This window comes from Triturus cristatus, chromosome 2_2, assembly GCF_964204655.1.
Source record: "Triturus cristatus chromosome 2_2, aTriCri1.1, whole genome shotgun sequence".
Lineage (NCBI taxonomy): Eukaryota > Metazoa > Chordata > Amphibia > Caudata > Salamandridae > Triturus > Triturus cristatus.
In genome coordinates this window covers 663947999-664020087 of record NC_140582.1, presented here as the reverse complement: position 1 = coordinate 664020087, position 72089 = coordinate 663947999, and positions in this window count along the sequence as shown.

Sequence of the window (72089 nt, the reverse complement as noted above, 5' to 3'; positions counted from 1 at the left end):
TTCCAGTGTATTACAAAATTTTGGAAAAACACATTAACATTCAGCTAACTAAATTTGTTGCCACCCAAAAATGTTTACATCCTTCGCAGTCAGGTTTCCGGGAAGGCTTCTCGACTGAGACAGCGCTTTTGGAGGTCACAGAGAAGTTACGCGGTCATCTGGACGCTGGGGAGAAAGTGACGCTTATTCTTCTTGACTTAAGCGCCGCCTTTGACACAGTGTCAAATCCGGTGTTTTTGACGGCTTTGCGTTTATGTGGGATTGCTGGACCAGCTCTCAGCTGGCTCAGTGATTTCTTGTCCAACCGAACCTTTCAGGTTTTTTCATCTGAGGCAACGTCGAAAACTCATTTATCTCCCTATGGTGTTCCCCAAGGCTCTATTTTGAGTCCTTTATTATTTAATATTTATGTTAAGCCACTAGCAGTGATTGCTGAAGAAGTAGGGCTGTCTATTTTCTCCTATGCCGACGATACCCAAATCATTTTTTCTTTGTCAGCTAACAGGTTTTCGGAATCATCTTCTCTGGGCTTAGGAAAATTGCTGAATGGATGGAGGTTAACTCATTGAAGCTCAATGGGGAGAAGACCGAAGTTCATATTTTGGGTAAGAATGTAGACCCCTGGGGCCCCCAGCACAGGCCACCTGAAATGGTGACTCTCCCTACACCTGCCACTCAAGTTCGCAATCTGGGAAGCAGCAAGCGGTAAAAGTAGCTTATATCTGCTTCACAATCCTGAAATGACTCAGGAAGATCCTTTGGATGTTGCCTAGCTCCACTCAAAAAACGGTAATCCAAGCACTTATCACATCTAGATTGGACTACGGCAACATCCTATATTTGGGAGCCAATAATGATGTGAAACGCAGACTGCAATTGGTGCAGAATGCAGCGGCTAGGCTGCTTTGCCAGGTTCCGCGAATGACTCCAGCTCTCTTTGTGAACTTCATTGGCTCAGGGTCGTGATCCGTGTAAAGTTCAAGACCCTGAGCTATATGTTCAAGGTGAAGTCTGGTAGTGCCCCTCAATATCTAAAGGCCATTGTTCATTCTTATCTTCCTTCGCGGTCCCTTCGTTCTGCTACCCAGGCCAAGTTTTTAGTACCTAGCATCAAACGTTCCCGTCTGGGTGGTCGATCCTTTGCTTATTTAGGTCCTCTTCTTTGGAATTCTCTTCCTTTATTGCTTAGGAAAGAAACTGTTTTCAGTAACTTTCGTAGACACTTAAAGGCTTGGTTATTTAATCAATAGGTTTGTGACAGCTTGGCTACTTGTACTTTTCCTGCACAGTGGCGCTGGAAAAACTTTTTGGTAGCTATGCGCCTTATAAGATCAATAATAATAATAATAATAATGATGCATAGGTGGCGCAGCCTGCTGAGTGATATTTCCAACCACCGGTAAAGCCACTCTGCATGACTTAACCTGTGCTTGTAAATATTGCTCCTGTTCACGCAACACTTTGCGTGTTAGGGACGTGACATGGGTGTTGCTGTGGGTGTTCCCACGCAACACCCATGTTCACTGATGCATTTCCAGATTTAGGAGAAATCGTAAATCTGGAAATGCGTCAGAATGCTACGCATAGCGAGGTGCGACAAGGAGAAATGTTTTCATTTATCCTCGTTTTTTTCCTCTTTCAATGTGTGCTGCATTCTACAGCCCACATTGGAAGAGGAAATCACCGCAATTGATTGTTATAGTGCAGCAAGGTGCCCCTTCCTGCACAAAAACAATCTCCCCACGATGCAGGCATCCTTGCACCATGAATCCTTGCACCAGTCGGCACATTGTAGCAGTTTGTGCGCCAGCGCAGGAGGACAAAAGCAAAAACAACAGAATGCAGAACCTAGGACCGGTTTCGGGGTTTCACCGCTCTTCAGCCAGGATAGCTTGATTCCAGTGGCATGGAGAGCATGGGACCCACGTCTGGGCCTACCCATCCCACTCGGGATGACAAATGCAAAAACTACAGTTGATGGATAGAAGGCAGAACAATGTCATACATTCACCCCAGTACAGAGATCTGGGCCTAAATCCATCGTTTTTTTACTCGCCATGCTATTCCAGTTTGAACCCAGCCATATGCAAATCAGTCTTGACCCTGTGCCTCATGGGAACAGTCCAGCCTGAACTGCAAGCCAGGTCCTCCCTGGACTGGAAACAAGCATCCTAGGACCGGTTTCGGGGTTTCACCCATCTTCAGCCAGGATAGCTTGATTCCAGTGGCATGGAGAGCATGGGACCCACGCCTGGGCATACCCATCCCACTCGGGGTGACATGCAAAAACAACAGTTGATGGACAGAATGCAGAACAATGTCACACATTCACCCCAGTACAGAGATCTGGGTCTAAATCCATCGTTTTTTTGCTCACCATGCCATTCCAGCTTGAACCCAGCCATATGCAAATCAGTCTTGACCCTGTGCCTCATGGGAACAGTCCAGCCCGAACTGCCAAGCTAGGTCCTCCCTGGACTGGAAACACGCATCCTAGGACCGGTTTAAGGGTTTCACCCCTCTTCAGCCAAGATAGCTTGATTCCAGTGGCATGGAGAGCATGGGACCCACATCTGGGCATACCCATCCCACTCGGGGTGACAAATGCAAAAACAACAGATGATGGAAAGAATGCAGAACAATGTCATACATTCACCCCAGTACAGAGATTTGGGACTTAATCCATCGTTTTTTTTGCTCACCATGTCATTCCAGTTTGAACCCAGCCATATGCAAATCAATCTTGACCCTGTGCCTCATGGGAACAGTCCAGCCTGATCTGCCAAGCTAGGTCCTCCCTGGACTGGAAACAAGCATCCTAGTACCGGTTTCGGGGTTTCACCCCTCTTCAGCGAGGATAGCTTGATTCCAGTGGCATGGAGAGCATGGGACCCACGTCTGGGCATACCCATCCCACTCGGGGTGACAAATGCAAAAACAAGAGTTGATGGACAGAATGCAGAATAATGTCATACATTCACCCCAGTACAGAGATCTGAGCCTAAATCCATCGTTTTTTTGCTCACCATGCCATTCCAGTTTGAACCCAGCCATATGCAAATCAGTCTTGACCCTGTGCCTCATGGGAACAGTCGTGCTCGAACTGACAAGCCAGGTCCTCCATGGACTGGAAACAAGCATCCTAGGACCGGTTTAAGGGTTTCACCCCTCTTCAGCCAGGATAGCTTGATTCCAGTTGCATGGAGAGCATGGGACCCACGTCTGGGCATACCCATCCCACTCGGGGTGACAAATGCAAAAACAACAGTTGATGGAAAGAATGCAGAACAATGTCATACATTCACCCCAGTACAGAGATCTGGGCCTAAATCCATCGTTTTTTTTGCTCACCATGCCATTCCAGTTTGAACCCAACCATATGCAAATCAGTCTTGACCCTGTGCCTCATGGGAACAGTCCAGCCCGAACTGCCAAGCCAGGTCCTCCCTGGACTGGAAACAAGCATCCTAGGACCGGTTTCGGGGTTTCGCCCCTCTTCAGCCAGGATGGCTTGATTCCAGTACCATGAAGAGCATGGGACCCACATCTGGGCTTACCCATTCCACTCGGGGTGACAATTGCAAAAACAACAGTTGATGGACAGAATGCAGAACAATGTCATACATTCACCCCAGAACAGAGATCTGGGCCTAAATCCATCGTTTTCTTGCTCACCATGCCATTCCAGTTGAACCCAGCCATATGCAAATCAGTCTTCACCCTGTGCCTCATGGGAATAGTCCAGCCCGAACTGCCAAGCCAGGTCCTCCCTTGACTGGAAACAAGCATCCTAGGACCGGTTTCAGAGTTTCAACCCTCATCAGCCAGGATAACTTGATTCCAGTGGCATGGAGAGCATGGGACCCACGTCTGGGCATACCCATTTCACTCGGGGTGACAAATGCAAAAAAACAGTTGATGGACAGAATGCAGTACAATGTCATATATTCACCCCAGTACAGAGATCTGGGCCTAAATCCATCGTTTTTTTGCTCACCATGCCATTCCAGTTTGAACCCAGCCATATGCAAATCAGTCTTGACCCTGTGCCTCATGGGAACAGTCCAGCCCGATCTGCCAAGCCAGGTCCTCCCTGGACTGGAAACAAGCATCCTAGGACCGGTTTCGGGGGTTTCACCCGTCTTCAGCCAGGATAGCTTGATTCCAGTGGCATGGAGAGCATGGGACCCACGTCTGGTCATACCCATCCCATTCGGGGTGACAAATGCAAAAACAACAGTTGATGGACAGAATGCAGAACAATGTCATACATTCACCCCAGTACAGAGGTCTGGGCCTAAATCCATCGTTTTTTTGCAGACCATGCCATTCCACTTTGAACCCAGCCATATGCAAATCAGTCTTGAACCTGTGCGTCATGGGAACAGTCCAGCCCGATCTGCCAAGCCAGGTCCTCCCTGGACTGGAAACAAGCATCCTAGGACTGGTTTCGGGGTTTCACCCGTCTTCGGCTAGGATAGCTTGATTCCTGTGGCATAGAGAGCATGGGACCCACGTCTAGGCATACCCATCCCACTCGGAGTGGCAAATGCAAAAACAACAGGTGATAGACAGAATGCAGAACAATGTCATACATTCACCCCAGTACAGAGATCTGGGCCTAAATCCATTGTTTTTTTGCTCACCTTGCCATTCCAGTTTGAACCCAGCCATATGCAAATCAGTCTTGACCCTGTGCCTCATGGGAACAGTCCAGCCCGAACTGACAAGCCAGGTCCTCCATGGACTAGAAACAAGCACCCTAGGACCGGTTTCGGGGTTTCACCCCTCTTCAGCCAGGATAGCTTGATTCCAGTGGCATGTAGAGCAATGGACCCACGTCTGGGCATACCCATCCGACTCGGGGTGACAAATGCAAAAACATCAGTTGATGGACAGAATGCAGTACAATGTCATATATTCACCCCACTACAGCGATCTGGACCTAAATCCATCGTTTTTTTGCTCACCATGCCATTCCAGTTTGAACCCAGCCACATGCCAATCAGTCTTGACCCTGTGCCTCATGAGAACAGTCCAGCCTGAACTGCCAAGCCAGGTCCTCCCTGGACTGGAAACAAGCATCCTAGGACCGGTTTCGGGGGTTTCACCCGTCTTCAGCCAGGATAGCTTGATTCCAGTGGCATGGAGAGCATGGGACCCACGTCTGGTCATACCCATCCCATTCGGGGTGACAAATGCAAAAACAACAGTTGATGGACAGAATGCAGAACAATGTCATACATTCACCCCAGTACAGAGATCTGGGCCTAAATCCATCGTTTTTTTGCTCACCTTGCCATTCCAGTTTGAACCCAGCCATATGAAAATCAGTCTTGACCCTGTGCCTCATGGGAACAGTCCAGCCCGAACTGCCAAGTCATGTCCTCCCTGGACTGGAAACAAGCATCCTAGGAATGGTTTCGGGGTTTCACCCCTCTTCAGCCAGGATAGCTTGATTCCAGTGGCATGGAGAGCATGGGACCCACGTCTGGGCATACCCATCACAGTCAAGGTGACAATTGCTAAAACAACAGTTGATGGACAGAATGCAGAACAATGTCATACATTCACCCCAGTACAGAGATCTGGGCCTAGATCCAAGGTTTTTTTTGCTCACCATGCCATTCCAGTTTGAACCCGGCCATGTGGAAATCAGTCTTGACCCTTTGCCTCATGGGAACAGTCCAGCCCGAACTGCCAAGCCAGGTACTCCCTGGACTGGAAACAAGCATCCTAGGACCGGTTTCGGGGTTTCACCCCTCTTCAGCCAGGATAGCTTGATTCCAGTGGCATGAAGAGCATGGGACCCACGTCTGGGCATATCCATCCCACTCGGGGTGACAAATGCAAAAACGTTTTTTTTGCTCACCCTGCCATTCCAGTTTGAACCCAGCCGTATGCAAATCAGTCTTGACCCTGTGCCTCATGGGAACAGTCCAGCCCGAACTGCCAAGCCAGGTCCTCCCTGGACTGGAAACAACCATCCTAGGACCGGTTTCGGGGTTTCACCCCTCTTCACCCAGGATATGGATTTAACCTCTTCAGTGCCCATGACGAGATAGTCTCGTAATGGAGCACGGTTGCGCTGTGCCCATGACGAGACTATCTCGTCATGAACCCCACCCACTAGTGCAACGCCCGGCACAGGAGGGGGAAAGGGCATGGCACTGAAGGGGTTAACCCAGAACTCTTGACTGGGGGTGAATGTTTTGATTTGTTCTGCATTCCGCCTATCAATTGTATGTCTTTTGCTTTCTCGCCCCAAGTGCGCCAGGTATGCCCAAACGTGGGAACCAAGCTATCCTGCCTGAAGAGGGGTGAAACTCCGAAACTGGTCCTAGGATGCTTGTATCCGGTCCAGGGAGGACCTGGTTTGGCAGTTCGGACTGGACTGTTCCCATGAGGCACAGGGTTAAGGCTGATTTGCATATGGCCAGGTCTAAACTGGGGTGGCATGGTGAGCAAAAGAAAGATGGATTTAACCCAGATCTCTTGACTGGGGGTGAATGTTTTGGTTTGTTCTGCATTCCGTCCATCAATTTTGTTTCTTTTGTTTTCTCGCCCTAAGTGCTCCAGGCATGCCCAGACGTGGACTGTTCCCATGAAGCACAGGGTTAAGGCTGCTTTTCATATGGCCAACTCTAAACTGGGGTGGCATGGTGAGCAAAAGATTGATGGATTTAACCCAGATTTCTTTACTGGGGGTGAATGTTTTGATTTGTTCTGCATTCCATCCATCAATTGTGTGTCTTTTGCCAGCGCAGGGGGAAGCACAGAGATGCAACATATTGTTGTAAATATGTTGGATCCCTGTGCTTCGAAACAAACCCAGCGCCTCAAAATGACTTGCTGCATCCCGCTGCCCTTTATTTTGTAGATCTGTCCCAATGAGTTCAAGTTAGTCAGAGATGTAGAAAATATTTGACAATTAATGCAGTAATGGCTCGACCGCAGTTTAGATTACTGGCAGTCATGTCTGCAACATTCGAAATATATGCATTGGCTTTGTGCATTAATGGATAGAAATATATTTTTTCAGGTCCGTTGAAGCAAATGGCTGATGGTGTCACTTTCCTGCCGGCTTGGAAAGTGCAGGAACGCTTCCCAGTGTTGTTGATCCATAAAATCATGAGAAATGTTTGCAATTCTCTGCAGCATCAAATGTATCATAGCCTGCTTACCATCATAATTAGATGTGAGAGAAACCAAATTCCAATCTCTCCCTTGTAAGTATGGACCATATTATGTACCACTGTGCTGGTCAGAGCCAAGCATCTGTTTTTATGCACTTGTACTGCCTAAAGTGCATGTATTTAAACTGACATATCTTCAAGTAAGAGCTTTATTTTTGGGTGGCACAGACCACTCTTTCTTTCTTGATTTGCTTCCCCCTTTCTTGCTTTCTTTCATGTTTCCTCCACTCTTTCCTTTTTCCTATGTTCTTTTCTTCACTTCTTTCTCTGTCTCTTTGCTACTTTCGGGTTCTTTCTCTTTTTTTGTATTTCTTTGTCATTATTGCTTTCTCTTTTTTCATTTTCTCCTTTTGTCCCTTACCCTTCTCATTTTTATCTCTCCTTTCGGATACAGTTTGTCTGCTTGTAATGATGGATGTCTGCTGGACTGCTGTACTCCAAGGCAGGTTTTTAGGTTACTAAACGTTTTATGCATCCTTATTGAAACCATTTATTAAACAGTAGGCCCAGTTGGGTTTCAATGATTACTTATTTCACTATAAGAAAGGATGGAGATCCCTCATGTTTATACTGTAAATGGGAAAACACATAGGCCTCTTCTACATGTCTGCAGCACACGGAACAGTATCATGATGCTGTTCATGATTTGAGTTTCGGACGTGCAAGTCTATTGCAGAATTAAAAGTAATCGCAAAAGAATGAGGAATGCATTTAGGGGTAGTGACATGATCAGGTGACTGCCTCATAGTAGGGTTGGATGCTTGTTTTTGTGTGTCTTAGACACCTAGGGGCATATGTACAAGCCCCTGTTGCCATGGGAACGTCACTTTTTGTGACGTTTCCGTGGCGATAGGGGCCTTGTCTTATGTACAAGGCTGCGTTAAGCCACTTAACGTGGCTTAACGCTGCCTTGCGCGTGAAAGGGGCGTGCAGTGGGTGTTGTGGTGGGCGTTCTACCACAACACCCATTGTATTTGACGCTGCCCCTATGTACAAGGGTGGCGTACAGAGGAGGCAGAGCCAAAATTAAGACCAGGAAACCCCTGGTCTAAAGGTGACGAAATGAGGATAAATGCATTATTTCTCCTCGTTTTTGCTTTTTCCATGTGTGCTGCCTTGTGCAGCACACATGGAAAAAGCAAAATGCCATTGTTTGTTTATGTACTAGAAGGTTTTGAACCTTTTCATTCAGGCACACGATGTAGCCACTAACATGATGTACTAGTATTTACTTCCAGGCTATGCGTGAGTCTGAAAGTGACAGTATTGTGATCGACCTTGATGCGACATCTCTGCCGGGAGAGTAGGGACCCTCAGAGAAAGTGAGGAGCCGCCCAGCTTGGCCCCGAGAAAAGTCCAAGAAGGCGGGAAACATTTGTTGGCTCTTTTCCTACGGAGGGTGATTGAAGATAACGATCAGGAATAAAACAAAGTGACACGGGTGAAAAGGGGAGACATTGCAAACTTTTTGAGAATCACGATTACATGCCTGGGATAGTAGGGTTTACCCACACATGGGATGGAAGGCAACAATCCATCAACCAATTACTTCTTGAGAAGATTAGGCATCTAAGTAAACTTAGATCCAGGGGGCCCACCCTCTCTCATACACGAATCACCTTATTGCATACTCTTTCGCTGCCTTTAGAAGCAACAAATATATGGTACTAATAATTATGCAACCAGTTAGTGTGTCTTTATTATATATGTGTCTGTGCTATTGCTTCTGCAGCCGTGTTTCTTTCAGTGTGCGTTGGACAGTGAATGGAATGACTAACAAGACATGAGCGAAGCCACCACCCACAGGACCAGCCAGGCGTAGGACAGGAAGCAGCCAGTCACGTTGGAACCCGTGCTTTAATGTTAGCCTGTCAGGCTTCCACAAGGTAAATGCACGGTGACAAAATCTGAATCCATCAACACTGTCAACTCAATGTACCGTGATTGCCTCATTGCGGCGGTATGTCTGGGAGCCTTTTTTCATGTTCTGTGTTTTTTATTTGTTTTCAAGACTCATGAGCATGAGGTGGTGAAGGAAAGATTTATATACTGTGTATTTAAAAAAGTTACATCTGTCTCCTCGGCAGCATTTAAAGTCTTGGAAGAACATGTCTTTATTTCCTGTTTTATACCCATGGTACATGCTGTACTGAGCACATGACAGCAATCATAGGGGCATATTATCAAGACAGGCGATAAAATTATTGCCGCTTTGGCGGCAGAAAACGTCCGCTAAAACGGCGATAATGGGCTTGATAATATGCTCTATGGAATTCCAATTGAAGTCCATGTTAGATGTGAAGGACATCTAACATGGGCTTCAATTGGAATTCCATAGAGCATATTATTTATTTATTTATTTATTTATTTTTAGCATTTGTAGAGCGCGAACGAATACCCGTGGGCGTCTCGGCGCTAGACTGGTAACTGATTCTCCCCAAAAATGGAGAGACCGGAGGAATTTATTGGTTAAACAACCAGGTTTTCAGGCTCTTGCGAAATTGGAGTAATGATTTGCTAGATCTAATTTGTTGTGGCAGCATATTCCAGATCTTGGGAGCTGCTACCGCAAAGCGGCGATCGCCCCAGGAAACTGTTTTAGAACGTGGAACCACTAGTTGATTGAGAGTAGAGGATCTAAGTTGTCTGGTCGGTCTGCAAGGTTTGAGCTGTTCCTTGAGAGGGCGTGGTCCTTGATCATGTAAAACCTTATAGATTATGCAGAGAGATTTGAACTTGATCCTATTTTCAATCGTTAACCAGTGGAGTGACCTAATAGTGTCGGAGATGGGTACAAACTTAGGTGTTTTAGACAGGAGACGGGCTGCTGCATTCTCTATAGTTTGTAATTTTTTTGTAACTCTGGTTTGGCTATTTAAGAGGAGCGCGTTGCAGTAATCCAAGGATGAGAGGACCAGAGAACTAACCAGAGTTTTGACAGCTGCATCAGGGAGGCATGGGGTAATTTTTCTTATCATCTTCAATTTATAGTGGGCTGTGGCTGCTATTTTGTTAGCATGTGCCATAAAATTGAGACGATCATCAAAAATAACCCCTAGATTCCTGACCTTGGAAGTCGGGCTGGGTGGTATGCCGAAAGCTGGGGGCCACCAAGGATCTGGCCACTTCGGAGAAAGGGAACCAAAGATGACCACCTCCGTTTTATCGGAATTAAGATTTAGGCAATTCCCTACCATCCATTCTCCTATCAAGCTCATGGCATTTTGGAAGCGCTCTGCCACTTCCGTCCCTTCGCCTTTAATAGCCAGCACCAGTTGCGTGTCATCTGCGTATGAGGTTAGGCTCATCCCAGATGCGTTGATTAAACCTGCAAGGTCCGACACATATATATTAAATAGCGTCGGACTCAGGGACGAGCCTTGAAGAACCCCACACGGGAGTGACAGCTTGGCGGATTGATATGGCCCCAAGGTGACCACCTGAGTTCTGTCGGCTAGGAAGGAAGAGAGTAGATCTTTTGCCCTATGGGCAATACCCATCTTCCCGACACGGTCCACCAAGATCTTATGGTCGACCGTGTCGAAGGCTGCCAAGAGATCAAGCAGAACAAGTAATGCTGTCATGCCTTGATCACAAATGGTTCTAATATCATCGGCTGCCTTAAGAAGGGCAGTTTCAGTGCCGTGATATTTGCGGAAGCCATACTGTGTATCATCCAGGAGCTGATATGTCTCTAAATGTTCTGAAAGCTGCTGGTTCATCGCTTTTTCTACCACTTTAGCTAGAAAAGGGAGACTAGCTATGGGCCTGTAGTTTTTGAGCTCTTCCTTGTTAAGGCTGGATTTCTTTAGCAAGGGTTTAATCAGGGCGTTTTTGAGACAGTCAGGGTAGCTCCCAGAGGTTAGTATGGTGTTACAGACATGGGTGATGACAGGGGCAGTTGTGTCCATAGCCATGGAGAGTACTGAAGAAGGGCAGGGGTCCATGGCCGAACTCGATTTAATAGATTTCATGATAGTTGTTATTTGGTCGGTAGAGAGAGTTCTAAAGCTGGTCAAGGAATTACTTGAGACGGTGTAGGCGGGGGGGGGAGTTTACTGATGTTATTTTTAGAGGAGAAGGCTTGGTAGATGTCATTAACCTTTGAGTAGAAAAATTGAGATAAAGCGTCACAAAGTGATTGAGACGGAGGGGGATTTAGATCTGGCTCATTACCAGTCAATGTTTTGGTTATGGTAAACAGTTGTCTGCTGGAGTTTTTAGCTGTTTCAATTTCCTCCGAGAAGTATCTCTTTTTGGTTGCAACAATCATGGATTTATAGGTGGCCAAAGAGTCTTTATAAATAGTCTTGCTTATGGCATCATAATTTCTGCGCCAATGCCTTTCTTTGTTCCTGCTTATTTGTTTTTGGGCTCTTAGTTCATCAGTAAACCAAGGAGTAGTAGGTGTGCTTCTATTCCTAGAGAAACGCTTGGTGGGTACCAGGCGATTAGCGGCCTTTCCAAGCCAGTCATGATATTGATTGGTAACGGTAGTGGGATCATCAGATAAGATGGGACAGGTTTTATCCAGTAAGGTTTTAAATTTATTCAGGTCTAAGCTCTTCCATACTTTGAAGGGATGAGGTTTAGTAGATATAGCCTTTTTTCTCCGTGGTTCCTTAATTATCAGACCGCTGAGTATGACCGAGTGATCTGTCCACAGCATGGGAAAAATATTTAGTATATGCAGGCCCTCTACGTTGGAAAAAATACCATCCAGCGTATGTCCTGCTTTGTGAGTGGGGACAGTGACCAGTTGTCTAAGACCCATTATTTCTAAGTCTGAGATGAGGGCAGCGGAGTCCCTGTCATTCAGTTGTTCTAAATGAAAGTTCACATCACCCATCATTGTAGCTGATTCTTCAGTGGCTATAAATTCGGTGATTACGCCAAGGTTAGTAAGGAAGTCTGTTTTAGTCCCAGGGGGACGATAAAGAAGCACTCCCTTGAAGTTAAAAAGGGCTGTAAACTTTATATTAAAGTGCATAGCCTCACAAGCAATAGCCGGGACAGGTGAGGTTCGAACTTCAAACCGTTCTCTAATTATAATAGCTAGGCCCCCTATCGCCGTTTTAGCTGCAGTCTTGATAATATGCCCCATAGGGGCATATCAACAAGCAGGAGATATAAAATTATCGCCGCTTTTGCTTCCGTTTTCGGACGAAAAGCGGCGATAATTTTATCGCCTTATCCGGAAGGTCACGGTATCGCCTGAAACCTTGCCCGATCGCCATTTCCCTTAACGCCCATCTTTGCATCTCTAATGAGATGCAAAGTGGGCGTTCCTCCCCAGGATAACGGGAGAAATGTCGCTAAGCGACATTTCTCCTATTATCAAGCCTCACTCAAAGCAGCATAGCGACAAGAAAAGTAGCGATAACCTCTGTTATCGCTACTTTCCTTACGCCTTCTTTGAAACTGACTTAGCCATGATATCCTATGGAAGGTGGATATCATGGCTAAGTATGTGAGGCCCTATCAGCAAGCTATCGCCAAAAGTTGTGTGATTATCGCTGGATTTCCAGCGATAATCTCACTTTTGGCTGTTAGCGCTCTGAATTTTATTGCTTTGGAGATAAGCGTTGCTGATAGCATGCTATCTCCGCGATAAAATTCAGAGTTGGCCAGCGATAATAATCCTCACGCTAAGAGCGCTGAGCGATAATTATCGCAGGCCCTTGCTGATATGCCTTATAGTGCGGTATTGTGCATGCGTGTGATGCCGACAGCAACCGAGTACCCACTTTGTAATCTTATTCTATAATAAATGCCCTTACTAAAGCATCATTATTTACAATGAATGTAAAATTGAAAGCGAAAAACATCACGTGTCAATCACTATTTCAATTGGACTGAAAAGCAGAATATTTGGGCACCATGATAGTTCCAAGTTTTCCTGAACTATCTCTGGGTTGGATCCTTGAACTATGTGCATTATGAAGGAAACGAGTGGCCACATTTGAATTTCCAAAATGGGTGTTGGACTATTAAAAGAAAAATTAGCTGAGCTAGTATAGTTCACCAACGTGCATAGCCTATTGAATAATACTAAACGTTAATGCCACATATTTATTTATTGGTTATGTATTGCTCTGATGCAGCAAATGTCTTCATATTACAAGCAAAGTGCATTTAACTGAAAAGTACGAGTCTATGCTACATGATACACATATTGTGTTTCATAAATTGTGCTGAAAACAATCATACTTAGGCAATAAATGCATACAGAAAGAAATAGTAATTGTAGGAAGCTGGATCTCTATATAGTGTACTAAAACAAAGTACATCGAGCAGAGGGTCCAGTGGATCCCCAATTGATATACAGAGGTTAAGGCAGATAATTTTAATGCTCTTTTTGTGGAACTGTGGATGAGCAGTTAGGCTTATCAGAGGGTAGTGCTAAGCTTTTGTTGCACTGACAGAGGCAATAAATAAAACACACACTCAAGAATAAATTTGAGAGCAATTTATCAAAATAGTGTTTATTTTTATGCAATTTTTAATACCAAAAACTGTCATCTACAGTAAGAATTTTCAGAGATACCATTTTTTAAAGATCGGTAAATATAACACTTTTGTGCACAATTAAGCACCAATAAAGTCAATGGGAAAAAGTCTTAAAATGCATAGAAAACCAGTCAATGTTTTCACAAAGTTCACCTTCTTATTGTAGGTTGATAACGGTACCAGGTCCAATGTTACAGCAGCAGAAGTTTGGGAGCGTCCCAGATTTGGCTGGGAGCAGAGTGCTGAAGGTGATGGTAGCTGCTACGCTATGATGAAGTGGGCCACTTGAAAACACACTGCATAGGGGGGCATAAAGGTAAGTCCAAGGGGCCTCCTTTGAGAGGAGAGGTCACAAGGAGCTCAAGGCCATGGGAGCACAACTTCTTCATCTTTTCCACGGCCAGGGCAGAGCAGATAGGACCAACGGGCATCAGGTGTCGAGAGATCCTCTCAGTCAGGAGCAAGCACCTTGGAGAGGTGATTCCAGGATTGCTGGGCAACTCTGGAAGGTGGTCTCAGGGGTCTCTATGTCTCTTGACAGGTGCCTGATTCTGGTGTCATGGGCGTCCGGAGTGTTCTCTTCTTGCGTTTTACAGGTGGGGTGTTGGTACCCCAGGAATTGCTACCGTCTGGCTCTGGTAGGTCCAGGTGTCTCCAAATTTGCTGGAGAGGCAGATCTGACCCTCTGAGCTGGTGTACCAATTTTGGTGTTGATGCTGCTTTGGGATTACCTGGGAGCAGCAAGTCAACAAACCAGACTTCTCAGGATCAGTGCCTGAATTGTCGAGGGGAGTGATAACTTCACTCCAAGTGATGTTTTTGGTGCTTTCTCAAAGTCTGGAGGAGCTCCGGGGTTCTTAGAGCCTTCACAGATTCAGGTCAACATCACAGTGTGATTGTTAAAGTCCTAGAGGCAGCAGGCGGAGTAAGGTGCCAGTTTTCTTCCACAGCAGTCTTCACTTCTCGTGCAGCGGGTCTTCTTTGTCCTTTTTTTCTTCTTGTTCATCAAATCTAAGTTTCAGGTGTAGGGATGCCACCTCAATACTGAATTAGGGGTGTTACAGGGGAAGACTGGTAGTAGCCAATGGGCTACCTACCTTCAGTGTGCCTACTCCCTCTAAGTGACCACTGCCTGTGGGAAAAGGCACTACCCTAGCCCTTAGGGGTGGTGCTGGCTGAGTGTGGACCCTTCTCTTCATCTATCTAATTTTCCCAACTATCCTCCTGCCAAATGTGGATTAGGACAGGAGTTGTCACTCCCCACTATCTGGGTAAGCCTGGGTTGAACTTCAAATGAGACAACACCTTTGAAGCTTCCCGCTTTGCAAGGCCATTCTGGGCTGGAGGAGTTGTGTCACACCTCTGCCCAGAGCAAGCTTAGTTTCTGGCCTCTGAGAGCGCAGGCTCTCAGCCCTTGAGGTCATAAACATGTCTGGTGGTGACAGACTGGTTATGACTAGTCAGAGTCCTCACCGGTGCTTTGCAGGTTTCAGAGGACCCTCTAAAGGGTCTCATGTGTGCATTTATTAATAAATCTCTCACTGGCATCAGTAAAGATTTATTAAGGCAAGATGTTTGGTACCAAACATCTCAGGGTACAGTGAAGCCATCAAGGATCTAGGAAACTCATAATGACAAGTGCAACATCTCAGAATGGACTGGATATTGCAGTGTCATATCTGCTCAAGCAGATATATCCAAACATGTGATATAGCACCCTGCCTTAGTGCTGTAAGGCCTGCAGTAGGGGTGACTTACATATACCACATGCAGTTCCTGTGGGCATGGCACACAGGGCTGTGTGCCATGTTGACTCTTTGGATTTCTCTGCACCAAGACACGGAGCCAGCAGTGGCAGTTTGCATGGCCTTGGTGAGGGGTCCCTGGGATGGCATAAATTTGTGCTGCAGCCCCAGTGAGCCGTCTTCAGTATCCATGTCCCAGGTACCAGGAGTACATTTACCCTTAGGACTTACTAGGGTGGCTGAAGATGTACCATTCGTGGCAAGGTTTTGGGAAAGAGAACTGGTACTGGGAACCTGGTTAGGAGGGACCCAGTGCACTTACAGTTTGAAATTACATCAGGAATCAATCAAAAGTGGGGGCTAACCATGTCAGCAGCATTGAACGCTGTTTAGCTGTTGTTTTGCACAACATGGTTTTCTGTCTACTGAATAAGCTGTAATTTTCCAGAAGCTGTCTATTAGTTAGTGAATATGCATTTGTTATGTATTAGAGGAGGCAACAGGAACGATGATTCATGGGAAGAACTGTCTGAACTGCAAAGTATGCCCAAAGTATCTTTTTAATGACTTGTGTCTGTGGCCCATTGTGAAGATGTGAGAAACTGGGGAGCTTACCTATTCCCAAGGGTTTAATGAAATCCTATTGGAGGCTGCGAACATAGAAAGAGATGCTTGTTTCCATCAGAAATACTGTGTGTTTATATTAGTGCATGTACCTAGAGTAGAACATTGGTGTTTCTCTCATTCGAATTTTCAGGGCAACCATCCCTGGGTATATTGAGATCATATCTCTCTTCATGAGAGATTCCTTTTAAACTTATTCTTTGCTATATTAGATACCTGCTGATTTACAGCTGAGAATATTTTCCAGTTTTACATTTTCTTTACTTGCTGTGCAAAGGCGTTATGCTTATGTATTTATTCTCTCATCAGAGCTCCTTATTGGGTTTTCTGAACTGACAAATAATTATGATCCATTCTAATATTAAGATTCAGGAAATCCCTTTACGACATGCTTTCTGTATTATTTCAATTTTAACTGTTATTCTAACTAATATTTTATTTTTCCTTTTATTGAAATATTGATTACCGGATTATAATAATTTCTAACAATGATGCTTAAAAGACTGATGAATAAATAATGAAACTAAAGAATGGATTAATAAAACCCTTTAACTCACACAAATTCTCTTTATTGACTGTACGAACGTCTTTAATGATTTTATCATTTGTTTGGTTTGATGTAGAAAATTGCTCCTTTTAACTTCTTGATGTCAATGTACAAATGTTCATACAACCAATGGCGGGGGTTATTTCATGATTACACCGAAGACTAAGATATAGGAAAACCCGTCCCATCAGCTCTCACTGAGATGCAGTAACATGAATACCAATCAATCAATCAGGTTTTTGTTAAGCGCTAATACTCACCCGTAAGGGTTTCAAGGCGCTGGGGGGTTAGGGGGGGGTCGCAGGTTCCAGTCCATCAAGGAGAGGGTCTGTCGAAGAGCCAGGTTTTGAGGTTTCTTGCAAAGATGGGGAGCGATGTTGTCTGTTTGAGGTGGAGCGGACGGTTGTTCCAGGCTCTGGCCGCACGGAAGGAGAAGGAGCGACCTCCCGATCTGGTCTTTCTGGTGCGGGGGACCACAGCGTAGGAGAGCTGGGCTGATCGTAGGGTCCTTTGGTGTGCGTGGAATTTGAGTCGCTGTTTAGGTATGCTGGTTCGGTGTCGTGGAGGGCCTTGTGAGCGTGGGTTAGCATCTTGAAGGTGACTCTAGCTTCGATGGGGAGCCAGTGGAGTGTGAGCAGGTGCTGGGAGATGTGGCAGTGTCTTGGCAAGTTGAGGACCAGTCTTGCGGCGGCGTTTTGGATGTTCTGTAGCTTGCGGGTAAGGTTTTTGTTTATTCCGGCATAGAGTGCGTTGCCGTAGTCGAGCATGCTGGTCACCAGGGCGTGAGTGATGGTCTTTCTGTGTTCGAGGAGGATCCATTTTAAGGTCTTACATAGGAGGCGGAGGGTGTGGAAGCAGGAGGATGAGACGGAGTTGATCTGGGGGTCCATTTTGAGCTCTGAGTCCATGATGATTCCCAGGTTGCTTGCGTGGTCCGTGGGGGTGGGCGGGCTTCCGAGGGTTGGGGGCCACCAGGTGTCGTTCCAGGCATTGGGGTTTGGGCCCATGATGATGAGTACTTCCGTTTTGTTGGTGTTTGGTTGTAGGCAGCTGTTTTTCATCCATTTGGCGACGGCTTCCATGCCTTCTCAAAAGTTGTGTCTGGCGGTGTTGGGTTTGTTGGATAGGGAGAGGATGAGTTGGGTGTTGTGTGCTTATGACACATTGTTGAGTCCAGTGAAACAAGACAAGACGGTGGGGGTCAAACCCAGTGTGCACTGTCAGGCTATTATTAAGTTAATCTTAAACTGATTCATTTATAATGAGACCGCTCTACGTCTTGTGGTTCACCGTCACCTACCACTAGTCACTGAAAACACTCTAATCTAGAAGGAGCGTTACTAATTACAAAATGTGTTTCACAATTCAGTATATAAAAGTCCAAAAAGAAGATCCTCGAAGTTTCAGTTGACAAATTCTTTTCTTTATTTTGAATCCAGTCACATCATCAATGTCAGCCAACTTGAAAAACAGTTAATACTTTTCACAGCCAACGCGTTTCGTCCCCTTCCGGGACATCTTCAGGGCTTATGTCAATATAAATCGGCTTGGTCCTAATATGATCACCTCACCAAATTTCTGGTGTTCTAAACCAACCAAATGATCCAAAATTCTTTTTACTAATTTCTTAATCTCATCCCAAAAATAGGAACATGTCCAGATGGTTACTGATTCTCCATCTTCAAAATGGATCTCTTGAAAGGGCTCTATTCAGCACTACCCCTCCAACTTATTCTTGTATTAACTTCAAAGCACCCAGATTTTCTGTGATTTTGTGTATCTCTTTTAATTCAACTCCAGAATATCCAATGACGTCCTTCCTCCTGTTCAATGGAACTCGGAATTGGTAATTCCTCCTGACCCACAGTGAATCCTGATTCTCAAAATTCCAGTATTCCTTGATTGTTTGCAGCCCACGTCTCCACAAGCATCCGACCTCCGGCTCGATAAATCCGGACTCCGGATTTACTATGATTATGCACAGGAGTTGCATCACTTTTGTGGTGTAGCCCAAACCTAAAAAAAATTTTCAATTTATCAAGTCACACAAAATCGATTTGTTTGGCTTTTCCTAGTTTAGTTAATGCAAAATAACTAAAAGTAGCGCATAATGCTGAATTTTTTTACTTTGTGTCAGGTAGGTGTTAGATGGGTGGAGCATGGACACTCATACATCTGTCCATATATTTTCTCCTCTTTACTTCCTCTTTCTCATAGAAAGAGGAATATGCCTCTAAGGATTGCTTTTGTGCAAGAAGCTATCCCTTTCTGCACTGCTCGTAATACAGGCACCCTTGCAGCATGACACAAGAGTACCTGCGTTTGTGCTAGGCAGCACACACTGTGACAACTCTAGAACAGCACAGAAGACCCTCTACGCTATGCTCAGAATTTCCACTACGAAGAAATCCCAGCATGCCTTCAAACTGACGGTTACTGCCTCGGACATGTGCCCAGCGAATGCCACCATTACTATCTACAATAATGGTAATATTCTCATACAAGCCTCTAACGATAATCTGGAGATCACTGACAAGCTCTTCCCTACCATCAAGAAATCAGTAAATAATAAGAATAGCACATTTACTGCATCCTCGCATACTCATGATTTAGAGGCCTCCCTTACTCCTCTCCAAAACTCCACATCAAACTTGCACAATCTGTCATATGTCATACCTGTCATTATGTCCTGCCACCCAGACACGTCCGATCCAAGTATGCATGGGCCCCCTTGCCTAGGTGCGACTGGATTGTACTTAGCCTCTATCCTCAGCAGTGCAGAAACAACCAGTAATCCCTACCACTTAGTCCGTTTGGGCGAGTCCACTCCTGGATCCCCCATACCAGAAGAGACAAGGCTAGGATGTGCTACTGATCCCATCATATCTGACGCACCACTGCCACCCCTGTCGACCTCGAGGTATGGCTCCGAAGGGGATGCCACCAACATCGCTCCCCTCTCCCCCCCTCATTCAAAGCGGATCGCTTAGACCCCCCCTCACCCACTGTCCTCCTCGATATCTGAGGGAATCCTTACACCTTCTACTCTCACCCCGCCCATCCATTCACAGCACACAGTGACCTCTCCACAACTTCAGGAGGAACTCCCCAACCGGCTGTCTAGCCCCTATACCACTCCTCTCACGGACGTGGTTCCCACATTAAACTTCCTGGTTCAACCTCCCGCTTTGACTCCTATTGATGCTTTCCCAAAGCAAATGGAGATCGTGGCTTTGCATTCAGAACCTACGGGCAGATCGTCCCCTATAACGGATCATACACCTTTACCTAATGTTGATATCCTCAAGCATTTGGAGTCCATGCACTATGACTCTACAGGAAGTTCACCCTCCATAAGTGACCACTCGCCAACACCCACTATCTACTTTTCCAATTCAGTCTGGTACTCGCAACTTAAGGAGTTAGCCAATGGTCTATCCCATCTCAAGGGCGAAATGCATAACCTTTCCACTATCACTACTAAAGAACTTATTATCTTACACAGAACCACCAATGACACCGTGAATCAAATCAGTCTCCAAGTGAGTAACTCCATCCACACGAAGGCTCACACTGAGAACTCTACTCAGTATAACCAAATCAACGTCAAACCCACTAGTCATATACACAAGTCCACACTCCCCAAAAACTCTAACTCGGGTTGTTTACCTTCCCCTTCGTGGCCTTCGTGGCCTAGGAGGTCATGTGATAAACTATCTGACAGAAACATTGACGACCTCCTTACTTCCTATGATCGGGAATCTGACAATTGTAAGTCCCAATATGACACTATTCAAACCATTGTAACCAATCCCCTCGGACAACTGACTATGAACAACAGATCTGTAAATAGTGATAACCTCACAAATATCAACCTAGAACAGATTACCTTAAACCACTCTATTAACAAGTTGAAGTGCGGGCTTATTAACTGCAGATCTGCTAGCAAACATGCTCCTGATATATTTAGCCTCATATTAGAGAATGATTTAGACATCATGCTCCTCACCGAAACTTGGTTAAATAGCTCCTCCTCACCCATCCTCGACTTATTGGTTCCTCCTTCCCATGACCTAATCCGAATAGATAGAATTGGGAAACTAGGGGGAGGGGTAGCCTGCATTTATCGGAACTCAATCTCAGTCAAGCAAGTGGACCCCATCGTGCTATCCTCTTGTGACTACCTTTGCATTAATATCTCTGATGCTAAGCGCATCACCAGCAAGCTACATATATTCTCCCACCCCCCTGTATGGACGAGATAATGGAGATCATGGCATCTAATGTCAATTGACAAGTCCCTCATATTTTCTTGGGTGACTTTAACCTCCGTTGGAACAACGCAAATGATCATATTGTAAGCTGTTTTAAAGAGTTTCTGTCAGAACAGGAGTTATATCAATTTTGTGGCAGCCCAACTCATATCAAGGGAGAGACTCTGGACCTCATTATTGCAAAATCAAATATCGTCCTACTTGAATCCATCACCCCATGCGATTGGTCTGATCACTATTGCATCCTCTTCTACATCAACAGCGAAGCTACTCAAAAAATGGGCAAACCCGCAAAAATTAGGCAATGGAAAAGGAATTTACAAAATATCAACCCCATCACCTTGGTAAACCGCTGTAACTCCGCTCTGACCCGCATGGGAGACATGACTGATTTACATGAACTCACAACCTTCTACAATTCTGCGTTACTTGAAATCCTGGACTCTACTGTGCCCCTCCAGGAAAAAAACGTCTCCTCTAAGATTTCCAAACCTTGGTTCAATGAGGGACTGAACTCGGAGCGTAGACATCTAAGAGTTGCAGAGCGTCTATGGAAATCGGCTCCTACCACTGACAACCTTGAGCTCCTTAGAAGGCTAAGGAACTCTTACAATAGAAACATTCTTAAGGCAAAGGCAGACTTTTTCAGGTCTCAGCTGAATCAAGTTATCAACCGCCCAAAAAAACTCTTTGAAATCATCAAGCTTCAATCATGCAAAACAACTAACTCTAGGGAATTAAATGACCTGGCCACACCTACCTGTGAAGTGCTTGCCAATTTCTTCCATGAAAAGACTAAGAACATCAAGCTTGACTTACATTCCAGGATGTCGCTACCACAAACTATGGTCCATGTTCCTAACTGTGGCAATCTAATCAAAGCTCATTTTAATAATCCAGTGGAAATCACTAAAAATAATGCCTCATGGCACACCTTTTCGCCAATCTCTCAACAAAGCATCGACAACACGCTTCAAGCAATCAACCCTTCCAATCATTTCTCTGACCCCCTGCCTCCTTCCCTGTTCAAAACTTTAAAAACATCGATCCTACCATTATGGGCTAAAATAGTAAATGCTTCCCTGAGTCAAGGTATCATTCCAGACTGCCTTAAAATAGGGCAGGTCACTCCCATTCTAAAGAAAGCAGACGCCACTCCATCTGATCTAAACAACTACCGTCCAATAACCAACATCCCCACTCTGGCGAAACTTTTGGAGAAATGTGTACAAATTCAACTCTGCAAACACATTGAACAGTACAACCTCTTAGACAGTCACCAATCGGGCTTCCGCCAAGGACACAGCACAGAATCTGCTCTCACACATATTATGCATGACAAACTAAAAATGCTTGACAGCAATGAATCATGCTTATTGATACTTCTTGATCTGTCCTCCGCCTTCGATACGGTTAAGCATGACAACCTTCTGTCTCTATTGGAAAGTAGGATGGGTCTTTCAGGCACAGTGTTGTAATGGTTCTCCTCCTTCTTGAATAACAGAACGCAAAGAATCAAGATAAAGAACTCGCTCTCCCTACCCTCTATGGTTACCCTTGGTGTTCCTCAGGGATCTGCCCTATCAGCCATTAGTTTCAACCTCCTAGTGGAGCCTTTGGCGAACGCTCTAAATTCAGCGAACATCCTATATCACCTGTACGTGGATGACACCCAGCTGTATCTGAAAATCACCTCTCCAGAAAACCTCATTGCCCTCAACAATACTCTACTGAAAACGCAAAACTGGCTCACAAACAACCACCTCATTCTGAATGCTAAAAAAACTGAACTCATTCTCATCTCGCCACCGAGCCACACACCAAAGCTAGACATATGGCTAAAACACCTAACCTCCTTCGATTGTGTCCCCCTCATCATTGACTCAGCAAAATCACTTGGAATCGCTATAGACAAACATTTGAATATGCAGTCGCACATCTCTATCGCCACCAAGGGTGCTAATCACAAGTTGAGTATATTAAGGAAACTCAAACCCTTCCTCCCTCAGGCTGATCATAAAAATGGCAGTTCAAGCCTTAGTGTTACCAAGATTAGATTACGGAAGCACCACCCTCTGTGGTCTTCCTAAATACAAGCTGGCGCCGCCAAGAGCAGCACTGAATGCCGCGGCCAGACTGGTAGCAGGAACAAAAAGAAATACTCACATCTCACCAACCTTGAAAGCCCTGAATTGGTTACCTTACGAGGCAAGAATACATCTTAAAGTGGCTTGCATGACACACAATGCAATTCACAACAATTCACCCAGCTACTTGGCTCTAAAGTTAGAAAGGTCTGGAGGTTGTAGACAACTGCGAAGTGCGAACACTTTCCTTCTGAAACCTCAATTCTTCCACAAGAAGAGAACCGGCTGTAGAGCCTTTTCTGGGATTGCACCTAAGATTTTGAACTCCTTACCTCCAGTAGAGCGTGGAATCACTTCCCTTACCGCCTTCAAAAAACGTCCTGCAGTTTCATGGTCCTCTATGTATGTTATTCTTATATTTTGCTATTTATTATGTTCGAATTGACACTTTTGAATGTGTGCATACCATCTCATCCATTTATGTTTGTGACTGTAAAGCGCTCTGATACCCTCGTGGGTCATGTTCGCGCTATATAAAACTTGATAAATAAATAAAGAAATAAATAAGAGTGCCGTATCTTAGCAGATATGGTGTAAGTCTTCTCTTCCACTTTTCTGCTATGCATCGTGTTCCCTTCCTGCGTCAGTTGTGTTGTGTTAAGTATTAGTAACTCTGACCATAAGTTCCTGTTGTTGCTACGTTATACAGGAATGCTGGGCTGCTTTGACAGAGCTGTTAGAAAGCTGTCACTGTGGTGCTAAGTCTCTGCTCTGATTGAAATCAGAGTGCACAGTGTGGCAGGACAAAGGGTGAGTGGGTAGGGGGCAGACAGCCAAGTAGCAGCCAGGTTTTTTTTTTTTAGTTAGGACAGAGGGGAGAGACTATGTTAATGTATGTTTCCCCCATAACTACTCTGCCCCTCTATAGCAGATGAAAGCATGGTAAGATCACTATGAGGGCACACAAAAATGTAAATTATAGCATAGCACAAAATGTATAATGGGAATACTTTGCACCTAAAAGCTGTAAGTAACACTATAGGAAACTCAAGCTTTGTTCTTGTTCTCTATTTGGTATCACTCAGAACCCCTTGCTGAAAAACATTCCAGTTTTTGACTCACACTCAACTATAATTCTATATCATAATAATCTCTTTAATACTTCTGCTACTTGAGTTTTGATGGTGTACAGCGTGGATGCTGGAGCTTTCAGTACTAGGCTGTGGATTTTAGAACCGTATGACAATGAGTGATATTGTTGCTCAGTAAGTTGTATTAGCATTCAATGGAGGAATAGAATATGAGAGGTTAATGTGCACGTGTGCTACCATATATAAATATGAGCAAAGGGCCGATGCGGCTGTTGAGAGCACTGCTGATTCTCTGTCCTCATATTGGCAGTGTTACAGGCATCATTCATTTAGTGTCCTGTAATCTCAGTTTGCAACACTCCATCCTCAGAGGTAAGAGCACAGTAACAGGAAAGTGGAATGTTGGGTAGGGGAGGCTCAAATAAGGAGCCTACATATTGAACTACTGGCATTCTCTGACATAAAAACAGAGGGGAAGGGGACTGCAGAGATGAATATATGTCAGAAGCTTCATTACTGTTTCAGTGCATCATGGCTCTCTTACCAGCAATGCAATCACAAACTGAAAGAAAGCAGCAAGGAACAATAAAACCAGACAGCAATAGAAGACAGAGTCTAAAATCCCATTTTGATTGAGTCGAATTTAGAGGTCAGTAATTTAATTTGGGTGTAAATTCAATGGCACGCGTAAAAGCTTTATCCAGGTGCAAAATAACCACTATACTCTGTGCACCCATTTACCAAAGATTTTCCCTTTTTTGAATCACTATCTACATTGCAAATGTCACAAGATATTTCCAGTCAAAATTGGCACTAGAAAAAATCTGGTCTCAGATTATTATAAAACGTAAAGTACGGGTTGGAGAGCAAACACATTTTGCACCAGATCCCTGTATTTCTTGCAGATCTAATATGAGAGACTAAGGGGCATATGCATCAACATTAGCATTTGCGATTCCTTATTAGCGAAAAATAAGGATTCGCTAATAAGGAATAGCAAAAGGCTATGCATGTAGGAATCGCTATTCAAATAGCGATTCCTTAACTTTCCTTAATTGCTACTAGCAAATAGCGAGTAGCAATTAAGGAATGCCGTCCCAACCATTCCTATGGGCCTCCAGGCCCATAGGAATGAATCGGAGATTGCATGAGCAAATAGCGAGTACCAGTAGGTTCTCGCAAATTGCTCATGCAATGTCAAGGGTGCAAGGGTGTCAAAATGACACCCTATAGCACCCCTGAAAATGATATGTGCACATATGTTGCACACACACATGCTCTAAGGGCATGTGTGTGCGCAACATGAAACTTTGAAAAATGCACAAAAGTGCATTTTTCAAAGTTTTTGCAAATTACCATGCAGTTCATCTTCATGGTAATTTGCTCCCCCTATTAGCGAAATCGCTAATTTTTTAACTTTGATGCATTGCATTTAAGGAATCTCACTTTGGGATTCCTTAAATGCAATCGCTATTTAAGGAATCGGTATTTAAGGAATCCCTATTTAAAGAATCGCTATTTAAGGATTCCTTAAATAGCGATTTTTGCTTTTGGGTTGATGCATTGGGATTGGGTATTTTTAACTTAATACCGGGAGCTATTAGCGAATCGGTATTTTACCGACTGGATTTTGGGTTGATGCATGAGGCTGTATGATACTTATACTTTGTCATGATGGACACTCTAGTGAAATACATTTAGTGTTGTGAAGTGAGTCCATGCAAATGTGGTTACAAAATGTATCATATCTAAACAGAGTCAAACAATGCACACTGATCAACATGCATTTCATACATAGTTTTTGCATTCATTTCTGCTTTGGGTCACTTGCACTATTTATTTGACTTTCTTGACTTCTGTTCTGATGGTGTGCACCTTACAGCCCAGGACTGTATGCTGAATGTACAAAAAATATCACTTTCTCTAGAACATATTCAAGCTCACTGAGTTAACACTAGCTCTACTGTTATCGACAAAGCAATGGTTTAACTTGCTGCTATGTTGTTTAAAGTATGTCACCCATTTTGTAATGGCATGAGCTCTGTCGCATACATATGGTGTAACCTAAATCTTCTTTCACGCCCTCCTTTTCCCAAGTAGGGAAGAATATAGAAGTGTTTGAAAGGCTAGCTGAGAATGAGGTTCAGTAAGTTCTTTCTGAGGCCTCCCGTTCGCATTCTCATTATATTAGTGAGGCTGAAAGGGATGCAATTCAATCCTTGAAGGATGACCATAACCTTACTATCATGCCCGCGGATAAGGGCGGGGGGAGGTCATATTTGACACTTCAGAATATGAGAGGAGGATTTTTAAAATGTTGAAAGTACAAGAACATTATGAACCCACACAAAGAAGTTGTTTAACTACTTTATCTAATGACTGCTTGAGATTACTCACGGAAGCCATAGACAATGACTGGATTTGTGAGAAGGAATTCAGGTTTTAAATAACAGGGCGGCCAGAATACCAGCTCTATATGGCCTACCCAAAATACAGAAGAACAGCACTGATCTACATATGAGGCCAATTGTCAGCAGTATAGATCCCTTGCTGGAACCTCTTAGCAAATATATTGACTCCTTTTGGGGAGACTTTGTCATACCTGTTGCCTCGCCTGTCATTACCGCTGGGAGCATTTCTTTGCTGGATCCAACGCCCTGCTGGTGAGAGGCTGTGTGGGTTATTACATTTCTGGCACTCCAACTCGGAACTGTCCCACCATCCAGGAGGAAACCTACAGGATCCAGGGTGCACCACATCAAGCGCAGCTGCCGTGAGTGAGGGGGAGGCTTGGTGATCGCGCTTAAAGTGCTGCCTCTCCCCCCGCGGCGCGGGACGTAGCCCGGACGAAGCCCAGACCAAGGGCGGGCCAGTCTGAGGCCGTCAGAGGCTGAAGGAAGATGGGATGGGCTGGGCCACATTATTCGGCTTTGGTAGAAGCCGTTCATGCTGTTCTGACCCCTGTTCTGGGATTATCCAGCCATAAAGTAACCTGAAGCTGTTTGTCAGTTACTGCCCCCCATTGTATTGTTGAGTGGGTCTACAATTGTGCCACTTGGCAATTATTGACACAAAATTAGCAAATCAAGAGGAGTGGCCGGGACTCTAAACGCATTTATTGTGAGGGCTGAGTCACTCCTAACCCATGAAATTGAACTGACCGAGAGACGGCTGTCTCTGGAGCCTGCCACGCTACAGTTCCGTTTATCACTAGGGGGTCCAATTTCAATTAACGTAACACATCCAAACACAGAAAACATATTACTAGCGAAGACCGGTTCTGTTTCACCTAATTCACCCCTGTTACGCTTGGACTCGCCTAACACGTCTGTGCTAATACCAGGGGACAGGTTGCACAGTCCCAAGGGAATGTCAAATCAAATGTTCAACCTATTAAAAGGAAGAGAAACGTCAACATCGCTAGGACTAAACCCAAAAACACAAAAGGCTGTCAATCTGCCAGCAGTAAAAATGACCATGTGGTTGTCACTACAAACTCAGTAGCTACCCAGACAGACATCACTTCAGAACCTTCGTGTAATGAGGCTAACACAGACACTGTCGGGGAAGCTACACTTGCAGGGCCTGCAATGAAAGTACTTGAAACTATGCTGGCTAACATTAAGGAGGTGATTGACATACATTTTGATCTGCTTTGGGGGAAATTAAAGCATTTGAACTCTGTTATGGACAATCTAAGCGGTAGAAAGGTGAACCATGTTGCCAATGATGTGGGGGCGGACCCTATGATATCTGTGGTTAACAAACATGGGTCTGATTTGCAATTGATGGGTATTGTCCCTCATTTGGATACTCCCCTTACTAACCCTTCTGTACCTTGTTTTAACCCAAATGAACTTACTGTGTTGAACCCCACTCCTGCGCAGAGGGAAAGTCAAGATATGCTCCAAGTGCATAATGTATATAACCCAAATTTGGCCCTAGGGAGCGTTAATTATAACCCGTCACAGCATGGTGTCATTGCGGTTGACTCAAGCAGAGATACTATGGATTGTTCCAGAGCCCAAATACTGATGTCCTGAGCCTACCCCCGGCCTCTAGTCCTTATGTGCTAGTTTTGGCCGGCGTTCCAAATCTTGCTGGGGGCCAGAGGGAGTCTTGGGTAGATCTACGCAACAAATCTGCAGATTGGCTATGTAAACATAAAGGTTTTCACCCTTCCTTTATGGATGAAATCATTATGGCCAGAAGAGTAGGGTGGGTTGGCCAATCAGATAAGAACATTAACGGCGACTGTATTGTCCTTAATTTCCGTAGACCGCAAATGGTTCGTCGTTTATTAAGTGTTCGAGAGCAATCATTTTCAAAAAGCACTGGCATTTGTGCACTCCCTTTAGACTATTTTTACAATCCACCATCTATACCGATTAGGGATGCTTACAGATTGCCTCTGGCAGCCAATAGGTTTCATGTACTTTCCAGTCTCGATGCCCAGGATTGACAACCATTATTGATGACCAGCTCACAGGATCATGAGGAGGATCACCAAGGTACCACACTCCCATCTTACAATGACAAGCCAGTTCCAACTAGGGCTAATATGGGAACTGACTTGAGCATCCTAAGTTGGAATGTAGCAGGGTTACAATCCAGACTTGGCTACTAGTACTGGCAGCGAATAATAAAGGAACAAGACATAGTCATGTTCCAGGAGACTTGAGCTACTGACGACTTATATATTGAAGGGTTCCACTGCTTTAGTGAAGTAGCCTCAAGCCCCAAATCGGGCAGACCATTGGGGGGCCTATTTATTGGGATTAATGTGGCTGTTGGAGGGAGTTTCAAGGCCTTACCAACTAATAGTCAAAACCATCAAGTTGTGTTTTTTAAAAGGAGAGTTTGTTTTTATCTGGTATATTTTTATAACAATGATTTCCATTTTGTCCCTAATAGGAACTTTATTGGGCTTTTTGATTTTATGTTTAATTTAGATTGCCAGCAAAGCTCGGAAGGGCCTATTGGGATTCTCTTGGGTGGAGATTTTAATGCTAAATTCACTGATATGGAGCATGATGCGGAGCCAAGTAATTCAGGTCCCAACTTTCGTAGGGCAGCAGAGCTGGCAATGTTCTTAAGATCATATAATCTGGCCAATGTTATGGATTTGGTGGGTGGCGCAAATGTCACCAACCACAAACTACCAACATTTAGGGGAAGGGGTTGTTATTCAACCATAGACTTTATTTTTATTTCCCCTTCTCTTGAGGATCAACTAATGGCTGCAGAGGTCATTGCCACGGACCATGGGGACCATAACTCTTTTAAAATAGTATTGAGGTTGGCATCCCTGCCCATATTTCCTTCTGAATGCGGGGCCAAAAACCTCATGCCCTCAACTGACAACTTAAGGCTAATACGGAAGGGCGCTGATAGTGGCGAACTGTTTAAATCACTAGTCAAGGACAACATGCATCTCATTAACTCTTGCTTGTCATTACAAACTGCACATACAGAGGTAGTCCATGATTTTGCTAAACTCTGTCTGGCCGCCAAAACTCTCCTGTCGAAACCTGCCCTTCGGGCAGGAATCAACCCCAGATGGTTCGACCGTGAGTGCTCAGTGGCTAATAGGAACCTCCGCAGGGCATTGTCATCCAACCCAAGGTGTGCCATAGATGTGCAATTGCAAGGCGGAAGTATAATACAGCGATTTCAAATAGGAAAGGAGCCCTTTTAAATGAAGGCTGGGAAGTCCTATCAAAGGCCGCCACCATAAAAAGGGTAATATTTTCTGGTCCGCAGTAAGGGACCTGCGATCCATGGGTCAGCTACTAACCCTATCAGTTGCAATATCTCTATTGAGTCTTGGGAAAACAATTTCTAGAAATGTATGCTACTCCCTCACCAGAGACAAATCAGTATGACTTCAGCCCACTGACCAACATAGAGCTAACAATTTCTGAAGTAGAAGAGGCTATCCATCAGAGTATCGGGAACAAAGCACCTGGCCCGATGGGCTGCCAATTGACTTAATAAAATGGAAACCAGATTTCTGGGCCACGTTACTTCTGAATGTTTTTAATAGCCTAATCAATGCCACGCTACCTGATACGTGGGCCAATAGGATCTTAGGCTGGTCAGAGAAAAATTGTATTTTAGAGCCCTGCCAGTTAGGCTTCCGTAGCAAGGTGGGCACAAATGAACAATGTCTTAACCTCAATTTGGTAATTGGGAAATATACCATTGCGCGGAAGATCCCGGTCTATTTGGCCTTCATGGATTTGTCCTCGGCATTTGACCTTGTTAATAGGTCAAAGCTCTGGACTATCTTTCTGGCATATGGGCTGGACGAGCCTTTGTGCGTTCCAGTAGCCACGTATGGGGTGGAGATTTGGGGCATTGCAAACAGTTCCTGTATTCAGCAGGAAGAAAATAGGTTTTGCAGGAAACTGCTGGTCATCCCAATCTCCACCTCACAATATATCTGCCACAGAGAACTCAATCTTAATTTTATATCGGATTTTATACGTGCCCGACCGGCTCTTTTTTGGTTATCAGTTTGGAAGAATCAGGCAGCTTCCCTTACCAGAGATATTATCACCGATTGTCTTAAGTGTGAGAAAGGGATGGATATTCCTTGGTTGATTGGAGTGCACCAAAGCTTGCGCAGTGTCAACAAAGAATGTATCTTTTTAAACTCAAGTACAGTTGAAACTGTGCCCAAAAAGGAGCTTAGAGATGCCCTCTATTCTTTATATAATACAGAAAGGATTGGTACGGAATCTAAGAAATCTGTTCTTAGTTACATGTCCATTGAACAGTACCACCATCCCCTACCTATATATCTCACCCTACCTATGAGCCATTGGGAATGGAGCCTACTATTTCGCTTAAGAGTAGGAACTGTTAGATTTGCACTGTGTTTCCCTCTTGGTTACCACCCCAATCTTGATCACGTACCATGTCCTTGTGATGGGATGAGTGGCCAAACAATTTTACACTTCTTATTTTTCTGTAAATGCTATATTAAATATATCAAGTGGCTTTTATACCCATTTTTTTAAAAGAAGAGGCCCTTTAGTCTGGATAATGCCTATTCATGTTTACTCTCCTTGGTTGATGAAGAGTTGATTTTTCGCATAAGTACATTTTTGAGAATCGCCACTAGAGCACGCAAGACCATGTCCAATCCCTGAGATTCTATTATGATTGAATATTTTTATATGATTGCTTGATGAAATAATATTTTATATACCAGTAATTTATTTATTTATTACCAATGAAGTTCTTTTTAACTTGCTATTCAATTTGCTAAAATGCTATGGCTATATCATTGTAATCTTTTTATTATCATGTATTTCTATTCTCCGCTTGTCATTTAATTTGTTATGATGCTGTACTTTTATGGGTACTAAGTTACCCGAATAAAGTTTATGAACTGAACTTAACTGACTACTTTTGGTGTCCTATAGTGAGTGGCTTGAAACTTATATGTGAGAGATTCTTCTCACATTATTTCACTTTTGGAAGGAAGGCCCTTCAATAAAGAGACTCAGTGTCTATTAACTCTAGACATTGAGTCTCTTTATACAAACATACCCCAAGCCGACACAATAGAGGTAATATGGGGAGTTTTGAGTGATTTCAATTTGGAAGGTGTGAATAAAGATTTTATAGTTGAATATACCTCAATGATCCTTAAAAATAATGTTTTTCTATTTAAGGATCAACTATTCAGACAAAAGAAAGAGACTAGCATGGGGGCTACATGTGCCCCTAGTCTGGCATGTTTATATGTTAGAGAGTTTGAGAAAAAGCACATCCATAACGAATTAGCATAATTTTTCGAAAATGTAGCGGGCTGGTACTGCTACATTGATGATATATTTTTTATTTGGGAAGGGGCAATACAACAGCTGGTTGATTCTTTAGTCTGGTTGTACTTAGGAGACCCCAACCTAAGATTCATCTCAAACTACAGCAGGAAAAGTGTTGATTTTTAGAGCTAGGACTGTACACTAAGCTAATGGACAAAAATACTTCATCCGAAGTCCCAAACAAATTATATTCCCTTCAGTCAGTTCCCCTGTCTTCGGAGGAACTGTTTTAAACTTGAAAACTTTTATAAACATGCAGAAAATCTAAAAGAAAAATTGAAGGATAGGGGCTACCCAAAGAAATTGATCTCCCATTCGTTTAAACAGGCTAGATTTTACGATAGGGAATATATGATAAACAAAACTGGAAGAAAGAAAAAGGAGATGAACGAGTGTTTTTTGTTAGCCAGTTCTCTAACATTAGTAAAAGGATCAGAAATGTGATTAATAGAAGTTGGCGAATCCTAAATGAGGAAGAAGAGACAAAATTGGACAAACCACTGTTTGCCTTTAAGAGGAATAGAAATCTAAAAAATTTAGTTGGTACACACACATATAGGGAAGAGCCGCACAATACACAAAGAACAATGAATAATACCATATCCATTGGCAACAGTAGGTCGGGTACTTGCAATGTTTATGACCAATGTATACAGGCGAAAGAAATCAGCCATAATGGGATACGTGTGCTCTCCAAAACTTTAAACAATTGCTGCAGCAAGAATGTTGTGTATCTGTTACATTGCCCTTGCAGTTTAGGATATGTTGGGAAGACGTAGAGAGCTACGCACCAGAATACAGTAACATAAGTCAGCAATTAGGACTAAAAAGCTTAATGCCCCTTTGGTGGCACATTTTGGAGAATATGGACACAGTGAGCAAGAGATACAATGGTTCATTATAGGAAAAGTTACCATTGGGAGACGCAGTGGAGATGCCTACTGCAAACGCATGGCAAGAGAACAATGGTACATTCCGACTCTGAATACAGCCCGCCTTAGCCGCAATTCAAGGGAGGAATGGGACTGGCTGGTTAGTCCTAACTGAAACATTTATATCTATTATTGAACCCTTACCTGGATTTTCGACACATTATTCTGGGTGCTAAACCAGAGGTCCATAGGACTGGGCTTTGGGTTTGAAGCACTCTAAATTTTTTGAAAAACTTATACTGAGTTTGACTAAATAATTGCAGGATTCTTAAGAAGGTGCCATAATATAGATACTGTATACAGGTAATAGCGTGGATTATGGCGTTTCTCTAAATCTTATAAGTAGAATAACAACATTGGGCTCTGCACGATAACTGATAGCATGGAAATGCAAAACACATGCGATGTAGGAAGTAAAAATAATGTGTAGGGTAGATTTAGGATAGGAATTAGCTGGGCAGAGAATAACAAACTCAGCTAACTTTAATGTATTGGATTAGAGGTGAGGTTATGTAAAACAGGAAGGTACATAACAGTTTGTGTATACAATCTCTTATAGGCAACAGTACCTGGCAAGAAAAAAAGAGGACTACTCTATGGAAACTGCTGACTGATAATGGCAGTCTTGATTAGTAACCCTCACATGGTGGGGTATCCTACACAAGAAACTGTCCCAGTTCTGTGCAGGTAATTGTCATATAAGTTTGTTATTAAATATTTATTCCTGAGTTTAGATAAGCTCCTGGGAGTTATGTATAAGGCTGAGCCTATAATATGGGGACCTCTGCTCCAAGTGGTTTTTAATGCCATTTTTTGTGGTGGTGAAATTCCAGCAACCTGGAGGGGCGCCGAAATCATCCCTATCTACAAAAAGGGAGACAAAGGGTCTCATGTAAACTACAGGCCTATTAGCCTTATAGATGTCTTCCCGAACATTTTCTGTAAAATTATTTTAACCAGGATCCAAAATTGGATCGAGGAAAATAATGTTTTGTCAAATCTGCAGGCAGGATTAGGGGACTCTACAAGCACCACAGATCAAGTTTTTAGATTTCTTCTGCTAATTTGGAAGGAAGTTACCATTAGAGGAGGCCACCTGTATGTCGTGTTTGTGGACTTAAAAACGGCCTTTGATTCTATAGATCACACCCAACTTTGGCTAGCTTTAAGAGAACTAGGACTCCCATCATATCTACTTAATATTTTGATCTTCCTGCACCATGACACTTACGCAAAGGTCAGGTGGAACTCTGATGGTAGTCTTTCAAAAGATATTCCGGTTCGCAAAGGTGTACGCCAAAGCTGTTTCCTTGCCCCAACATTATTCACCCTCTACATTAAAAAGTGTAGTGCCCTGTCTGCTTTTCACAGATGATACGTTACTCATTTCCAGGACACCCAAGGGGATTCAGAACAGTTGAATACAGACAAAGCCTGTAAGGACAGGGTGCTAGAAATAAACTGCTCCAAGACAAAATATATGACATTTTACCCCTATAAATCCCACAAGGGTAAACTAATGTTGGGTACGCAAATCCTGGAGCAGATCAAGGCATTTGATTATTTGGGAGTAAGCATTAGCGACAGGCTGGTCTAGATACCACAAATTGAAAAGAGTACTCAGGCCCTCCAACATGCCGATTGTGCAATAGTCCGGAGGGCTAGGGCGTCACCATATCGGCCGCTCGGCCCTGCTGGAACTTCATAAGGCCAAAGGTCTAGGAGCAGCCCTATATGGGGCTGAGCTATGGGGGATGAAAAACCTAAAGGATCTAGCCCTTGCTGAAAATAAATTCATTAGGGCGATCCTGAACCTACCTGTGAATACTCCCCTCCTGCCGCTTAGACTTGATCTTGGTCTTAAACCTATTAACAACTTTGCCAATCCTAGGGCTCCCCTGTTTTGGATAAGGATATGGACTAGTAACACACAGGTCCCGGTGAAGGAGGCCCAGGAAGAGCTAATGATTCTGCATAAACAAACAGGTTGTATTAAGTGGTTTAACATGATCAAGGATTGGTTTTTAAAACTAGGGTTGGGGTGTATCTGGGAGTAGCCAGGGTCAATAACAAAAAAAAGGTTTTGGGAGTATATGGTTCTACAAAGTATTGAAGGTAATGCACATGGCACTTTAACCTCTAGTTTTTTAAACATTAAATGATGGTTTGGTTTAGAAAAGTTTTTGCATGACATCGAACCCCCCCAGGCAAGAGCTCTGTATATCCAATTTAGATATGGAGCTCTCTCATTAAATTCAAGAAGAAGCACCCTGGAAAATGTATCTGTAACACCACTGTACCCCACCTATCATACTTCTCCCGAGACCCTTGATCACTTTCTTTTCTTTTGCCCCTCTTATATTGACCTTTGGAAAACCTGGATAAATCCTGCCTGCCGTTGATTATCTTTTACACGCCCTAGTGAAGCTTTACGCATTTTTAGATCAGATACTACAAGGTGGCTGGTATTTGCAATCTCGAGAGTTCTGCTCTTTGCCTGGTCAGGCCAGGTCCGCCCCCCCACCGCGCCAGCGTTCCCTGCTGGTGCTCTGCCTGCTGCCCTCACCGCTGCTGTTGTTGGAAGTTCGAGGCCCTCCTCCACCCGCAGGCTCCCGCCTGCGCCTCATCCCTGGTGGCCCAGTGGTGGGCGGTAAGTATCAAGTCTGACCTCTTCCTCTGTCCGTCTTTCTCTCTCCCGATTTCCCTCCTCCTGCTTGTCTGCTGCTCTTAATTGTATTCTGCCTTTGCCTTTGCTCGTTTCATTTTTGTAAGCTTTTCTGCCTTTAGCCTGCCTGTCTGTTTCCTCCTAATTGTATTCTGCCTTTCCCTCTGCTCGTTTCATTTTTCGTAAGCTTTTCTGCCTTTAGCCTGCCTGTCTGTTTCCTCCTAATTGTATTTTGCCTTTGCCTCTGCTCGTTTCATTTTTCGTAAGTTTTTCTGCCTTTAGCCTGCCTGTTTTTTCTCTCACTCTCTGTTCTTCAGTGCTGTTGGTCTTTTTTCAGCACCCTTCTCCCCCCGCCCGCCCCCCGCTCTCCTTTCCCGCCGTTGCCTCCCCTGCGGTCCCACCCCCATCCTCTCCCATTCGCCACCCGCCTCCCAGCTGCAGCTCCTCCCTCCCTCCACCCTTCTTAATGCAGGCGGCTGCGCGGCCGCCCGCAGTGGGCGCGCGGTGCGCCAGAGGCAAGCCCGTCTGCGCCTGTCCGCGCCTGGACCGCGCCCAGCGCCAGGACCCCTGGCCCCCGACGATGCCAGCCCACACGACGGACTTACGACGCCGCCACCCTCAACGCACTCACACCTGGCAGGAACCCCACCTGCTACCGAGCCACCCCGAAACGCACCCACGGACCCTTCACCTGCCAAGCCTGCAATTTCACCTGCCTCCAGACCTGCACCACACCTGAAAGGCCAGGCACCAGCAACAACTACCTCAAGTGCATCCTGCTACAGACACGCCGTCGAACTCTGGAACCTGCTCGACACAACTTCACCAGACGTTGCCTTCCTCACAGAAACCTGGATGAACGCCTCCTCAGCCCCGACATCGCCATAGCCATCCCGGACGGATACAAGATCACCCGGAGGGATCGTGCGAACCAGACCAGAGGAGGCATTGCCATCATCCACAGGAACACCATCCGCATCACGACCAACTCCGACGACACCCTCACCGCCGCCGAGCACCTTCACTTCCAGATAAACACCGACCCTCAGAGGCACTCTCATCTACAGACCCCCGGGACCACGCACACAATTCAGCGAAGCCATCGCAGACTTCATCGGCCCGCACGCCCTCACCTCCTCTGACTACATCCTCCTAGGGGACCTCAACTTCCACTTGGAGAACAACAATGACAGCAACACCACCACCCTGCTGGACAACCTCGCCAACCTCGGACTCAAGCAACTGGTGAACACCCCCACCCACTACGCCGGCGACACGCTTGACCCCGTCTTCTCCTCCAGCAAGCACATCTCCATCAGCCACTCCACGGAATTTCATTGGACTGATCACAGCTGCGTCCACTTCAACTTCAGGAGAACCACGACCCACCACCACCCGCAACAGGCTCCCCGCAGGAGCTGGAACAAGATCACCGCCGACCAACTCACCACCTCCCTCATCCAGAACCCTCCCGCTAGCGCAACGGACCTCAACGAAGCAGCCCGCAACTTCACACAGTGGCTCACCAACTGCGCCGACGACCTCGCACCTCTGAAGAACCCACCTAGCAGACCCGGCAGCAAGAAAGCCTCGTGGTTCACTGACGAACTCAAAACATCCAAGAAAAACTGCCCCATCCTCGAAAAAGCCTGGCGCCACGACTAGACTACAGAAAACATGACAGCCCTCAAGAACTACACCCGCATCCACCACCAGCTGATCCGCACCACCAAAAGAACAACATTCAAAGAACGACTGGATAACAACACCCACAACAGCAAGGAACTCTTCAGCATCATCAAAGAGCTCTCCAACCCCAGCGCCGGAAACAACGACATCACACCCTCGCAAGACCTCTGCGACTCACTTGCCTCATTCTTCCACCGCAAGATCGCTGACATACACAACAGCTTCGGCGCACAGACCACGCACCCAACCGCCGAACCAACGCCCCCCACCACCACCCTCTGCAACTGGACCCCGGTCAGCACCGAAGACACCACCCGCACGATGAACACCATCCACTCCGGCTCCCCTGCCGACCCCTGCCCCCACCACGTCTTCAACAAGGCCGACTCCATCATCGCACCCCAACTCCGGGACATCATCAACATCTCCTTCACCCCCGCCACCTTCCCGGAGAGCTGGAAGCATGCCGAGCTCAGCGCCCTCCTGAAGAAACCAACAGCGGACCCCACCGACCTCAAGAACTTCCGCCCCATCTCGCTCCTCCCTTTTCCTGCCAAAGTCATTGAGAAGACCGTCAACAAACAGCTTGCTGCCTTCCTCGAGACAAACGGATCCCTCGACCCCTAACAATCTGGTTTCCGAGCCAACCACAGCACCGAGACCGCCCTCATCGCAGCCACCGACGACATCAGATCCCTGCTCGACAACGGGGAAACAGCTGCCCTCATCCTCCTGGACCTCTCTGCAGCGTTCGACACGGTTTGCCACCGCACACTAATACAGCACCTCAGCAACACCGGAATCCAAGAGAAGGCACTGGAGTGGATCATTTCGTTCCTCGCCAGAAGAACCCAGAGAGTCCGCTTCCCCCCATTCCATTCAGCAGCCACCGAACTCATCTGCGGCGTACCTCAAGGATCCTCGCTCAGCCCCACCCTCTTCAACGTCTACATGAGCCCCCTCGCGTCCATCGCACGCCAATACAACCTTAACATAATTTCCTACACCGATGACACCCAGCTGATCCTCTCCCTCACCAACGACCCCAGCACCGCCAGGGTCAGCCTACACAAAGGAATGAAAGACGTCGCCGAGTGGATGGAGAACAGCCGCCTGAAATTGAACTCAGACAAGATGGAAGTCCTCATCCTGGGATCATCCCCCTCCACCTGGGACGACTCCTGGTGGCCCCCTGCCCTGGGCACCACCCCTAAGCCAACGGACCACGCACGAAACCTGGGCTTCATCATAGACTCCTCCCTCTCGATGACCAAACAAGTCAACGCCGTCTCATCATCCTGTTTCAACACCCTGTGCATGCTCCGAAAGATCTTTCGATGGATCCCCACCGAAACCAGGATGACGGTCAGCCAGGCACTCGTCACCAGCTGACTGGACTACGGGAACACCCTCTACGCGGGATCCACAGCCAAACTACAGAAAAGACTCCAGCGCATACAGAACGCTGCCGCACGACTCGTCCTGGACATCCCCCGCCACAACCACATCTCCGCCCACCTGAGAGACCTGCACTGGCTCCCCGTCAGCAAGAGGATCACGTTCAGACTCCTCACCCACGCACACAAGGCTCTCCACGACCTGGGCCCCAAGTACCTCAACAACCGCCTCACTTTCTACACGCCCACCTGCCAGCTGCGATCGGCTAGCCTCGCCCTCGCCACCGTTCCACGCATTCGCAGAGCCATCGCCGGAGGAAGATCCTTCTCCTACCTGGCGGCCAAGACATGGAACTCCCTCCCCATCCACCTACGGCTGACCCAGGACCATCTCTCCTTCAGGAAGCAACTCAAGACCTGGCTTTTCGAGCAGTAACGGACCCCTCCCCCCCAGTGCCTTGAGACCCTTACGGGTGAGTAGCACGCTCTATAAATTGTTTGATTGATTGATTGATTGGTGGAAGAGGTCAAAAATGATAAAACATGTTTCTGAGAATTTGATATGAAAATGCACATCAATTTGATCGCAGGAAATAAAACTATGAATTTTATTAACAAATTTACTCAGGAACATGGAAATAACTTCACTTCAACTTACTCTGCAAGAGGTGGATTCAGTGCAAAATTTTAATACTGCTAGACGCTGAGATAGCATGTTTTTAAAATATAATCTTTTATGATGTATTGCAATGTTATATTTTAACTGGTTTTATGCTTATGAATTGTTTCTTTTTACAATGTAAATGATCATATTTTTGATCGAATAAAATATATATATTACCTTTTTATTCTGTTCTTTAGGTGCTGTGCCCATTAGTCATACCTTTACTTGAAAGGGTCTGGTTGTATTACAGAAAAAACCTCTATAATGATTATTTGATGTAATGAATTTGGAAGTATATTGGGAAGATGTGACCCAATAACGAAGGTTATGACCTTATTTACAAATCCCCACAGAGTGGTGAAAAGGGATGTGCATGGATACCTTTCACTTTGGATTGTGTGAACCCCTTTGAGAATACCAGGAGTGCTCTTGTGAAAAAAAATAAAGATATTTTTCACACCAATACCCAAGATATATAGGGGTATTGTAATGAGGTTTTATGCGTATGAACAAGAGGGTGTGTGTTATTATGTACAATATCACCATTATATAAATAAAGCCCAAGTAGGTGGTTTTTAAGAATAATGTGTAATCTATTTTTTCCTCTTTGTTTATGTTCTGTATAGATAACTATATTACAGCTGGGAGATATCGGGTTTCCTAAAGAAGGTGGCTGTCAAATACTACTGTTCTGCACTGTCAACGTGTCACTTTTGTTTTGTGTTTTGTGAATCTCTGCAATGTATCTGATGTAAAGCGCTCCGATATCCTAGGGTCAGGCTAGCGCTATATAAAACTTCTTAAATAAATAAAAAAAATTAAAAACTACTACCCACCGAAACGCATCAATGCTTTAATAAGAATATTAGTTTTACACTAGATCTTTGGGACATTTGTTAATTGAAGACAATTCAACAGAAGAGATATTTTTACTTTTTTAACAAATGATTTGTTACAGACTGGTGATTGTTTATTGACATGAGACAACTGTCTAATTTGTTCTCCTGCTCTGTTTGTCTGAAGAATAGGTTTTTCTGATTTAATATCTAGTATCTATGTGTGTATTTCTTGATTAAATGTTTTGATGCTCATTTTAAATTGTATGCAACAAAAGGTTGTTTTTTTAGATACATTTGATATCATTGGTATTGTTTTTTAATGAATTTATAATAAACTAGGATATTGTTTTTTTATGTGTGAGAGTGAAGTGTTGAAAGGGGATCTATATTTTTTGACTGTGGTAAAACATTTTCAAACCACCTGTTGAGATGGGAATGTTCTCATGCTGCTTGTTAACCCAGCTCTCAGTGCTGAACTGTGTGTAGAACCAGCACACTGAATTTTATTTTGGCCCTTGCATCACACAAACCGTTTATGGGTGCGGGCCCAGGCATATCTCTGACAATTAGAGGTCTAGAACTTATTCTATCACAGTGACACATCAAGTGTGCCCTCATAGTAGGCAATGGACTACTGTCCTTTCCCTGGGTACATCATTTCAAGTGGTGATGGCAGAATAACTTGTCTTGTGCATTTATAGTGTGATCAGACCTTTTCCTCTGTGTAAGTGAAAGTGTGGGTCTACTGATTCCTTCCAGTACCCCTGTTATGCAAAACCCAGAACCCTGTGATGACATAATATGTGTATATTGAGTATATCTTGAGCCCGTAAAGTCCATTTATGACTGTAGAACTATGTAAGTTTTATTGGTCTGAGTACTGCAGTCAGTGGGATCCATTGTGGATGCCCTTGGGTTAGGTTGACATAATGTTGAAGGTGAGGATAGTGTTATACAGTTTCTACTAATCTAGTGGGACTGTGTATTTAGAACAACAAAACTTCACAATACAGAGACTGAGTCTTCCTTTATAATCAGTAAATGTTGGTCTGTTTTGCTAGCTTACATTACTGCATCTAAACTCCTAAACCTCCAGAGTTATAGATGTTGCCAGTAACCTGTAGCATGACTCATAGGTTTCCAAGCAGATTGTGGAATCAAATCTAAACCTTTCGTTTGTCACTTTTGTGTGCACAAGGTGTCACAAAGAAAATAAATATTGCATTTTCAAACACTTATTGAAAAACTCTAATCTTTGCAAAAAAACATGAAGTGTGATTGTAATAAAGATGAGACTATATTGTAAGAAGCAGTATTAGAATAGTGAAAAATACAAACAATTCAATCATGGTACTTGTTCATAATGTTGCTAATGTTACTCCCATCTACTGCTAGACTTTAGGCTAAAGAGAGTATATTGGGAGTACCCATCTGCATGGTCTTTTGGAATGACCTAACCCCATACCTTGATAGTGTATGTCAGGAACCCAGGCTCAGTGCATCCATGGATGCACCTCCGAGTGTACAGAAATCTCCCTTATCAGGAAGATGGTCGAGGACAGCAGGTCTGCATTTCAACAGTCTTTCGTGATGACTCCAGCAAAGGTGAACCTCTCCCTGACACCAGCACTGACACAGTTTTTATAATAAAAACAGTAAGCTAATCATGCTGTATCAAATTAGCAGGACAGCGTTTTATTTAGACTGAAGCAGAAGAGTCATCATTATGCGAGAACAGAAAATAAAACGATGTCTCATGTTCTGATTTTGTGCGACCCTGAAGCTAATTGTACAGACAACAGGGGACAATGACTGTCAGGAACAAATGTGTACAAGGGCCATTCTCATAATAGGAATTTAACAACAGAACTAAAATGGAATCGAAATGCAAGCTGCATAAATAGCTTCTGCAGATAGCGGAAGAGTATTGCTTGCATTTCTGTGCCTTGAGGGTGGCGACCCAGCCACTGAAGTGAGGAGGATGATGAGAAGGTTACCTTTAGAAAATGTATGACATCATTATTGGCAAAAGGATGCTGAATACTCTTTCCTAAGAATAGCCATTTACTAGAGCATAGGGGTGAGGTATGGGACTGCAGTTTCAGGTGTTCGGGGTGAGGAAGGCTGAAGTGAAAAGCCTAGAAATTACATTTCAAAGAGAACCAACTCATATCTATTAGAATATACTATACTTTTTGGAAAATGTATATATATGTGTGATCTATATTTCCTCACATAGTTCAATTTCCAACTCCTTCATTTCCAATGAAAAGAGTATTCCCCAGAGTACTCAGAGGACTATTGTGTGACCAGAAAAAGTGTATGCACAACAGCCAGTTTCCCAGCTATGAGGGAGCATAACCTGAAGTTTGCAACTGTCTACAGAGACTGAGTGTCTGCGAAAGCACCAAGGAGCCTGCCTGCTCCGAGAAGAAAAGAGAATGACAGGCCCTGGAGGAGTTTTGATTGTTCATTTGAAGAAGCTTAGTGTGTTCCCGCAGACTCGGCAACCAACAAGTTGCTGACTTCAGAGAGAAAGAAAATCATAAACCAATGTCTATAGGGTTTCCCCAGCCTCCCGTTGTAGCTTTCACTGTCAGCTGTAAAAAGAAGTATTCATGAAGTTGTCACCATAGGGTCCGGCATTCCAGCCATCAACCCCAAGCACCTAGTTTTTCTGCAGTCATATAAAGTACCCACCCAAAAGGAGCAGCTACATTAATCTCCAAGGATGCAACTGCTTAAGCCAAGTGTCCACCTGTACCGGCCCCAGGGACTCAACTGCGAGGAAAAGCATTCATCTCTGTAGTTCTCCAGGGCTCTGCATCTGATGAAGTTGAGTGATCTCCTGCATAGGCCTCCTGGACTCCAACTACCAAAGACAATCATCTCCTACATTGCCCTCCATCGCTGCAATTGCTGAAGATGAATGCCTGACTGCATCAGCTTCCAGGGCTCCACCTGCAGAAGACAAGTGTCTGCCTACACTGACCTCAAGGACCACAACTGCCAAAGAAAAATGCCCATCTGTCTTGGCCTAAATGCTCCTACCATCAGCAAGCCTGCCAAGCTCATTGCTCACGGACCATGATAATGAATCGGGCAAGTCTGCGTCTATGGTCTAACGCCTTGCTGCCAGCATGGACCTATTGAGCCAAAAGACAATTGAACTTATATTCAGATCAATCTTTGAGATAATCACTAGTGATCTGCGCATTTGCATTGGCAATGCATGTACCCATATCTTTGATAATGTCACACCAGAGGGAGAAGTGTGGAGTACGCAGGCACCATTGAGAAAGACCGGGAAGGCAGAATCAGATAGGTTGGAGTATGGGGCAGGACCCTTGTAGTAAGTTGACTAGAGGGCTACCCCTCCGTGCTGTGATTCCCAGTGAAGTCTTACCCCTCACAAAGTGGAATGGAGCTAAAGAAATCTACAAATATCAAGATAAGTCTGTCTTTTTAAGAAAAGGAGTAGCTACCTGCCCTTATAAAATCAAGCGTAGAATGGTAATATCCTGTCTACTATAACCAGGGAGGATACCCCCAATTGTTGTCCTGATGAAACTCCAGGACCTTTTTGGCCACTTCTCGGACTGAAACATGTCGGCACTAGGGTCATAGGACCATAAAAAACCCAATTGACCCTTTAAATATTTGTATTTTAATACCCCCTACAGTTCCATGAATAAAGGGACACTGGGATTTGTCTGAGGATTTTTAATCTTTATAACCCCCTGGTCACATCTCTCAAGCGCTCCCTGGAATACGGTCGAGCCCACCCTGACTTCAGGAGTTAGGCTGACCCGATGATGAAGCATGACACCACTAGGGTGTGTGAGGGTAATATAAACAAAAGGAATATTTTCCTTCCCCACAATATAGTGGGTCACAACTAGAATGCTTCTAATGAAACCTTCCCATATATAATCAGGGTTATCGTATAACTTTATGTAATATAGTGTCTAACCTGGGAGGACATACTTCCACTAGAGATTTCCTCTCTGCCCTTACGACACAGGAGGAGCTCCTTTCCTCCATGTGCTTTAGTTTAGTTGTACCATTGAGATATCTGCATTTTATTAGATCCCATAGTTGACACACACTCCTGTAATTGAACTACCTTTGGAATGTGTAGTATTTAGAATGTTATGTTATGGTACTTGATATATGAAAAAAGAGTGAAGGCCAAAAAGAGAACCCTTTATTTATAGCAAATTGGAATATCATTTATTTGAATTATCGCCCACATAGTACAGAAGAACCTAAATCGAAGCAAGACTGTAAACTATATTGATAAAGGAATTAATCCTAAGGCACACACCAAGTTCTAAATTAAAAGCAGATATTTGTATTTAATATATACGATTTAAGGGTACAAATAACATAATTCGACACAAATATTAAACTTGTAAATCAAGTCAAAACATATCAAAATATAAGAAGACCAAAGATTAATGTTTGAAGGCTCCACCATAGGATGTTATCTATGTCTTTACACTATAAGATTTGGGCAATTCATTGTTAAAGATCCAGAAGATTCTTTTAGAAAGAGTTGGTCTCTGTTGTGCTAAGTCCGGTAGACAATCCTCAGGACCACAATCAAATGGAAACATAACGATGACCCCTCATGAACTAAAATATAAACAAATATTATATTCAAATGTGCGACCATACAGTATTCCAGGATGACAGTGACCTAATCCAAGTGCCAGGGAAAAGTTAAATGAACATAGGGATACATGTCCTAATGTGCTCTGGTGGAACCATTAATAATAGTAGAAAAAATATACCAGAATAACCCCTTAAGAAAAACATAAAAAGATTGACGATTTCAAAAGAGAGGCAAAGTGACCATTATTTAAATGTAATGGTCTATGCTGTCTGTAGATCAAAAAAGAGCAAGGTCAGGGCATATAGATGTATCAACACTGACAGGAATTGATTGCAATGTATAGATTCACCTATACCCTGAGTGAATCCTATTATAAGGTTGAAGAGCCACCATATGAAGTTTAGGGAGGCAAATCTTGAATGAGGCTGAAATCATAATTGGGCCCTAAGTCAGCAAGTTTCAATCAACTTAGGGATATACAAACAGCCTGATTAGCAGGGGAACTCATGTGTAGTGAATGAATCAGTTTGCTGGTTGATTCACTAGTGTAAACACTAACAGCTGCTCATGGAAGTTTCTTCCGTATTGGTACCCAGCATCACAGAATGTCCTAAAGAAGACTAGGATAGTGAACTTAGTGGCCATATTAAGTGTAAAGTTTGTACTGTGTGGTGCTGACTCCATTAAGGGTTATGAATTTCTGAAACTCCTACAGTTATTGGGAGTCAAATACTTTGGTCAGAATTATCATACTGTTAATTATATCGACACCTTGTTTGCCTTAACACTAACGTGAAGTCTTTCCAACTACTATATAAATGATTCTCTTATTGGCCTTTCAGCTTTTTTTTTGTTTATACCCCAGCTCACAAAGGATTACTGGGTTCCCCTTCCTTTTTTTATAGTGCAACATGTCACTCAAACAGGAGTATCCTGGCACTAGCCTTAAGCATAAAGAACAGAAAAGTTAACATGCCAATCAGCCAGCTATTTAAACTAACCTGTTTTTTTTTTAAAAATTGAATATGGAAAAATGTTGACAAGTGTGAATCTAAGGCGACAACCTGTTCAAGTGAAGTGGTGCGAGGTGAGAAACAGATTGACCCCTATTTCTAACTGTTCGAATACAATGGGGAGTAGAAAGATTGGTATCTAATGACACTAGCCAGATGGTAAAACCCAATTTTGAAATGGAGATAGGCTGGGGCTATCCCATACGGAGTTCTATGGACATGGAAGAGAAATTTAAAAATACATCTCTTCCTAAAAGGAAGCTAATATAATTATCTCAACAGCAGTACTGAAGGTGCCCCCGAGGAAAGATGATAAATTGGGAGACATCCATTACCACGTGCTCATTACAACTCAAGTCGTTACAACGACTTGCCCTGGATGGCGCTACAACCCAAGGAATAGTATGATTTACTATTCCAACACCTTCCCTACTGTAGACTAGTGTTGGAATAGTAAATCATACTATTCCTAAATCCAGCGCCCTCCAGCCAAGTCGTTATAACGACTTGCGTTGCAAAAACTGCGATGTAACATACCGCGATCCTAATGATCGCGTTGTAACGTTACATATTCCGAGAAATCAGTCGAACAGCTGTGCTCTGAACCACCTGCATTCAGGATTTGTTTGTGGCAACCAAGAGAGTATTACCATAATCCAGGCAACTGGTTATAAGACCCTGAGTAACAGACTGTCTGCAATTTAAAGGAAGCCTGGAAAAGGCTTTCCTGCGCAGGTGAAAGATGTCAAAACAAGAACCACAAATTGCACTGACGTGGTTAGCCATAGCCTCTAGGCCCATAGGAATGAATGGGAGACATTCTCAATTTGCGATTCTCAATTAGAGAATCGCAAATTGAGAATGCAATTTCAAGGGTGCCAGGGTGTCAAAAGGACACTCTGTTGCACCCCAGAAATGTGCATGTGTGCACATGTGGCACACATACATGCCCTAAGGCATGTATGTGCACCACATGGCACTTTGAAAAATGCTAAAAAGTGAATTTTTGAGAGGAATCGCACATTACCACCAATTTGAAGTTGGTGGTAATTTGCAACTCCTTAAGGCCAATTTGCACTTTTTCTGTGCTTCTTACATTGCATTTAAGGAATAGCAATTTGCGATTCTTTAAATGCAATTGCAAAATAGGGAATAGCAAATTTTGCGATTCCTTATTTTGCGAGGCAGTTTTTCTTTAATACATACCACTGAGCCCAATTGCAATCGCAAATGTCGAAATTCTCTGAATTTCGGCGTTTGCGATCGCAATTTGGAATGATACATATGGCCCCTGGTCTCTAGAAGATCAAATAAGAGTGTCAATACCTCTGTCTGAAGAATATTAGTAGCGACTTCCTATATCCAATATGACCAGAATATCAATCAATGGGTCAATGGCATTAATCACTGCAGTGGTATCCTGAATGTAGGAAGAATTGCCAATAACAAATGGTTTGATGAAAAAAATCAATATATTGAGTAAGTGGTTTCAAAATTGAATGCATCCCAAAACTATAGGTCGGCCTAGGGGGTGAGTCCCGTTTTTATGGATTTTTTGTAGTACATATAAAGCAGACACAGTTGTATCCACTTTGTTCAGAAATGAGAATTATTTATGGCTTAACCAACGTTCATCAAGATCTGTTTCACTTATTAGTATGATGGATTTATTTGTATGTATGTAATGGGATTACTTGGAAGTATTTTCATAATGATAGGATACATTTAACCCCTTGCATGCCCGCCCCTTTCCCCGCCCAGTGCCGCGCTTTGTATTAGCGGGCGGAGTTCATGACGAGCTGGACTCGTCATGGGCACAGCGCCACCGCAGCCCATGACGAGTCCAGCTCGTCATGGGCACTGAAGGGGTTAATTGCCTAAATACCACCTCATTGTAGTCTGATTTGTTCATTAGAACAATGCCCCTGCCCTTCTTGACGTGTTTAATAAAAATACCTTTCTTGGATTCTAGGGTGCAAAAGGCAAACTGTTGATCTTTAGATAAATTAAGTCAATGATAGTGTTATTTTTAAAGAGTAAACCTATTTCAGTGAGTACTGCATTTTCAAAGGTAATGATGTCTTTAAATACCATATGATTGCTAGGATAAAAAATAAGGGATTATGTAAAACTGTGGTGTCAAAGACTGGCAGCCTCTCATTCTTGGCTCAAAAAAATGTCAAACTAATTGAATGAAAGAACCAATACATTCCAATTTATATATCAAATAAATTGTTTTTGTTAGAGTAGGGACAAAGGATAATTCGCTACTGAGTACTGAAGTCTCCTTCTCGGTTAAAGTGTGAGAGGAGTGGTTGAATTAAATATAGCTGCAGACAGGTCCCTATATACCCTTGCAGTATTGATTGAGTGTTTGTCTTTAGCCAGGGGTGTATTGATCCCTGTACCAGCCTCTTCTCCAAACCCTTTGTCATAGGCAAGTGCCTGAGCCCCTCTGTTCTTGGCCTTAAAATGTTTGCCTGGATATGGACAGTTGGTCATTATAGCCAAAGTCTTGTGGTTTGAGAGATGATTGGTCATTTTCTAAGTCAGAACCAGTATCTGAAAAGGTCTCTCTCCTGGATGGAGGAAAGGAATGTGTAGTCTGATAAAATATATTAGACAAGGATATGTTTGTTACTTATTATATTTTTTCATATTCTTATATAGTTTATCTATTTTTTTGTCACATTAACTTTTTCAAATTCTTGTTATTGTTTGTTCAACTGTCTCAAGTGGAGTTATCGCATTTCTAAGTGCTTGAGCATGTGCAATTCTCTTATCTAGATCGTCAAGCTCTTTTTTGATCTGTTTAAAATGTTTAAGAGCTGTGTCAAATTTTAGAATCCATGTCCTTGAGCATTTGTTAGATGTCAAACTAAAGTTGATTTTAAACTCTTCATTTTCCTGTAAAGATAATTAGAATATTTTTAACCTGAAGTCCAACAGGAATAATGATCCAGTTGAGACAATCAGTTAAGAATTTGGCATGAAGTTTAGTCAGTATTTTCTTTTTTAGTCTTTCAAGATAAGTAACATCTAAATCTTGTTGTTGCAGTAAACCAGAGCCTCTCGGCCTCCAATACCGAATAAAGAAGGTCCACTAGCAACCTTAGAGATATATTCATCAGAATACAATGGAGTTTTTAACTCTGACATTTGTAACAGTAAAAGAGAGAAATAAAAAGGAAAAATAAATACACAATTAACCTCTCAATTTGGAAAAGATGACCAAAACAGACTAGGGTCAGCGCTTTGTATGGCGGCTCTTCATCCTTACAATAGGATTAACTCAGGGTATGGGTGAGTTTATAAATTACATTGTAATCCATTCCTGCCAGGTTAGACACATCTATGTGCCCTGGCTTTGATCTCTTTTGATCTGCAGACATCATAGTCCATTTTTCTCTGTATGAGGGGTATCATTGCTACTTCATTAAGAAAGAAATGTTTGCTTTGCTGTTCTTTTGGATTCTTTAAACTGTCTCTGTTTTTCCTAAGGGATATTCTAATACTATTATTAATGGTTCTACCTGAGTACATTAGTGCCTTTATCCTTTTTTTCATTTACCTTTTCTTGGCACTTGGATTAGGTCATGATCATCCTGGAATACTGCATAGGTGCTGTTAGATCTGGGGGTCTCTAGTTTGCAGAGGTAAGTACCTTAGACCAAATAGGGACCCTTGCTTCTAGTCAGGGTACAGGGACACACACGGTAGATAACCCCTGCTCACCATCTAGGTAGCTTGGCTCGAGCAGACAGGCTTATCCCCAAGGCAATGTGTAAAGTATTTGCAAGTAACAACCACAATGACCCCCCCGGTACACCACAAATGCAGACCACACAGGTGAGTATATTAAAAATATAACTTTATCTAGTTTCAGCAGTAAGATTCAACCGTCATAGCATTGCACATTAATCTTCCGTTTCTCTTTAGCTTTCTCGGATCGCTAGGCATGTAAAATGAATAGTCTCTAGCCTCTTGTGAGCGTTGGGTGTCAAAAAGTATATGGCTTTCTCGGTACCGAAAGTACCTCCTCCAGCTATGCCCCTGCGCTTACAACTGTAGCGCTTCTCTCGGTACACAGACTCACCAGGCAGCGGATCGGGGCGCACGGACTCGGCGTGTCGGAGCCCTTCTTCGCTACGAGGTTCTTGCAGCTTCTCGAGCGGTGGGCCAATCGTAGCGCGGCTCCTTTGGCCAAGCCCCTGCCGCCAGCCAATCCGGTCGCGACCTCCTCGCTCCTTCCTTCGCGGCACTGTGGAGCAGAGTGGCACAGCTTCTGGTCGATCTCGGGCCCCCGGGCTGCAGCGGTGATTAGCGGGCAGGATATTCCAAGGCGCCTCAGGTCAGCGGGTTGATCGTGGCTCCGCCAAACCTCACAGCTGCTTCACCAGCCCTGGGGGCGCTCCACAATCTTTCTAGCCGCCGTAACACAGGTGCCGATGAGCACGTCGGCCTCTTCAGCGCAGCAGCCGGTCTCAGGCACAGATCAGCACGGCTCCCCTAAGCAAAGCAGAGAGCAGCCAGCGCATTTCACGGGACACAGCAGAGTTTGGAAGTCTCGGCAACCTTTATGTCCCTGGGTTGCCAAACAGGAGGCCAGCTCTTCTCAGGCCCTTGGAGATTTCAAGTTGCAGACACAGCACACAGCAAAGTCTTGGTTGGGTCAAGTAGGCAGGGCCACAGCACACAGCAAGGCCACTTCTCCTCCTCAGCTTCAGTTGTACAGCAGGACAGGTCAGCCCTTAGAGCACACAGCAAGGCAATCTTCCTTTGGTCCTTCAGTGGTCCGTCATTCAGCAGAGGTTCCTCTTGATTGTAGAAATCTAAAAATCTGTTGTCAGGGGTCCTGTACTTATACCCCTAAAAGTTTTTGAAGTCTTTGTGCAAGTGGGTCCTGAGCCCGGTCCGATCCAGTTCTGGGTGTTGATGGAGCACTTTGTTTTCCTGGCTTCTGCTTTTCTTTCAGAGTTAGGGGCAGAGTCGTCAGCCGCCCAGCAGGAGGTGGAGCCAGCAGTGTGGCAGGCAGACACAGCCCTATTCACTCCCAGGTGCTATCTCCTCCCTCCACTCTACTTGCAAATGCAGTCATTCAACAAAGGGCTGACTCATCCAACCTCCTGGGGGCTCCCCTGCCCCTGTCACTCTCAAACCAGACAGTCAATCCACAAGCATGCCCAGGCACACAGAAGGGTCAGACAAGTGAACAGCTACTCTCTAAAAAGTACTGTTCTCCAACTCAGGATTTAACAAAAACCTCTCCTAAAAGATGTGTTATTAAATGCTGAGCTCAGGGATATCAAACACTCATGTCTTATCTTGTTCCTATGAGAAGATAGGCTGATGGCCATTGGCACCAGCCTACCCCATGTTAGCCTATGGAGGAAGATAACCTTGCAGCAGTGAACACACAAAATGGTCGCTGTTCACTACCAGAGCATGATACCTGCACTAGTACATGCTCTACCTTTTACATACACTGCACCCTGCCCAGGGGGTACCTTGGGCCTTCCATAGGGATGACTGATGTGCATAAAAAGGGAAGGGTTAGGCCTGGCCAGTGTCCACACTGGCCAGGAGAACATGGCAGTCCAGGGACTGCAGGCAGGCCGGCGGTGGCAGGCCTGAGACACCATTTAGGGCTACTCGTGTGGGTGGCGCAATCAGCGCTGCAGGCCCACTAGTAGCATCTGTCATCACCAGCCCTGGCACACACAGTGCACTTTACTAGGGGCTTCATGGTGATACAAATATGCCAAACAGGTATATCCAATCAATACGATATTTTACACAGGGAGCACTTACACTCTGGCACTGATTAGCAGTGGCAGAGTGTCCAAAGCATCTAAACCAGCAAAAACGAAATCCAGCACAGCATCAAAAATCCAGGTAGCAGAGGCAATAGATAGGGGAAAAACCCACGCCAAGGATGTCAGGTCTAACACGTGTCCCCTCCAGCTGAAAGTGGGGAGAACTACCCACCCTCTTGGGAGTTCTCATCACTAAGGCGGAAAAACCTGGCCAGACCATCAGCATTGGCGAGTTCTGTACCGGGACGGTGTTCCACCGTGAAGTCCATTCCCTGTAGGGAGATGGACCACCTCAACAGTTTTGGATTCTCACCCCTCATCTGCATTAACCATCTGAGGGGCCTGTGGTCGGTCTGAACACGGAAGTGAGTCCCAAACAGGTAGGGCCTCAGCTTCTTCAGGGCCCAGACCACAGTGAATGCTTCCCTTTCAATAGCACTCCACCTCTGTTCCCTGGGGAGTAGCCTCCTACTAATGAAAGCTACCGGTTGGTCCCCGCCCTCGTCGTCCATCTGTGAGAGTACTGCTCCCACACCTTGCTCTGAAGCGTCTGTTTGTACTATGAACTCACTGGAAAAGTCAGGTGCCTTAAGCACGGGTGCTGTGCACATTGCAGTTTTCAGGGCATCAAAAGCAGTTTGACAGGCCTCGGTCCAATTCACTTTCCTGGGCTGATTTCTAGAGGTTAGTTCTGTCAAGGGGGCAACAATGGTGCCATATCCCTTGATGAACCGTCTGTAATACCCGGTGAGCCCTAGAAAGGCTCTCACCTCTGTCTGGGTCTTGGGGGGTTCCCAAGCCAGAATGGTATCAATCTTCGCCTGTATGGGCGCCACCTGGCCGCTCCCCACCTGGTGTCCCAAGTACACCACTGATCCCTGTCCTATCCGGCACTTGCTGGCCTTGATAGTGAGGCCTGCCTTCTGCAGAGCCTTCAACGCTTCACAGAGGTGTTGCAAGTGTTCCTCCCAAGTGGAGCTGAACACCGCAATGTCATCCAAGTATGCGGCGCTGAATTGCTCCAGCCCGGTCAGTGCCCGGTTGACCAGTCTCTGGAAGGTGGCAGGGGCATTTTTCAATCCGAAGGGCATGACGCGAAACTGGAAATGCCCCTCTGGTGTTTAGAATGCCGCCCCCCCCTTTGCCCCCTCAGTTAAGGCAATCTGCCAGTACCCTGAAGTCAAATCGAAGGTGCTGAGATACCTGGCAGCTCCCAACCGATCCACAAGCTCGTCAGCTCTGGGGATGGGGTGCGCGTCAGTTTTGGTGACCGCATTGAGCCCACGGTAGTCCACGCAAAACCGAAGTTCTGGTGGGCCACCGGGTGTAGCAGCTTTCTTGGGAACTAGGACCACTGGGCTAGCCCAGGGGCTGCTGGAGGGCTCAATTACCCATAGCGCCAACATCTTGGAAACTTCTTCCTTGATGCTGGCCCTGACCTTGTCAGCTACTCTGTAAAACTTCTGTTTCACAGGTAGACTATCTCCAGTGTCCACATCATGGACGCACCAATTGGTGACACCTGGGGTCAGGGAAAACAGGGAGGCAAACTGACCCAACACCTGGCGACAGTCTCTCTGTTGTTCTGGGGTCAGGGTGGGCGAGAGGACCACACCATCCACTGACCCATCTTGCTCCTTGGCTGCCAGGAGGTCAGGGAGAGGATCACTATCCTGTTCCCCTCCATCATCTGTAGCCATGAGCATTGTCACTTCAGACCTCTCAAAGTGGGGCTTGAGGCGGTTCACATGCAAGACTCTCAGGGGCTGCCTAGGAGTCTTCATGTTGATCAGGTAGGTCACCTCACTCTTGCGCTCTACCACCTAGTATGGCCCGGTCCACTTGTCACGGAGCGCACAAGGCTCCACCGGCGCCATCACCCACACCTTCTGCCCAGTATGAAATTCAACCAGAGTGGTATTCTGGTCGTACCATCTTTTCATCTCTTCCTGGCTGGCTTCTAGGTGCTCTTGAGCGAGCTTCCTGAAGCGCTGCGTCTGGTTGCGGATGGCCAGCACATACCTGAACACATCCTGGGGGGTTTTCCCACGGGATTTCTCCCACCCCTCCTTCACCAGTGTGAAAGGTCCTCTAACAGGGTGGCCATACAGCAGTTCGAAGGGGCTGAACCCTAAGGACTTCTGAGGCACCTCCCTGTAGGCAAACAACAGGCATGGTAACAAGACGTCCCACTTCCGTCTCATGGGCTCCGCTAGGCCCATAATCATACCTTTCAGGGTGCGGTTGAACCTTTCAACCAACCCATTTCCTTGAGGGTGGTAAGGAGTGGTGAACTTATAAGTTATCCCACACTCCTCCCACAGAGACTTCATGTACCTAGAGATGAAGTTGGTACCCCGGTCGGAGACCACCTCTCTGGGGAACCCCACACGGGAAAAAATCCCCATCAATGCACGGCCCACCACGGGGGCTGTGATTGTCCTGAGAGGGACTGCTTCCGGGTACCGGGTGGTGTGGTCCACCAAGACCAGGATGAACCTGTTGCCTAAGGCAGTCTTGGTGTCCAGGGACCCTACGATATCAATGCCCACCCGCTCAAAAGGGGTGCTCACCACAGGAAAAGGTTGGAGGGGTGCCACGCACTTTCCTCCGCTCTTACCACTGGCTTGGCATGTTTGGCAAGACTTACAAAAGGTACTGACGTGCTTCTTCATCTGGGGCCAGTAAAAGTGGGTGACAAGCCTGTGATAGGTCTTGTCTTGCCCCAGATGTCCTGCGAGAGGCACGTCATGAGCCAGACCCAGTAAGAAGTTCCTGAAGCGCCCAGGTACCACCAGCACACGGGCTGCACCGGGCTCAGCAAACCTAGGCTCACTATAAAGTAAGTCATCCTCCCAGTAAATCAAATGTTCCTTGGACCCTAGGCCCGCTGCCTGGTCTGCAGCCTGCTGCCGCACACCAATGAGAGAAGGGCACTCCTTCTGAGCCTGGCAGAATTCCTCCCTGGAGGGACCACCCTCTTGCTGCCAATGGGTCACGCCGGCAATTCGCCCAGTTTGGCCACCTGCTCCCCTGTAGGTTCCAGGGCATCCCCCTCAGGTTCTGCCTCCTCCTGGACCATGGGAACAGTGGGGGCCGGTTTCCCGCGCCCTCTGCCCCTTCCTCTCCTGGCAGGTTCCTGGGCCATTGTTCCAGGCTCCAGTTCTACTGATCCACCCTTACTGGCTGTCATGGCACGTGTGGCTACACAGATCCACGCTGGCAGACCTAACATTTCCAAGTGAGTTCTGTGCTCTACGTCCTTCCATGGGGAACTCTCCAGGTCGTTACCCAACAGACAATCTACAGGCAAGGCATCACTGACACAGACTTCCAAGGTACCAGAGGCTCCCCCCCATGTAAAGGGAACACGCGCCATCTTGCAGAGGTGCACTGAGGTGTCAGCTGCCACCACTGGGCGGAGTACATTGGGAATGACTTGCTCTTCAGACACCCACTGACACCTGACAGATGTCACACTAGCCCCGGTGTCTCTCAGAGCCTCTATCTCCCTCCCATTGATGGTCACCTTCTGCCCGTATGTTTTAGTGTTAGCGGGTATCAAGGTATCCTGGACCATCTCTTGGTCTCCTAAAGAGACAAGGGTCATCATAGCTAATCCCTCCTCCCCACTGGAAATCAAATCCCCTCCCAAAGCTACACTAGCTAACCCTGGGACTGGAGCAGCAGCTGGTGCTGGGGGTTTCTTGGGACATTTAGGGGCGATGTGCCCCACTTCCCTACAAGCATAGCAACAAATAGGGGGAGGTCTGTTGTCCTGTCTGCCCTTATGGGGCCAAGACTTCTTAGGCTTGGGACTCCTTTTCCTGGGAACTGTTTTGGGGCCCTTTAGAGAACTCCTTACTGTTACCCTTGTCCTCCCAACCTTTCTGCTGGGGACCCTGTCCACCCTTGGCTGGGATACTTACCACCCCTTTGTTGACCCTGGTGCTAGTCCAGCGGTCTGCCTCTTTATCAAGCTCACTGGGATCAGTTAACTTGCTGTCTAAAAGATGCTGGCGCAGCTCTGGAACACATAGACTACTCAAGTGCTCCCAACTGATCAAGTGACACAACCCCACATAATCAGTAACTTTGCTGCCCTTTATCCAACCTTCCAGTGCACGCGTGTACATACTCACACACTCCACCCAAGTACTTGAATCAAGTTTCTTGAAGTTCCTAAACTTCTGGCGGTGCTGTTCTGGTGTAAGCCCATACCTGAGGCATAAGGCCTCTTTCATAGTGGGGTAGGTTAAGGTACCTGCTGCTTCTAAGGGTGCTAAGACATCCCTCCCAGAGGCCTCAAAATGCTTCCACAAACCTGCCCCCCAACTCTTTTCAGGCACTTCATTCATCTTCATGGCAAGCTCATAGGATCTAAACCATGCATAGATATCCTCACCCCTCTGATAATTCTGCACCAAATCTTTTGGTATGTATACTTTACCCGCCTGTACTGGTTGTGCGCTGCCACCATTAGGACTGGACTCCACCTGTTTAGCTTTAATGTCCAGCTCCCTCATGCTCAACTCATGAGCCAACTTGAGTTTTCTCTCTTCCAAAGCGAGAGCATTCCTCCTCTCTTCCGCCTTCTTCTCACTGTCAAGGCACAATGTTCTTTCCTCTGCTTGAGCTTAAAAAGTTAAATCTCATGGGCCCTAATCCTCTGATTCTCCTCCAGCTCCTCTGGAGAGAGGCCCCGACTGGAAGGGGTGCTGCCAGCCCTAGATGCTGGTCTATTCACTGGCAAATCACTGGATCCAAATCCATGCTCCTGTGCACCTTCCTCTCCAGTCAAATCTTCTGGCGCAACATGTTTGGCCTCCCACCAGGCCCTTAGAGCTTTCTGTAGCTCCTCTTTGTTAGCGCTGCCCTTCACTGGGCATCCTAGCTGCTTGCAGAATTGCTTCAGCTGCTCCTTTTTGTATGTGAGCAACTCCTTTACTTCAAATTGCAATTCCATCTCCTCGCTGCTGGACCCGGCCTCGTGGCGTGGTCCCGAACCCTCCTACCAGACCAAACGGGGGCAACCCTTCGAAGCCCCCCGAGATTGTACCCCGCTACCCGCATCAGCCTTCACGACGTGGCCCACCCGGGCCTCGGTTCCCGCGAAGCCCCGACATCGAGGCGCCAAGACCCGACCCAAGGGGGTCGAGTGGCCACTCCACAGATCCCGGAGGAGGGGAGTTTCGATGGGGCCTCCCGCCGGCCCCCGACGCCTGGGTCCGATCGCCCTCCGGCCTCCCTGGGCGATGGCTCCACCCCCCGCTGGGTGTCTGGACTCTCTCATCCCGGCCCCTCCGGCCCCCCCCCGGCGCGAGGGTCCAGACATCAAAGGGCTCCAGCCATATATCTGGGGCAACCCACAACCAGGACAGTAGTTGTATCCTGGAGTCGAGAGCCCTGCTGATCGGCTCGCGGCTGACCCTACGGAGAGAGACTCATTGCCTAGAACTTGGAACTCGAGCCCTGCTGACCGGGTCGCGGCTCCCCCTTGCTGAGAGGAAGACCCTCACGGAACTATCGGAGCCCTGCTGACCTCGTCGCGGCTCGACCTCGAAGAAGTAACCATCGGAGCCCTGCTGACCTCGTCGTGGCTCGACCTCGCAGAAGTAACCATCGGAGCCCTGCTGACCTCGTCGCAGCCCGACCTCATCGAGGCAACCCTCCGAGCCCTGCGGACGACGTCCCGGCTCCAGGAACCCCCAGCTCGAGGATTGAGAGCTGAGCGCAGGGTGTTCCCATACCAGGCTGGTACTGAGACTGTCCCGCTACCCCGTCCCTGAACGACCCCGAGACTCTTTGGGATCCCTCGATCCGCCTGTAAATATTGCCACAGAAACCTGCCTTTTACAACCGATAAAGACTTGTGAGATTTGGTACCCTTGTTGTGTCCCTTTGTGGTGGGGGGGATTACTTGGCTGTACAATCCTAGGAGAAGGACCTTGCCCAGAAGGCTTCTCAGCGGCGCTCGGCTACTTCCTTACGGAACGGTGCCTCTCGGGGTGGTCAGTCCGACACCATCTGACTCCCCGGAGGTTGCCCTTCTAACATTGGTGGCCAGCGGTGGGATCCGAGCCCGACGCAAATCGTACAGCGTGTAATTCACCCACTACCTACCCAGACACAGAGTAACTATGAGCAACCAAGAGACAACCCCAACCGCGGAGTTCCAACAAGAACGGTTGGAGGAATATACCCATAAGGAACTAAGACAAAGGCATCGCGACCACCGGATTAAACCCAAAAGAAGACCTGCAAAAAGCCCTAAGGGCCTGGGTAGAGCCCGAAGCGGCTTCCCCCAAACCGAAGAAAACCCGGTGCCAAGCGTGCACCAGCAACCAGCCGCAGCCCCAGCAGATGGGAGAAGAACTAGCATGGAGACCGGCCTCTCCCCGGAAGAGATGCGAGAACGGGAGAGGGTCCGGACCCACGAGTTAGAGCTCGCCCGACTCCGCCTGGACGGCGAACTCCTACTAGCAGAAAAGAAATTGGCCCTAGAGCAACTACGGTTGCAAGAAGAAATAGAGGAGAAAAAGCGGCACCGAGAACTGGAAGAGAGGAGGCTAACTCTCGATCAAGAGCGGGGCCTTAAAGAACTTGAAATTAAGTCCAAAAATGGAGAGACCAGCGCCCCCGGAAACAGGGACAAGCCACCGACGGCCGAGGCGAAAGTACATATCCCCAAGGATGTCGTCAAAGAGTACTACAAGAACGACGACATCCAACAATGGTTCAAGGCCTACGAGGTAGCCATGACCGCCCATCGGGTACCCCGGAAAGATTGGGGTGCCGGCCTATGGGGACGGTTCCTCAGCGAAGGCAGAGACACCCTGCTACAGCTCCCAGACGCAGTGATGACCTCTTATGACCATATGAAGGAGGCCCTGCTCACCGGCTATGGTCTCACCTCAGAGATGTACCGCCAGCGCTTCCGGGATTGCAGGAAGCTCCCCGGTACCACCTAGGTGGAATACGTACACTTTTTCAGCAGAGCCCTGGAAGGGTGGATCAAGAGCAGCAAAGTCACCTCATACGAACAGCTGTTCGACCTCATTGTATGGGAGCACCTCTCCAACAATTGCTTCATCAAGCTGAGACAACACCTCCTCGACAGCAAGCTGACCGAGCCGCGGAAGCTCGCGGCCGAGGCCGATCGATGGGTGAACACCCGGGTCCCTCGGAACTCGATGGGGGAGTACCAACGGAACAACCCGGGGCCCCCCCGCCAGCGCGGCGGAGGAGGGGGATCGAACCGGAACAGAGACTTTCCAGCAGGGCCGCCCCGGAGTCCTCCCCAGGGACCGCCCCCGAACCGCACGTCCCCGTCCCTCGCCCGAAGAGGGGCCCCCCTAGCCCGACCAGGGCCTCGACCGATGGTAACGTGCTACAACTGCCAACAGCCAGGGCACTATGCCAGTGACCCGACCTGCCCCGTGAACCGACGAGCCGGGACCACCGGGCCACCCCCCCGCCAGTTGGCAGCCGCGGCCCTGGGAGAAGGGGGAGAAGATGAAGAGAACGACGACGCAGAGCCAACCGAATGGGAACCCGCCGCCATGACCTTGGTATGCCTGGGCAGCCGGGAAATGGTGCCCCGGGCTCCCATCCCGAGCAACACCCAGAAGTATCAACAGTGGATCACCATTAATGGACGACGGGCCGAAGCCCTCCGCGACACCGGAGCCAGCGTGACAGCCATCCGCTGCCACTTGGTGACCCCCGAACAGATCATGCCTAATGTACTGTGCCCCGTCCGGTCGGCAGACAACACCGAGAGCTTGTGCCAGATGGCCCGGATTCCCTTCGAGTGGGGGGGAGTGTCGGGCATGCTGAAGGTGACCGTCCGCGATGACGCCCCCGTAGACTGCCTCCTGGGGAACGACCTGGAAAGTTCCCCCTGGGCCCACGTCGAGCGCCGAGAGCATCTGGGAATGCTGGGACTGCCCGAGTGGGTTTGCGCAACCACCCGGTCCACGACCGCCCGGGCCATCCAGCCGAGCACACCTGCTCCCCCCGAAGAGCCGGAGTGGCCCGAACCGCCACCCCCCTCCGTCGAAGAAGAAGCCGACGCTCAGTCCGGCCCGCCAGAGGTCCCCCCGGACGAGGTTGCCGCACTCGGCGACCTACCCGAACTCGCCCAATGGCGCCAAGAAGATGGCCCCACCAGAGAGCAGTTCCGCCAAGAACAGAAAACCTGCCCCTCCCTCGAAGGGACCCGACAGCAAGCAGCCGCCCAGGCCACCGGATAACAAACGGGGACCCACTGGGTCTATTGGGACAATGACCTCCTCTACAGCGAGCAGAAGACCGTGGAACTGGGGGCCAGCTGAGTGCTGGTGGTCCCCCTCCGATTCCGAGACTTCCTCCTCAATCTGGCACACGATGTGCCCCTCGCCGGGCACCTGGGGCAAGACAAAACCTACAGCCACCTGGTGACCCACTTCTACTGGCCCCGAATGCGGAAGGACGTGGACAACCATTGCCGCACCTGCCCGACCTGCCAAGCCAGCGAGAAGAGTGGGAGAAAAGTCAAAGCCCCGCTCCAGCCCTTTCCAATAGTAAACACCCCATTCGAGCGGGTAGGGATCGACATCGTGGGGCCCCTGGACCCCCGAACCTCCCAAGGACATTGCTTCATCCTCGTCCTGGTCGATCATGCCACCCGATACCCTGAGGCCATCCCTCTCTGAACAGTGACGGCCCCCGTAGTGGGCCGGGCCTTAATGGGAATATTCTCCAGAGTGGGTTTCCCCCGGGAGGTCGTGAGCGACCGAGGCACGAACTTCATCTCAAAGTATATGCGGTCCCTGTGGCAACAATGCGGGGTCACCTACAAGTTCACCACCCCGTACCACCCCCAGGAGAACGGACTAGTCGAACGATTTAACCGGACATTGAAAGGAATGATCAGGGGCCTGGAGGAGCCCCTAAGACGCAAATGGGACGTCCTGCTGCCCTGCCTCCTGTTTGCCTATCGGGAGGTCCCGCAGAAGTCTCTGGGGTTCAGCCCCTTCGAACTCTTGTACGGACACCCTGTCCGGGGCCCCCTCAGCCTGGTCAAAGAAGGCTGGGAGACTACCGTCCAGGATGCTCTGCCCAACGTCTACCGATACCTCCTGACCCTGCGAAATCAAACCCGGAAATTCAGGGAACTGGCCGAAGCCAACCTCGAGGCCAGCCAGGAGGAAATGAAACGCTGGTATGACCAGAACGCCTCCTCCATCGAGTTCGAGCCAGGCCAGCAGGTCTGGGTCATGTCGCCCGTTGACCCTTGTGCTCTCCAGGACAAATGGACCGGGCCCTTCAAGGTGGTAGAGAAAAAGAGCCCCGTCACCTACCTGGTCGACATGGAGTCCCCGAGGAACCCCCTCCGGGTTCTCCACGCCAACAGGCTCAAACCCCACTTTGCCCGAACGGAACTTAGCCTGCTGATGGCTACGGACGATGGGGCCGAGGACGACTCCGAGCCCCTACCCGACCTCCTGACAACCTCCGAAAAGGACGGCTCCGTAGAGGGAGTCATCCTCTCCACCACCCTGACTGCAGAGCAGCGCCAAGAGTGTCAAGGACTGCTGCATCACTTCGCTGCTCTCTTCTCCCTCACCCCCGGAGTCACCCGATGGTGCGTCCACAACGTTGACACCGGGGACAGTCCCCCCGTGCGACACCGAGCCTACCGATTTCCCGACCGGGTGCGGGCCTGCATCCACGCCGAGGTCTCCAAGATGTTGGCCCTGGGGGTCATCGAGCCCTCCGACAGTCCCTGGGCCAGCCCTGTGGTCCTGGTGCCGAAAGCTGCCGCCCCGAGCACCACCCCGGAGCTCCGGTTTTGCGTGGACTATCGGGGATTAAATGCCGTCACTAAAACCGATGCCCATCCCATTCCTCGGGCAGATGAACTGATCGACCGCCTAGGAGCAGCCCGCTACCTTAGCACCTTTGACCTCACCGCCGGATACTGGTAGATCAGGCTCACCCCGGGCGCCCAAGAGCATTCTGCTTTCTCCACCCCCGATGGCCACTACCACTTCCGAGTGATGCCCTTCGGCATGAAGAATGCCCCGGCGACCTTCCAAAGACTAGTGAACAAGGTACTGGCCGGCCTAGAAGCGTTCAGCGCCGCCTACCTGGACGATATTGCGGTGTTCAGCAGCCACTGGGCCGAACACCTGAGGCACCTCTGGGAGGTTCTGACCGCCCTCCAAAGGGCCGGGCTCACAATAAAAGCCAGCAAATGTCAGATAGGCCAAGGATCCGTAACCTATCTGGGACATCAAGTGGGGAGCGGCCATGTGGCTCCCCTCCAGCCAAAGATCGACGCCATCGTGGCCTGGGAGCCCCCAGCCACCCAAACCTCTGTGAGGGCCTTCCTGGGACTCACGGGCTATTACCGGCGGTTCATTAAGAACTACGGAAGCATTGTGGGCCCCCTCACGGAGCTCACCTCAAAGAAACAACCCAAGAAGGTGCACTGGACGCCCCTCTGTCAGGCGGCCTTCGAGACCCTCAAGACAGCAATGTGTACCGCCCCCATGCTACAAGCTCCCGACTACAGCAAAGAGTTCGTGGTACAGACTGATGCCTCGGAATACGGAGTCGGGGCTGTCTTGTCCCAAGTGAACTCTGAGGGGATTGACCAGCCGGTGGCCTTCATCAGCCGGCGCATGCTGCCCCGGGAACAAAGATGGAGCACCATTGAACGGGAGGCCTTCACGTGGTGTGGGCCCTCAAGAAGCTCCGGCCCTACCTCTTCGGCACCCACTTCCGGGTCCAAACCGACCACCGGCCCTTGCGGTGGTTAATGCAGATGAGAGGCGAGAACCCGAAGTTGTTGCGATGGTCCATCTCTCTGCAGGGGATGGACTTCACTGTAGACCATCGGCCCGGCAACGACCACGCCAACGCCGACGGCCTATCACGCTTCTTCCGCCTCAGCGAGGAGAACACCCAAGAAGATGGGTGACTCTCCCTGCCTTCCGCTGGGGAGGACGCCTGTTGGACCCGGCCTCGTGGCGTGGTCCCGAACCCTCCTACCAGACCAAACGGGGGCAACCCCAACCCTTTGAAGCCCCCCGAGATTGTACCCCGCTACCCGCATCAGCCTTCGCGACGCGGCCCGCCCGGGCCTCGGTCCCCGCGAAGCCCCGACATCGAGGCGCCAAGACCCGACCCAAGGGGGTCGAGTGGCCACTCCACAGATCCCGGAGGAGGGGAGTTTCAATGGGGCCTCCCGCCGGCCCCCGACGCCTGGGTCCGATTGCCCTCCGGCCTCCCTGGGCGATGGCTCCACCCCCCGCTGGGTGTCTGGACTCTCTCATCCCGGCCCCTCCGGCCCTCCTGGCGCGAGGGTCCGGACATCAAAGGGCTCCAGCCATTTATCTGGGGCAACCCACAACCAGGACAGTAGTTGTATCCTGGAGTCGAGAGCCCTGCTGATCGGATCGCGGCTGACCCTACGGAGAGAGACTCATTGCCTAGAACTTGGAACTCGAGCCCTGCTGACTGGGTCGCGGCTCTCCCTTGCTGAGAAGAAGACCCTCACGGAACCATCGGAGCCCTGCTGACCTCGTCGCGGCTCGACCTCGAAGAAGTAACCATCGGAGCCTTGCTGACCTCGTCGCGGCTCGACCTTCGCAGAAATAACCATCGGAGCCCTGCTGACCTCGTCGCGGCCCGACCTCATCGAGGCAACCCTCCGAGCCCTGCGGACGACGTCCCGGCTCCCGGAACCCCCCAGCTCGAGGATTGAGAGCTGAGCGCAGGGTGTTCCCGTACCAGGCTGGTACTGAGACTGTCCCGCTACCCCGTCCCTGAACGACCCCGAGACTCTTTGGGATCCCTCGATCCGCCTGTAAATATTGCCACAGAAACCTGCCTTTTATAACCGATAAAGACTTGTGAGATTTGATACCCTTGTTGTGTCCCTTTGTGGTGGGGGGATTACTTGGCTGTACGATCCTAGGAGAAGGACCTTGCCCAGAAGGCTTCTCAGTGGCGCTCGGCTACTTACTTACGGAACGGTGCCTCTCGGGGTGGTCAGTCCGACACCATCTGACTCCCCGGAGGTTGCCCTTCTAACACTCGCCTACTCCATTCAGAGACATGATGCTTCCTAGGTCTTCCAAAAATAGGTTTCAAAAACTTTGTGCAATATGTAACTGCTAACTAGACTAGTGATGTACAGAGAATCACTGCAGGTCAAGTGCAAATACTGGTTCTAATCCGCACCGCTGACCACCAATGTTAGATCTGGGGGTCTCTAGTTGGCAGAGGTAAGTACCTTAGAGCAAATAGGGACCCTTGCTTCTAGTCAGGGTACAGGGACACACACGGTAGATAACCCCTGCTCACCCTCTAGGTAGCTTGGCTCGAGCAGACAGGCTTATCCCCAAGGCAATGTGTAAAGTATTTGCAAGTAACAACCACAATGACCCCCCCGGTACACTACAAATGCAGACCACACACGTGAGTATATTAAAAATATAACTTTATCTAGTTTCAGCAGTAAGATTCAACCGTCATAGCATTGCACATTAATCTTCCGTTTCTCTTTAGCTTTCTCGGATCGCTAGGCATGTAAAATGAATAGTCTCTAGCCTCTTGTGAGCGTTGGGTGTCAAAAAGTATATATCCAGCTATGCCCCTGCGCTTACAACTGTAGCGCTTCTCTCCGTACACAGACTCACCAGGCAGCGGATCGGGGCGCACGGACTCGGCGCGTCGGAGCCCTTCTTCGCTACGAGGTTCTTGCAGCTTCTCGAGCGGTGGGCCAATCCGGTTGCGGCTCCCTCGACGAGCCTCCAGCGACGACGTTGAACGTCACCGGGCGTCCGCCAATCGTAGCGCGGCTCCTTCGGCCAAGCCCCTGCCGCCAGCCAATCCGGTCGCGACCTCCTCGCGCCTTCCTTCGCGGCACTGTGGAGCAGAGTGGCACAGCTTCTGGTCCATCTCGGGCCCCTGGGCTGCAGCGGTGAATTGCGGGCAGGATATTCCAAGGCGCCACAGGTCAGCGGGTTGATCGTGGCTCCGCCAAACCTCACAGCTGCTTCGCCAGCCCTGGGGGCGCTCCACAATCTTTCTAGCCGCCGTAACACAGGTGCCGATGAGCACGTCGGACTCTTCAGCGCGGCAGCCGGTCTCAGGCACAGATCAGCACGGCTCCCCTAAGCAAAGCAGAGAGCAGCCAGCGCATTTCACGGGACACAGCAGAGTTTGGAAGTCTCGGCAACCTTTATGTCCCTGGGTTGCCAAACAGGAGGCCAGCTCTTCTCAGGCCCTTGGAGATTTCAAGTTGCAGACACAGCACACAGCAAAGTCTTGGTTAGGTCAAGTAGGCAGTGCCACAGCACACAGCAAGGCCACTTCTCCTCCTCAGCTTCAGTTTTACAGCAGGACAGGTCAGCCCTTAGAGCACACAGCAAGGCAATCTTCCTTTGGTCCTTCTGCGGTCCGTCATTCAGCAGAGGTTCCTCTTGATTGTAGAAATCTAAAAATCTGTTGTCAGGGGTCCTGTACTTATACCCCTAAAAGTCTTTGAAGTCTTTGTGCAAGTGGGTCCTGAGCCCGGTCTGATCCAGTTCTGGGTGTTGCTGGAGCACTTTGTTTTCCTGGCTTCTGCTTTCCTTTCAGAGTGAGGGGCAGAGTCGTCAGCCGCCCAGCAGGAGGTGGAGCCAGCAGTGTGGCAGGCAGGCACAGCCCTATTCACTCCCAGGTGCTATCTCCTCCCTCCACTCTACTTGCAAATGCAGTCATTCAGCAAAGGGCTGACTCATCCAATCTCCTGGGGGGTCCCCAGCCCCTGTCACTCTCAAACCAGACAGTCAATCCACAAGCATGCCCAGGCACACAGAAGGGTCAGACAAGAGAACAGCTACTCTCTAAAAAGTACTGTTCTCCAACTCAGGATTTAACAACAACCTCTCCTAAAAGATGTGTTATTAAATGCTGAGCTCAGGGATATCAAACACTCATGTCTTATCTTGTTTCTATGAGAAGATAGGCTGATGGCCATTGGCACCAGCCTCCCCCATGTTAGCCTATGGAGGAAGATAACCTTGCAGCATTGAACACACAAAATGGCCGCTGTTCACTACCAGAGCATGATACCTGCACTAGTACATGCTCTACCTTTTACATACACTGCACCCTGCCCAGGGGGTACCTTGGGCCTTCCATAGGGATGACTGATGTGCATAAAAAGGGAAGGGTTAGGCCCGGCCAGTGTGGACACTGGCCAGGAGAACATGGCAGTCCAGGGACTGCAGGCAGGCCTGCGGTGGCAGGCCTGAGACACCATTTAGGGCTACTCGTGTGGGTGGCGCAATCAGCGCTGCAGGCCCACTAGTAGCATCTGTCATCACCAGCCCTGGCACACACAGTGCACTTTACTAGGGACTTCATGGTGATACAAATATGCCAATCAGGTATATCCAATCAATACGATATTTTACACAGGGAGCACTTACACTCTGGCACTGATTAGCAGTGGCAGAGTGTCCAAAGCATCTAAACCAGCAAAAACGAAATCCAGCACAGCATCAAAAATCCAGGTAGCAGAGGCAAAAGATAGGGGAAAAACCCACGCCAAGGACGTCAGGTCTAACAGGTGCAATATGAATTCAGTATTTGTTTATATTTTAGTTCATGAGTGGTCATCATTATATATCCAATTGATTGTGGTCCTGAGGATGGTCTCATGGACTTAGCACAACAGCAACTGAAATGTCAACGCTGAGTCCAACTCTTTCTAAAGGAATCTTCTGGCTCTTCACCAAATATTTGCTCAGATGTTATGGTGTAAAGACATTGATAACATCCTAGAGTGGACTCTTCAAAAAATAATCTTTGGTCTTATTATATTTTGACTTGATTTACAAGTTTAATGTTTGTGTGGAAATATGTGATTTTTACTCCTGAACAGTAAGCATGTAAGGTTATTAAGGCCGACAAACAATAGATGTGTAACCGGGCAGCTTTAAGTGCTCACCTTCGCATGAATGGCTCTTGGCTAACAGAAGTGCAGGGGACAGACGGTATGTCTAAGAAAATCTCTACTCAATAATATGCTCTCAATGTTCTCTAGTCATCTCCACCTTAGGCAAAAGTGTGCACCCTATTATCAGTAAAACTGTTGCACATGGTGTAAGCTTCAGAAACCGGTATCCATTGTGAAGTTAGCTGACCAATGAGGCACTGTTTGAATTGCATATGTGCAAAGATCATGCAAGTCATATATCATTTTCAGGAAAGGAATTAATTACTCATTCCAAACATAATGAATACTATGGGGTCTATTAGGATGGCGGGCGGACTAGTGGAGCAGGGACCGGCCGCCAGTGGTGCGGTGGTCCTGCACCGGCTATTAGGATGCCACCGTGGTGGTGGCATCCTCTATTCCCAGCATTGTGGCGGGCGGTGCTCACAGCACCGCCCGCCACAATGCTATGAATGCACGTTGTACTTTGTCATGCACAAGGTGACAGCCACCATCACCATATCCAGCCCCTTTTCCACCCGGTCGACTGGTCAACCAGTGGAAAACCGGGGGACGGTCTTTCCATCCGCCGGGGTCCCCGCCCGTCATACTAATATGGCGGGGGAAATGGGTAGCAGGCGGGGTATGATGTAGGGCGGATCGCTACCGCCATGCGGGCGGTGGCGATCCGCCCTACATCATAATAGACCATTAAGTCTTACAAACGAAAATCATCCATTTCATTTTACATCCACAATTTTTATGATGCCACAGTCCCATCATTGTGAACTGTCCTATAAAAATGTTGATGTTTGTTGCATCTGCAATTTCATCTTTTTGATTAACATGTTGTAAAGAGTACTTACTTACATTGCATCTAATGTATTCTGGATCTGTAAGCCATATAGGTTCAATAATTTATGGAAACTACATACACTAATGATTCCTGGTACAGTAGTTGTAGGCAAAGCTCTGGAACTGGCTTTATAATTCATTGTTGAGCTCTGCGACTTTAATATGCTAAGCATCTTCTACATGATATGTACTGTATCTCTGTCGGTCAATGACATTAATATTTTAAATTAGTTCTGCATGAAAGCGATTTTAATAATCTCTAAAGGCTAGCCATAAAGTCCATCAATTATATATTTCAATTTCCCATGAAGTCAGATTCCAGAGAATTCAATTAACATGACATTTTACTTTCAATATTCTTTAACTGAAGTAATTATGAATAATAGCTTAAAAAATCTGTCTAATTCCCATTACAAATAGTTCCGTTAGATATTCTATTACTATTCATTTTGAGACAAAATGGCACTCGCAATGTAGTGTTTACATTAGTCACTGCTTTTCACTTATTATAGTTTTTTTTAAAAGTGTGGGATAGACAACAATGGTGGTAATATTTCAGTATCTGAGAAGGTATGATAAAAATATTCATTTGGCGTTGCCCTTGATGTTACATGATCCATTGCTACACATTTTTACATATTCTTCTTTTATCTGGCCTCTTGTTTCTTTTGGTGCATCAATTAATGGTAGATGTTATCTGTCAACTGGGCCGGACTGGCCATAGCGGGCACCAGTCGATTTCCTGGTGGGCCGTAAGAGTGGGGGTCTGTGTTTGGCCTGTGGAGGGTGGTTTTATTACTAGGGGCCAGTTTGCAGCAGTGCTGCAATATCAGCCCCTTATAGCCACATCCGGACTGGGAACCAAAATCAGCCTTGGCGGTTTGCTGAATGAGCCCCGGGTGGAAGTGGGTGATACTGAGAAGCCCAGATTGCTAGTGGCAAGTACAAGCACCGCTTCTGCTACAAGGAACCATCCCCCAGTAGCAAAACTGCCACCCACGGGCAAAAAAATAGCCCCCATCCTTCCATCCCACTGGGTAAATGCCAGGTGCCCACTACGGCTAGTGCAGCCCTGCTTGTAACAAAAGCGGCAGCGGTGCTTGGCGATCCGGGCTTCTCAGTACCCATCCCTCCCCGGGTCGATCGAGTGAGCTGCCAGGGTTGGTTTTGGTTCCCAGTCTGGCCGTGTCTGTCAATGGAGGGACTGACCAAGGACATGGACTCCATAGATATTAACCCCCATGTTTTGTCCTCTCTTAATTGTGCTAACATCTGAGGCCATCCTGCCTCTGACACGAATGCTACACGAGCAGGTGTGAAAACAAAACTAATCGCTATGGGTACATAACAGTCTCTCCTTCCGCAACCATTTCCAGCGTTCATTCATTTCGTAACAGACTGGGATGCATATACCCCGACATCAAGGCTAAGGTGGGTTTTCTCCGCAATCATCGGTTTTTGCGCACTTTGTTTCTTCCTTTCCTCGCCCAGGTGTTATAGCTGGAGAGGGGCGTTTTTTCTCTCTTAAAGAGGAGAGGATTCAAGCTGGGAACTCGGTCCTCTGACTTTGTCTACTGCTGTGATGGCTACCACTCCTTTGCACGTGAACAGGGACAGGTGAGTACTAGGTGTCATTAGCTTGATCCTGGTATCAGGTGTTATGACTGTCCAGGTTATAATATAAAAACAATTCTGTGTTCTGCTTCAGACTGTTTACATCCAACTATAAACAAGTTACCCAGTGGTGTTGGACTAGTGGCTGCCATAACTCCTTGGCAAAGAATAAAGAAGACTTCTAAAAACCTTAGGGGCATATTATCAAGGACGGCGTTAAAATTATCGCCGGTTTAGCGGCAGAAAACTGCCGCTAAACCGGCGATAATCGGCTTGATAATACGCCCTGGAGAATTCCCATAGAAGCCCATGTTCACACCGGAACCTGGGTTTCTATATGAATTCTCAAGAGCATATTATCAAGGCCATTATCGACGCTTTAGCGGCAGATTTCTGCCGATAAACTGGCTATAATTTTTAACTCCGTCCTTGATAATATGCCCCCTAATGTCTTCAGTGTCTGTTTGTTGCCACTACACTAGGCAACTCATAAATCAGGAAGTCACTGCCTCTAGTGCGATTTGTAAGTAACACTGGAGGCAGTGCCTAGCACTTTAAGATAGGCAGTGGCAGAGGAGTGGAATAATCTGGCTATTTTCTTAACCAGATCCTCAGGACATGGTTGATAGGCAGTCAAATTCTGCTTCATCCCTACTAAGCTCCAAATGCCAACAAATGCTCAATAATGAGAAGGACGACACTGATTCTATCTGTAGGAGGAAATATTTTTAGGGGGCACAACTTCAGGAGCGCCTGAAACACATAAGAGAAATAACTGGTTTCAAACAGAGGGAGCTCCCTGCAGACAATTTTTTCTGTGAGAATATTGCTCCTCCAGTCAATGACCTCCCAGTTCATGAGGACTTTGAGAGCATGGTTCACAATGAATAGAAGGCAATAAGCAAAATAAAGTTACTACCTTTTCTGTTTAGTAGATATGCTCTAAAAAAATATGAGGAGAAATTCCCCAAGTTCCCAAAGTGAACACCATTGTGGCAGGCACATCTTCTTCATCGTACATGGCATTGGAGGAAGCACCTTTACCAGATACAGAGGGGCAGATTTACAAGAAAGTGACGCATCTGTAGAGATGCTTCACTTTCCCTGCGCGAAAATGCCAAATCCTTGAGTCACCATGGATGCGCCGTATTTACAATACGGCGCACAATGGCGCAAGGATGGACAGATGCGTTGTGTCGCAAGCACGACGCAACTCTGGCAATGCTCAGGGGCGCCCTATACCTAATATGCTGCGTCACTCCTTACTCCTGCTTCAAGCAGGCGCAGGGTTTTGACGCAGCATGGACGTAAAAGTGACTCAGTGAAATCTTGTAGATTTCACTGAGTCACTTTTAAGGGGCTTCCTGCGACGGAACGCCCACCCAGCATACATTAAACCTGACGCAGGTTTAATGTGGCGCAGGGCTTCAAAACGTGACACATCTCCCTTCATGCGTCATGCTGTAAATGGGCCGCAACTTTTACGCTGCCGATGCGTCACAAAAGTGACGCAAGGACGGTGCAAAATTGACGCAAGGGGCTTGTAAATCTACCCCCAGAGATTTTTAAAAAGTGGGGAGTTAACTTGATGCATATTCTGCATCCAACTTTTGCGTACGTGCCTCAACTTACGCAACATACGCAACACAAAACCTTTTGAAGGACTTCCGACAGCTATACGATTATTGCCAAAATCGAAAGATCTGACTGGAGAATTTGGCTAATGTGGACCCGTTCTCTCACTGTCGGTCAGACATTTCATTTGATTCTCTGCAGCCTTCAGTACAGCATATGGGACATTCATTGCAGCTAGCTGCCTCTTATGGTAAAAGATTGTGGAAATTTGATCAGTTTCGAAAGTCTTTCCATGATGACAAGTTGTTTTCCCCACAACTGGATGACTTGGTTAAGAAGGCGGCAGAGGAAAAAAAAATTCACCAGCCATTCAGGCCCTCTACTTCTAAGAAGTCCTTTATTCAGAATAGACTAGTTCAAGATTTTCAAGACAGGTGTCCCTTGCGAGGCCCGTGCTCGAGGTCAAGAAGCCGCAGAAGGAGGTAAAACCCAGCCACTGCAGCATCTCTATAATCAACAACAGAAACAATGACTGACAATCAACAAAAATGTCCAGAACAGAATGGCAAGATTCAATTGAGTAGCATCTTCCTCCACCAGAGCTCCATTTTCAACTAACCTTACTGCCAAAGAGGCCTTGAAGAGTCAAGCCAAGACTTGAGGGAGTAGTAGTCCCAGTTCAATCTTGCCTGGAAGATCTGGGGTCCTACTCCATTCTGTTTTTGATTCTCACGTTTGACAGCAGTTTTTTCCCTGTTTTATATCTGAAAACTCTAAACAAATTTGTGAAGTACGTGACTTTAATTAAACATATTTATTTTTCAAAGTGTCATCACACTGGTATCGAGGGAAGATTTGCTCATAACTCTGGGCGTATAGGACGAATATTCCTATGTTCCCATACATCCAGAATCACAGAGGTTCCTACATTTCGGAGTTGCTAACAGTCACTTTCGATTTACAGTCATACACTTTGGCATCTCGTCATTCCCGGGGTCTTCATCAAGGTACTTGCTCCAGTGGTGGTTCATATACATGTTCTTGCTATTCAATTATACCATTACCTGAATGACTTTCTAATTGTTGCATACTCAGAGGAACAGGTGAAGCTGGTTTGTGCCACTCTAAACTTCTTGAGCATCAACACAGAAAAATCACAGCTCCAACTAACATGCTAGAGGAACTTTACAGGACCTCTTTTCAAGACAGAGAAAGCAAGAGACTTCCTTTCACAAACAAGATGACGGAAATTACAAACACAATCAGTGCAATTGTTCCAGGTGGAGTCAGCCTCCACTCACCGGTTTCTTAACATTCAAGATCTCATGGCCTGTTGTACAGCTGTGGTTCTAGGGTCATGTTATCTTCTACAGCCTCTTGTTCTTCATGTTCTGTCCTATTGGTCCCCTTCATTGAGGAATTATCATGTGCAGATTCCAGTAACCCAAGGCATAATCAAAGCTCTCCAATGGTAGTTGCTCGAGAAGAATCTTCAGAAGTGCGTTTCTATGTCAGAACCC